The 72,089-nt window shown below is 42.0% G+C and overlaps 1 protein-coding gene across 1 annotated transcript; it reads left to right on the top strand.

The window, feature by feature from the left end:
• The first annotated feature begins 32,426 nt into the window (after window positions 1-32,426).
• On the top strand, window positions 32,427-59,243 carry GFPT2 (glutamine-fructose-6-phosphate transaminase 2). The gene is made up of 19 exons (XM_081851432.1): window positions 32,427-32,576; window positions 41,497-41,604; window positions 42,106-42,204; window positions 43,464-43,589; window positions 44,053-44,111; window positions 44,461-44,595; window positions 45,364-45,425; window positions 45,660-45,739; window positions 46,069-46,186; window positions 46,597-46,760; window positions 48,602-48,697; window positions 48,810-48,907; window positions 50,439-50,559; window positions 52,900-53,057; window positions 53,465-53,579; window positions 54,229-54,356; window positions 55,121-55,288; window positions 56,881-57,042; window positions 58,213-59,243. The coding sequence occupies exons 1-19, from the start codon at window positions 32,570-32,572 to the stop codon at window positions 58,255-58,257; spliced, it is 2,049 nt and encodes a 682-aa protein (XP_081707558.1). The 5' UTR covers window positions 32,427-32,569; the 3' UTR covers window positions 58,258-59,243.
• Window positions 59,244-72,089: the final 12,846 nt, after the last annotated feature.

Genomic DNA, 72,089 nt, shown 5'->3' with positions numbered 1-72,089 from the left:
TATGTTCTTAACGTTGTTAGCTGTACCAGACACCAGAGTAGCAGGCCAAACAGATGAGTATGATTTCTCCTCCCCTCAAACTGGATTGGTTAAAAAACCATTTCATTCACAGATGGAATTTATCTGCGGAGACTGAGATGGCGACTTTGCCTGCGTAAATTGTGTGCTCTTTTGGGACTTAAGTCTGCAGTCCACTGGAGTTCATTCGAATCTGCGGTGTTTAAGCCTAGTGGGCCATAGATCAAACTCTAAATGGAGGAGTTTCTGTCATGACGTGAAGTAAGTTTCAGTGTCCTTGGCACAGACCCTCCTGCCTTGTATGTTTCTTGGCTTAGTTTAAGCAGACAAGTGTGTATGAAACATGAGTAAGAGCTACTGACAGCTCTCGCTAGAGAATTATCCTTCCTTGCCTTCACCCCACCCAATGTCTCCTTTCAGCACATCCATGTAACACAGTTCCTTTTTTGTGGAGTCTTTCGCAACTTTGTAATAAGAGAAGAACCTTCACAGTCTGATTCTTTTTTGTCATCCTTCTCATATAAAAGTATTATTTACACATAAAGCAGAAAGGAAAGGGGGGGGGAATCATTTATTAGAGTTATATGCCCCGCTTCTTCCCTCATGGAACTTAATACATAGGATTCTCAAGTGAAAATGGCTTCTTAACTTTTGCTCCAGTGAGCTATAGTGGTAGTCATCTGAAAGTGGCCAGCGGTCCTGGGAAGATTTATTTAAATCAAAGCACAGAAATGAGGAAGTTATACAAACCCAGCAGTAACTGAAATATAAGATTAAAAAGGATGTACAAATCAATTTATAAATGAAAACAATATTGCACTGGTAGATAAAAATAACTGAATAGCTACCAATTAACCATGTATGTTACTAAGCTCCAGACTGAATCTTCTGAAAACTTCCACCAGTTCAAACTAGTTAAATAGGTTCAGGTAAAAGTAGAGGGGAATGGAAATTAAAATTGGAATCATGAATCCTAAGCCTCACAAGGGAATAAACAAAATGTAGACATAATACTGTTTTAGGGAAAAGAAAACCCTGTAAAAACTGTGTCTGTTCAAAACTGTGTATGAGTCAAACATCCAGACCACAAAAGGCTCTGTGCAAATGGAGAAGAGTGAAAACTGAAGGAGGGACATGTTCAAAGCAAGAAATCCCTTCTCTCAAGAAGAAGGCAATAATGCTCCAAAGGCCTTAAAACCAACAAAACTCAAAATCCTATTATGAGTGCGGTTGTTGGTTTGGTTTTGACTTTGGTTTTATTATGTTCTCATTTTGTATTTTTATGCTGGATGGTCTTCGGAGGAAGGTCAGTATGCAATTTTAATAATAATAATAATAATTTTTACGTTCTTTTTTTATTCTTCTGCTCATCTGCTCTAGCCAGTGCTTGGCTTTTATCATCTATTTTGTCCATCAATTCCAGGGGCAGGGAACTGCCAGGATTTGTGCCAGATCCAGCCTTCGGCCTGTGGTCTGAGTTACCACCTTCTCTTTCCAGCTCCAACCCCTCACCAACCTTGAAAACCTCTCCATTCTGTTGCTTGTGCTGCTGACTGGAGCTCCCCCTGCCCCTTCCTGCCTTGATTATCGGGTGCCTATTCCAACACTTATGCTTGGTTTTAGCACTGTGCTCCACCTCGAACAATCTCTGTTTCACTGATGTCTCCACAGTTTCTATGTATACATTGGAACCTCAGATTCTCTGGATTCCTGAGTTCCACACACTGCACCTGACCTCCCTTTGGTGCCAGCAGCTATACACAGATTCTAGTCCGGAGACAATAACTTTGTGCAAAAGTTAGAATGGAACAAAATTTAGCACTCGGTAGTCCTGGATTTGAAAGCAGGTCCTGCAACACTTCCCATAAAATCTTTTTTGCATAAAACAAGTGTTCTCTGCCATGCACTATGAGCCACAATTGTTCGTGCTTGTGGTTGATTCTTCCTTTGAAGCAATGCCTCAAGAATGCAGACTGAAGAGGGGAAGAAGGGTGTATGCGTTAACGTCTTTCCCATGTGGTTTTGTTTCTGTGCTTCACACCTACTGAGCTTTGTTTGGTTCCTCGCTCATAGACCCTTTAAAATGGAACATGCAGCCAACATGGCAGAGATGCATTTAAGCAGTATAAGCTACAAACCATGACTACTAAGGCGGGATGGAATGTGTGTGATGTAAGGCCTCCTGGTTTCCAAAACAAGTGCTTTGCTGCCAGCCATTCATAACACGCCAGCTAAGCTGCTAAGAGTGCTTACCTAAAGTGGCGGTGGAGTTACGAGCACACTTGATGACACAGCCTTTAGTCAACCATTTGAACCAGCCATGCCTATTTACTCATGTAGCATAATGTCTTGGTCTAGTCTTTTATATCACCACATCCAAAATCAAACATACAACGCAATATTTTCAGTTGCACAGCCACCTGTTTACGTCCTATTATCGGCTCCTTGCTGCAGATGTATTAGATGCACAACAGCTTTTTAAAAGAAACTTTGAATCCCAGATGACTTAAGCCAACTACTACTACTACTACTACCAGGAAGAACACTGGAGCCAGAAGTTGACATAAGACAAGACCTGCTTTGCCTGAACCAATATGGTGAGAGCCAGTGTGGTGTAGTGGTTAAGAGCGGTAGACTCGTAATCTGGGGAACCGGGTTTGCGTCTCCGCTCCTCCACATGCAGTTGCTGGGTGACCTTGGGCCAGTCACACTTCTTTGAAGTCTCTCAGCCCCACTCACCTCACAGAGTGTTTGTTGTGGGGGAGGAAGGGAAAGGAGAATGTTAGCCGCTTTGAGACTCCTTCGGGTAGTGATAAAGTGGGATATCAAATCCAAACTCTTCTTCTTCTTCATGGCAAAATTAAATATTTAAATGAAATGGCAAACAGGTCTATTATGGCAAACTATTATTTTTAGTTAACTGTTTTGGTATCTGTATGGACCTTCCAGTAACTTCCATGCACCCCAACGCACTCTGATAGCCCTGGCTTTACACTCTGTAATGTGTTGGGTTTTGTGGCCATCTTTGATAGTTTTTGATTATTTCCTTTGAGCTATTTAAATGGGGCAGCGTACCCCCTAGGCTTACATCTTGATCTTCTTCATAGATCCAGTGAAGTAAAATGGGTTTAGTAATGTCTTTGTTCAAACATAGTCTGCGACCGTTTGTAATGGCCTGTGATTATGGTCAGACATTTCTTTCTGAGCAATTTCAAAGTGTGTGAGACAGAGTGAAAGAGAGAGAAGGGGAGGGCTTCAGGAAGTTCAGCATCTGGAAGCAATTGGCCTCTCATTATGCAGTCATTCTATACTGATCTGGAATCTGAAGACAAAGGGGGGTGGGAATTGGAGTGAGCTACCAGAAATTTGTTTATTATTATTCCTCTTTCGAAGCTTCTCTGAAAAAAGAACCTTACAGCCACAAATCACATCCTTCAGCATAAAATGTCAATTGACCACAGTAGTGCAAGCACTGGCTTTGTGGTCCTTTGAAAATAGATTTGAGAAAATGTAAATGAAGTTGTTCTAGGGCACGTAGACCAACCTCCTGCTCAATACAGGATCTGCAAGGCAGGGTGAGGATACAGCATCTCTATCTGGACACCTCCAGAAAAGGAGAGCCCACCACTTTTCAAGACAGGATGCTCCACTGTTGGACAGCTCTTACCAATCAGAAAGCTCTTTTAATATGTAGCTGAAATCTGCTTTACTGCAATCCTCCCTATTGGTTCTAATTCTGCCTTTGGAGCTAAGTCTACTATTGCATCTTATGCATGATAGTCCTTCTGAGCAGGGCAAGAGGAGGGAAAGATGGTGCTTCACCTTTTCCTGACACTAATATTCCTTCTTACAAGGGCCCGCTCAAGGTCAAAAAGATATGAGCACAAGCCATTAATGATATTGTTTGTTTGTTGACCTCATTTGGTGTAAGCACCCAGAGAAAGGCTTCCAAAGATGATCTTAAAGTAGGAAAAGGCATTCCTTTAAATAAAGTCCTCCAGACAAAACAGACAAAAAATGAACGGGGGCGATTGCAGTGTGTTTCAACTGCACTCTTTTGTTCACAATTTTTAGTCACCCGAAGTATAATTTGGGGCATTATGTGGATCTTGCAAAAACCTGGACTGCTTGCACTCCTGATGCAGTATGTAAGGTGGAGGGGCTGCCCTTTATACGATATGCTGGATTCCTGTATATCAGCACACTGAGCTCTGCAAACCCTGCTTCAGATGTTACAATATCTTGGCTCCCGGACTGTTCCTTGTTTGTTTTTCTTTCTAAGCATCATACATTTATGTGTGCCCAAGATAATGATCATGAACAACAAGAATTTGCATAGTCTCAAATGCTAAGATGGCGTGGAATCAAAATAAGAGCCCCCAGTGAACTAGAGTCCTTTCCCACTTGCTTCTGTTTTCAGTTAACCCCTTCACTCTGAGAGCGAGTGTGGTTAAGAGCGGAAGACTCATATTCTGGGGAACCGGGTTCATGTCTCTGCTCCTCCACATGCAGCTGCTGGGTGACCTTGGGCCAGTCACACTTCATTGAAGTCTCTCAGCCCCACTCACCTCACAGAGTGTTTGTTGTGGGGGAGGAAGGGAAAGGAGAATGTTAGCCACTTGGAGACTCCTTCGGGTAGTGATAAAGCGGGATAGCAAATCCAAACTACTACTACTACCACTACTACTCCTCTTCTTCTTCTTCTTCTTCTTCTTCTTCTTCTTCTTCTTCACAGTGTACACAAATAAAAACACTGAAGTGAGTTATGGATTTGTTGTTTCAGGATGATGGATTCCGTAAACAAGCCCTGCCTGGGGAATGGGTTTTAAAATATGAATGAAGAAACACCTTAGAGGTGGAAACTTGTTTTAAAGTGTCACTTATCCCAGGGCCTTTTCACCCATCAAATGAGAAATGTCTTCACTATATGTTTTCCTGGAAGAAGACGATTATCCATTAACAGCAGGCAAGGAGGGTTTGTGGCACTTACCTGGCCTCCTGTAACAGTTGTCACCGTGACTCACCACACGTGAGAGGTGGAAGGAGATAAATCCTGCTGCCTCTCCCTTTCAGAAGTTTTTGTGATTATCTGGAACAGTGGTTCCAAATTGGTGGTCCACGGACCAAAAGGGTTATGTGCAACCCACCCAGGGGGTACATGGGACATACCCATCAATGTCTAGGAGATCCCATCTTAGGGGGCTGTGCTCTTGAATGAAAGCATGGTACACAAAAGCATGTTATATTGATGCATGTCTTGTGTGAGACAGCAACACCCAAAAACATGTGTTTGGGGGCACTGTGCTTTTGCATGAATCACATGCCTCATGCAGGAGTGCAGCCTGGAAGACTCCTGTCCCAGTTCTGTTTTGAGACATGTTGCCACCATTCCCATCACAAAAACTACCTCGGAGATATCAACATTTTCAAAAGTAGATCTTGGCTTTTGAAAAACAGGGGGTCCGCAGTACTTAGCTAACTGGGAACCACTGATCTAGAGAGTTGTTACTCTAGCTTCAGACAGGAAAGGCCTTGGTAGATGGCTTCTGTCGGGAGGTGGAATAAGAAGATCAAGAAGATCAAACACATCCATTCTTAAGGAAATCAGGCCTGAGTGCTCACTGGAAGGACAGATCGAGAAGCTGAGGCTCCAGGACTTTGGCCACTTCATGAGAAGAGAAGACTCCCTGGAAAAGACCCTGATGCTGGGAAAGATTGAGGGCACAAGAAGAATGGGACGACAGAGGATGAGATGGTTGGACGGTGTTCTCGAAGCTACAAACATGAGTTTGACCAAACTGCGGGAGGCAGTGGAAGACAGGAGTGCCTGGCGTGCTCTGGTCTATGGGGTCACGAAGAGTCGGACACGAATAAATGACTAAACAACAACACCCTACTGGGTCTCCTTGGTCTCTCAGTGGTTTTCTGGGCTGCCTTGCTGGACAGGGTCTGGGAGTGAGGCGCTTTAGCTCCAAGCATTCCTGAAGCACAGGTCCCAGAAAGTTTTACTAGGAGCCTGCGGACCTTCCCCTTGGCTTTTTGGCATGGGTTGTTCCACAGTTTCATCTTGTATCCTATGCCATTTGCAGCTACACAAAACTTTTGGGTGAGGTTGTCCAGAGATTTGGGTGGAGATATCATCAGAAATGCTGATGATTTCATGATAGCCATGTCTTTCCATCTGATGCCAAGGAGCAGGCAATAGAAGTTCTGAACCAGTGTCTGAAGCCAGTGATGGACTGGATGTAAGTGAACAAGCTGAAGCTTGATCCAGACATGACAGAGATACTGTTGGCTGGGGGGTTCCTTTGATTTGGGACTGGGAGTGAAACCCCATCTGACTTATAGCATAGGGATGCTTCCAGACCCATAACTGTAAAAGTAGCAGTAATGACACAATCTCTAAGTTAAGAAGAAATGACCAGTTGGACTCCTATAGCAACATACATTAAAAGCAAGCTGGGTATTGCTAATATAGGATGACACTGCATGCTTCTATATAATGTTAATATTCTGAAATGTAAAATAGAGATTATGTATTTGAAATTTAAACATTTTTTCTTGACATATGTATTGTCTATTACTATCGTGTCTCATATCTGATCTTGATATATAATTAATGTTTGACTGTACACTGAAGATTGTGATCATTGTGATAATGGAAGCTTATAAATAAAAATTAAATTTTAAAAAATGTAAATGCAAATAACAGTAACCAAAATTAAAATCAGACAAGAAAATATAATGCACTCACTCCAGCTGTTTTTACTCTGCTCCATCTACTTTCATCCTTTACCACACCTCTTGCTTTTAGAGTCCTTTTCCATCCCCCATTCAGTCTTCTTCCCAATCTTTGATATTCCAAGCTGAACATACTACATTTTAAAATGTAAACTGGGGAGGGAAGGTGTTTCAGAAATTTACATTTTTAATAAAGCCATCAACTAGTGATATGCTAGATCTACAACAACTAGATTTGATATATCCAAGGGTTAATGTGGTGTGACTAAAAGCAATTTAAATGGAAGCAATTTGTTTCCATGAGCTGACATAGTTTTCAGCTGAAAATGGGTGTATCTCAGTGTAAGATTTTCACCCTTGATACACGAACATGTTTGCTAGCTTTAGGCACAGGGATAAATTGGAATAATCCAGGTCTCACGAAAGATGAGAGCAATGTGTGACTTCTAGCTCATACAAACAGGGATGGGGGTTATGCTAATTTTTAAAAATAGTAATAATTAAGAATGATACAGCTCTAAAAAAAGAGATGATTAACTAAAGGTTACCACTGTCCTTCACACATCACATTATTTCATGCTGTCTTATCAGCCTGAAAAGTGAAAAGGGGAAAGTGTCTTGGGGAAAACTACTTCCCTTTCTATGGAATCTTGTTTTTATGATGTATGTTGGATATGTGATTGAAAAACCAGATAAATAAATCTACAAAAAAGGTGCCCATCCAATCTTTGCTTAGAAACTCCTAATGAAGCACAACCCACCACCTTCTGAGACAGTAGTAATAATTAATAATAATAATTTTATTATTTATACCCCGCCCATCTGGCTGGGTTTCCCCAGCCATTCTGGGTGGCTTACAGCTTATGTTGAAATATAATAAAACATCAAACATCAAAAACTTCATGATACAAGGCGGCCTTTAGATGTATCCAAGTTCTCTCTTGTGTCAAACACCTTGTACCAAAGTTCTGTATGTGCTTGGGTCATGGACCTGAGATCTTCTGCAGCATATTTTAAGTCCTCTCCTTACCCTAACATCCAACTGGCGGCAAATAAATTGGAACAGATTGGAGGGATTGTTACCAGGTAGCTAGCTGCTTTTGCAGCAGCAGATTATTTTAGGCCCATTGTTCAGCAATGTATTTTAGTTTAACTGTTGGAATTTGGTTGTTTGTTTGTTTTTAATTGTTAAACCATATGGTTGAAACCAAACAAAAAGGGTAACTTACTTAAAGTGACACACTATTGGAGGTTCTTAATCAGATTTTAGCATTTGTCTAGATCCCTTTGTTGAAATGCTGGAGAATATTGAGCAACGTCAAACCACATGGAAACTTGCCACATCATCCTAGGATGAGCAAGTGTGGCTTTTGTGTGTGCGTGTGGCTGTGACTCTGTTCCGGTCTATCAAATCTGCTGAGTCTTAATTTGCAACTTCTGCAGCTCCAGTGCAAAGATGTTTGAGCAGCCATAGTCAAGTATTTTTCCATTCCAGCAGAACACAAGGTAGGGGATAGAGAGGAAATCCTGTCTGTAACCTTGGAGAGCTACTGCCAGTCAGCATTGAGAGCCAGTGTGGTGTAGTGGTTAAGAGCAGTAGTCTTGTAATCTGGGGAACCGGGTCCTCCACATGCAGCTGCTGGGTGACCTTGGGCCAGTCACACTTCATTGAAGTCTCTCAGCCCCACTCACCTCACAGAGTGTTTGTTGGGGGGGAGGAAGGGAAAGGAGAATGTTAGCCGCTTTGAGACTCCTTAAAGGGAATGAAAGGCGGGATATCAAATCCAAACTCCTCTTCTTCTCTTCAAAGATCTAGAGAGAGCCATGGCCTAAGGCAGCTTTCTATGTTCCTTTGGCCACTAATTTAAATAAATGAAGCTAGTCATTCATGTAAAAGTATACTGAATAAGCCAGGCATGGCCAAACTTGGCCCTCCAGATGTTTTGGGACTAGTTTCCATCATCCCTGACTACTGGTCCTGTTAGCTAGGGATGATGGGAGTTGTAGTTCCAAAACATCTGGAGGGCCAAGTTTGCCTGGAATAAGTAAACTTCTGCTCAAGGTCCCTGTTATGTCACACGTCTGCTTTGGAGATGCTAGCTAAGCCAATATTCACTCTCCTTCCAGTATTTTTTTCACCCCTGAAAGCAGCTGTGCATACATTAGTACTAATCTAAAAGCATTCTCATTTCCCAACCAATCTGAATCATTTAATTTCTTAACCCAAAGAGTTCCTCACTCAGCCTTTCCCTCGGCTGCGTACTGAAGAACATCTTATCAGTGAACATTAAGACCTTCTACAACTCTTGCCTGTACTTAAAACCACACTGGAGCAGAGTCCTTGAGGCTGTCAGGAGTTCAGCCTACACTCGAGTAGGACCCAACTGGCATGTACCCTCCCTCCTGGTCAATCGTTTGGGAGCTTCATAAGCTTTCTTCTGCCCAAACATCACAGTGACCAATGCCAACCGACACCGGGACACTTAGGGATCCGCAGAGTATGCGCAACTTGCGTGACAGACCTCAGCAACTCAGCATTTTGGTTAATCTACTTTATTTACATATAAACACACATGGAGCACTGCAACATGGCTCCCTCTCTCTCTAGCATCAGACAGCAAAGAGAAAAAGAACAAAGGACAATAGTCCCACTTCATGGAACACAGTAACACAAACATCCTATCTTCGTCACTTCCCACTCTGTGGAGTCAAAACATATCATGTCATGTGAAAGACAACAATCCTATGACTGCAACCATGGAGCAGGAATTCTAACAGAGGCTGGGGAAGGGGTATACATTGGCACAAGAAACCAGGATGACCTCAGCAAGTCATGTTAAGGGTGAAATCGCAAAGCTGTCTTTCTTGAACGAAGGCCAAAGGCTCAGAAACCCCGTTCGGCCAAAAAAGAATAAGAAAGGGTTCTCTTCTTGCTTCTTTGCCTAGAAGAAACAGATAGGGAACAAGCAGAACAAAAATAAAACCCCTCATTATCCTCAGGTTGTAAGGGTGTGTGTTTTGTGTTGTGCTTTTGCGGTAGGAAGGGAATATTATGAGGATGTGTGGCAATGTGGCTGGAAACCCAGCTTCCCTAAGTCCTGAGCATACTAACTACCAACATCTCTGTGGGACTTGCTTTCAAATTAAACATGCCTTTGGATTGGCCCGCAAGGCTTGGAGCCTGCAACCTGACAGGAAACTCATCTGAGTGCTTGCGTCAGACTTTGGGACTTGTAACAACAGCGTTGCTGAAAGGAATGGAATTAGGTTTGTAGGGAGAAGGGGGAAAATAGGAGCGGGGGAGGGTCAGCAGTAATTATGGGTCTGCAAACGTTCAATTTGCCCTTGACGTGGGAAGAACTGCTCTTTTTGCTGCCATGTACAAGAACTCTGAAAAATGTTAACCAAGACAAAGCTGAACAACTAAAGATGAAGTGAGAGCCATATTCTGTGGGAGTAAAAATTGCTGCAAGGACTTTAAAATGAATTAGCCATTCCGATAACTTTTTCTTTGTTAGTGGTTCACTAGGCAGTTAGAATGCAGGCAGGACGTTTCTGGTTGGCTGATGCCAAATTACACTATTTTTATTCATTTCACAAAATGTATGTACTTCAAAGCACTTTACTAAAAGAATAAAACAATACAATTATGAGGGGGGGGGGAAACGAGTTAAAAGCAACTATTTGTTTTTACGCTAGTGGTGGAAAGAAACAGGGACTCCTCTTCAAATAGATTTTGCCAAGGGCAAGTTTACATGCTCGTTTTGACACAGAAGTATCACAATTTTTCCTTCTGGCTACTCATGGCTGCACACAGTTCCTATTAAATACAGCGCCACATGGCGAAATCAAATCAAGGTCCAACCACATCAAAGGCAAACTTTTGACCTTTCCATTTCACACAACTGAATGATTACCCTTGCGCTTTATGGTCCAGTGGCTCAGTCCCAAAGTAGACCTTTAAGCGTACTGGGCTCTCCGTCCTGTGGCACCAAGCAAGTGGATGTTATGTGAAATGCATTCAGCATGTAGCTGCCATTCCCTCTAATAGCAAACTTGGTTGGTGAAGTACCTAGCTGCTTAGAAATGATGATGATGATGATGATGATGATGATGATGATGATGATGATAGCGTCTGTCTGTCTTGAGAGACAATGGAGTGTGCCTCCAGGGGTGAAGCCAAACCATTGTGTTAGCAGCACTGAAGCGACCTCCCCAGGGTGCAAGCCTGGGCAGTGTGTATGGAGGTCCTGGGCTATCCAGACAAGACCCCTCTCTCTGCCTCGCTGATGTTTTGCAAAGGAAAGCAGAGCAATACGTCTGGCACCAGCTTGGCTGCAGGAGTTGCCGGAAGGAGGCATACAAGGCGCTATCCAACCATCTTAGAGACTCTACTCTGGATTTGTGTAGGGTTTATTCCTTAGCTTTTTCTTCTCCTGAAAATATCCTACAAGGCAGTAGAGGTTCCACAGCCTATGGTCAGCATGCGGCCCCTGACAGATTACTCTGAGGGAATGTGGCACTTGAAACTCACACCCCCAAAAAGGTTCTTTCTGAATCTTGACCTCCAGCAAGAACCGGAACCACAGTCCCCCAAATCCCCATTCCAGCAAGACAACCAAGAAGACAAGCAAGAAGACTACTATGGTCAATACTACCAAAAGCTGCTGTGAGGGCCAGCAGTATTGACCAGGGCACCCTCCCCTGCCCGCTTCCCAGATCAATACCATCAGTTAAGTTAGAGCAACCAAGGCCATTTCTGTCTAAAAATTGTGGCAGAACTCAGCCACTGCTGCAGTTGCCATAGAGCAGGCATGGGGAACCCATGGCCTTCCAGATGATGCTAGACTAGAATCCAGTTCTCCTAATCCCTGAATATTGGCTGTGCCGTCTGAGGTTGATGGAGTCCATATGGAGGACCACAGCTTAGGCTCCACTGCTAAGTTATTGGGTGCAACTCAGAAACTCCTGAGGGTGGGAGGACAGATTGTGGCCTTGCCGCAACAGCATCAACTCCTTCCCATTCTGTATACAAATTGGTTTGGTCCACTATTGAAAGCTGCCTCTGGTTTATTGCTAAGCTCCGGTTTATTGCTAAAGCCTCCATCCCTTCCCAATTCCAGACCTCAGCATTTCTGACTCATTTGCAGAAGGAAAGCTTCACTTCAAGAGACACTGGTTTATGTTTGTGGGATTTTGCTTTAAAGGAGAGCTCTGGCATGGTTGCTTTTCCTATTGTGAAATCTGACTCATCTTTCTGAATCCATGGATTTTTTTTTATTGCCCCTGATTGCACATAACATGAGATTGTACATTCCCTAGAAATAGTAAACAACTGAGGTAACCACACAGCTACTAGCAATTAAGAGACACTGCAAAGTGGTCAATCAATGCTTAAAAAAAATACTGAAGGATTTCCTAACCCAAATGCATTATGGTTAGCTACATTATTCAACGGTAAGCTCCCGTTGTTCGGTCCCAGCTCCTGCCAACCTAGCAGTTCAAAAGCACGTCAAAGTGCAAGTAGATAAATAGGTACCGCGCCAGTGGGAAGGTAAATGGTGTTTCTGTGCGCTGCTCTAGTTCGTCAGAAGTGGCTTAGTCATGCTGGCCACATGACCCGGAAGCTGTCTACAGACAAACGCCAGCTTCCTAGGCCTATAGAGCGAAATGAGCGCTGCAACCCCAGAGTCGTCCGCAACTGGACCTAATGGTCAGGGGTACCTTTACCTTTACATTATTCAGAACATACCAATGTCTCTCACAATATAGATTGTGTCTTCTTGGCTTCTTTGGGAATAAAATATTATTTTAATCATCATCCTTAAATCAATTACCTGTGAGTAAGCCCCTTTGAACTCAATGAGACTTACTTCTTAGCAGACATGTCAAGGATTGTCCTGCTAATGGCTGAATTGCACAGCATTAACCATGTTACCAGGGGCTTCATCTGTTACTAATGCATCATAGAAATGAACTGCCATGCCACAGCAGTAACGCAGGAAATAGGTTTATTTATTCAGCTATTTGTCAATTCATAATCTGCCCTTTCATGAAGTATAACAAGGCAGTTTACAACATATAAAATATTATAAGATCTGTCTATAAAGCATAATTCAAAACATCAATAGAAAGTATGAATTGGTTTAAAGAAAAATGCATATTGTGAAGGCCTGTCTGAACAGCACAGTTTTCAGAAGTCGTCTGAAGGCAAGGATGATTCCTGCCAAACTTCTACAGGTAGGAAGTTCCACAGGGCAGGGCCTGCCACACTAAAGACTCAGTCCCTAGTGAAGGGCAACTGGACTTCAGGGGAGTGAGGAACCACCAGAAGTGCCCCATCAGATGATCTCAGTGACTGAGCAAAAGCATAAAGGATCAGGTGGTCCTTAAGGGCCCAAGTAGTTTAAGAGCTTGCCAGTTAATACAAGAACCTTGAACCTGGTGTAGTAGCAAATCAGCAAACAGTGCAACTCTCTCAGCAGGGGAGTAACCTGTTGTGAGTAATCTGTTCCTGTGACCGGTTTGAATGCTGCAATCTGCTGTAGATGCAGCTTCTGGACCAGATACAAGGGCAGCCCCACATAAAGCGTGCTGAAGTAATCAAGTTTTGAGGTTACCAAAGCATGGACCACTGTGGTCAGGCTGGATCAGGATCTAGACATCTGTCAGGATCTAGACATCTGTCCACAGATGTCACTTGAGCAGAGATGGCAGAGAGAGATCAAGGAGTGCCCCCAACAGCAGTGTGTCAGCAGCTTAAATTTAAGACAAGGAATAGAACATATTTTATTTATGTGAAATTCCCACCCACTATTTAGGGAGACTTGCGGCACTTTAAAATCGCAGTACAGTGAACTACAATAAAAAAATAAACAACAGTAAAAATGCACTTAAAACTAGAGCAGATAAAAATGACCATCAGATATAAAATGTAGCAGTCAAAAGCTTGCTGGAATAAAAACAAGCACTGAGCCAAATCCATAAAGGCACATGCCAAGATCCTTATCACGATAATCTGTGGTTGTATTGAAACTTGTCAGGTTCCAGCATATCTCCCTCTACTTCCTCCTGCTGTAAAATTCTCACTTGAATGGCAAAATGTATTGCATTCCATAGCAGGTGGTAGCACTGCACTTTTCCAACATTTTCACACAGGTTTTTGTGCTGAAATGAACAAAATTATAACTGAAGAATGACAGGAAAAATACAAATTAGAAAATACCTGTATTGTGGAACTTAGTTCGGAATTCCATCACACTAAAGATACTACTATATATCTGATCAGGATGACAAAGATCTCTGGAAAGCACTTCACCAATGCTCAAGCCTGGCATCAGGACTTGGCATGGTGAGAAGGGTTGCTGTACGTCCACAATTTCCCAGACATATCTGGAATACTGCTGTCTCTAGCAGTGTCCAGGTGGAAATCGGTAAAATCCATAAACAGCATTGCCAAATAAAACCTCAACAACTTTTCTGTTCGGATTTTTACTGTTTGAAATATGGCAACCCTAATGGTGAGGCAAGTGATGGGGACCATAGGCATGCTTTGTTTGATAAAATATGGTTTAATAAACGATGGTTTAACTTTAGCTTAGCACAATGTGCAAACCAGGCCAAGGGTGGGTGGGACAGCAGGGAATGGAGTAGTGGAAAAAAAGATGGAGAAGGGCAAAGCCTACTATTTCCAAAACCAGTGCTTGACGGGGATAGAAAGCTTTTTATTCCAGTCCAGTAGCAAAGATGCATGGTGAACCCCCCCTTTTTTTGCCACGTCTGCCTTCATCTTCACTTGAAAATTGTACCCAGCATTTGTTATTGTTGTATTAATCAAAGAGCAAAGTGGAGGGGTGCTATCAATAGGCAGGGAATCACTAGAATAATCATTTCTGGGAGGTGGTTGTTTTGTAAAAAATAAATGCTGATGTACATCATGTTGGAGCATGGCATTTCCACAGTGGGGCTAAAAGCAGCTGAACAGCTGCACAAAGCATAAAGACCAGAGAGAAGAGAGGGGTGGACAAGATGTGTCTACTTACATCTTTAATTCAGAGCAGCACCAAGGAGCTTAATGATCACAAGAGTTCCTTCTCCCGCCTTCTGATGTTTATGCTTGGATGGCAATTTTCACTTCAGCTTGAAAGAAGACGTCTTTCTGCCCCAAATGAGCTGTCAGTAGAAAACACAGCAGCAGTAATGAGTAATTTGAGTTGCAGCTCTTGTTATTGGAAGTTAAGGAGTCAATAACATCAGGGCTTTTTTTCATCCAGAACTCAATTCTGGCACCTCTCAGGTGGGCGCCATTGCCATTCTAAGAGAATGGGGGGTGTTGTTGGCGAGTTCCAGTACCTATTTTTCTAGAAAAATAGCACGGGGTATATAACATATTAAAATACAATCTAATGCAACCAAAATGATCAGTGACTAGTAAAAACAGCAGTAGTAAAAACACATCCTGAGAACTAAAATAGCATACGTAGAAGACAGGAGTGCCTGGCGTGCACTGGTCCATGGGGTCAGAAAGAGTCGGACACGACTAAACAACAACAACAACAATGATAAACAGCAGTGAATTCAAACAAGATGAGATGAAACATTAAGATGGAGAAATGCGTCTACTTTAAAAAGAGAGATAGAGAGAATTTCAGTGTGGAATTTTAAATTAAAATCATATTCATATTGTAGGAATATAAATGGTGGCTTATAAGTTCAAGACATGTAAGTGCACACGATGTGAGTTCTTCAAAATTTGTGGAGCTGCATGAGTTTCAGTATTCATGGAAATATTTCTAGGCTTGCATATCTAGCATACAGTCACAGTTCTGCTCCTTGAGTATGTTTTCATTTATTAAAACATTCCATTTTTTCTGCCAAGAAATGCTTGTCCTACATGCAGAAAGAGAAAACATAAAAGCATTGTTCCATTTGCAGCATGAGGAAGTGTAGATCCATCACTGCAAGGCTCATAGTGAGATTGCCACGCATTGTGAGGATGCAGATGGGAGGAGCCTCTATTCATTCATGGGCTAGTTCCCTCCTTTTAGCATATTATATCAATAAATTTTTGTTGGCGCTCATTCTAAGGAGCAAACTTCTTAATTAGCACTAACACAAAGCATCAACTAAATTTAGTCAGTTAAATTAGTAATGCCAGGTTTATTTAACTTGTTTAAATGGCACACCTTCTAGGGAAAGTTCACTGCCATAGTTTTGCCAGTTCAATATAGAAGAAAAATGATCTCATACACATTCCGGTTCATTTGCTTCACTATTACGACGCTGGTTGGGTTTTTTATATATACTCTAGTCTGTGCGTTATAAATTGTGTAAACATAATCACAATTCTGTCCATATTTTGCTGCCCTTTCTGCAGCTGGGCTCCGCTTGCAGCCTAACCTTCAGAGAATGCAGCTGGATGTACAGTTCAAAAATCTGGAATTCATCAGTGGGAATTTGCAGATCTCTCCCCCCTCCTTAGGCTTAGTTACAAGAAGTCAAAGCAAACAGGACTGAAATCTCCAAGTGTGGAGGAGTTGCAGAGTTTTCATTTACTGAAAATGAACACGCAGAAAAATAAAGGTCGTTTTTACTCTCTGATAAGCCTTTCCCCCATAAATTATTTCCAAATGCTAGAGGTTTAGGCTGTATACACCATCCTGTTTACTCTGCATCCAGTTCGCTCCCACTACTGGTTTAGGAAGTGGTAGACTTAAGATGTTTGTCACAACAATCCATATCTACCCTGTTGTTTCTTGTGAAATACTTCATTTTGATGCATTTCCTCCCAAACCAGTTTCTATCTGAATTGAGAAAAGGGATGTCCTAGCTGCATATTAAGCCGGTGATGTGTGCAGAGCAAGAGAAAAGCTCCTGCTACAGTTTTTTTTATTGGTACAGTATTGATCACTGTTAAAGTCCATTTTGAGCTAGGTGTGGACTAGACATTAGCATTAAAGCGGAGAATTTCTGCAAGAGGAAAAGTCATTCAGATGTCATGACATTTGTGTTTTCCAGTGGGATTGCAATAGGAACACAACTTTCTGGACAAGCTTTTTTAGGTGTGTAACTTGACATTTAGTTTTCATAACAAATGCCCAATAAATGCTGAGCTGATTAATCATTCTGAATTAGATTATGTCACTTGGCTACCATAGTTGGATAGCATTCATTTTTGAATGCTAACTGCGAAAATAGAGAAAAAAATTAATTTGTGATTTATTTATTTGCTTTAAAAGACCTGCAAGAGTAACAGTAGAATATATGTGGGAGATTCCACTCCCAGATTTCCTTCTATCAAAATCTCCCTCACATGAGAAGCTTGTACCTTAAGGATCATGCATTTAACCTAACCCTGACACAAATGTGTCCCATACACAGAGAGATTTTGACAATGGGTTGGTTGGCCACGTGGATTCTGGGTAAACCAGACCAAAGGCGTGTGAGTACTACAGCTGGCCTGCAATTTGCATGCATACATTATATATATATATATATATATATATATATATATATTTGCTTTCGTAGATTTTCACGGGTACAGGAATGCAGGTTTTGGTGTCCTCGGGTGTCTTCCCGTGTAAAAGTTGGGGTGTCTAGGCGACGTTTCGACGAGGTCTCACTCGTCATCTTCAGGCTGGTGCTTTCGGCTTCTTGTTACTGGAACAGAGCAGGATCTCAGTGTTTGAGTTCCTATAAATACTGTAGAGGGGGTGTGGTGTATAGCCTCCAATGTTCTGGGCAGAGAGGAAGTTCCCAGGCTAGTGTGCCTTTTCTTCTTTTGTTCCTTAATTACTTGAGAGATATCTTGAGTGATTTCTTGAGTGATATCCTGAGTACCACTTAGGTGGGTCATTAGGTGTGGATTAGTTGTTAAAGTCTTTGTGTCTTGACCTCTTGAACTTTGTGAAGAGTTTTCCTGAGAAGATGGCTGTACTGTACTTAGTTGTGCTCTGGCTTGGCTTCGTGTATAGGGGCGAGCTGTGGTTTTGTGGCTTGTGTCAGCCAGATCTGTGTAGGGATTGCAGGGGGGTGCAGCATCCGGAGGTGCCACCATGGATTGGCTACTGGATGGTGTCTGTAATTCATCTGTGGAGAGGGTCTGGGTTTGGGTCTGGTGTGGTTGCTCTTTAACACGGAACATCACCACAAGAGAATAATCATGGAAGCCATCGAGATAGAGAAACACCCTCACAACATGAACAAGCGTGACGACACATCCCGCTTGCCAGACATCTGGAAATTAGCCCTCCCCACAAAAACTGACACCAGATCCAGAGGCACACAGAACGCCAACACCAATCAACCACACCAGACCCAAACCCAGACCCTCTCCACAGATGAATTACAGACACCATCCAGTAGCCAATCCATGGTGGCACCTCCGGATGCTGCACCCCCCTGCAATCCCTACACAGATCTGGCTGACACAAGCCACAAAACCACAGCTCGCCCCTATACACGAAGCCAAGCCAGAGCACAACTAAGTACAGTACAGCCATCTTCTCAGGAAAACTCTTCACAAAGTTCAAGAGGTCAAGACACAAAGACTTTAACAACTAATCCACACCTAATGACCCACCTAAGTGGTACTCAGGATATCACTCAAGAAATCACTCAAGATATCTCTCAAGTAATTAAGGAACAAAAGAAGAAAAGGCACACTAGCCTGGGAACTTCCTCTCTGCCCAGAACATTGGAGGCTATACACCACACCCCCTCTACAGTATTTATAGGAACTCAAACACTGAGATCCTGCTCTGTTCCAGTAACAAGAAGCCGAAAGCACCAGCCTGAAGATGACGAGTGAGACCTCGTCGAAACGTCGCCTAGACACCCCAACTTTTACACGGGAAGACACCCGAGGACACCAAAACCTGCATATATATATATATATATATATATATATATATATATATATGGAAAGGAAGTTGAGTTTTGAGAAAAATAAATAAATCTGGCTGTCCAGTGCTACTTTACAAAGTCTGGTTGCATGGCCAGTTTAGCCATTAAAAGGTAAAGGTAAAGGTCTCCTGACAGTTAAGTCCAGTCGCGAACGACTCTGGGGTTGCGGTGCTCATCTCGCTTTACTGGCCGAGGGAGCCAACACAGTTTTTCCAGGTCATGTGGCCAGCATGACTAAGCCACTTCTGGTGAAGCAGAGCAGTGCACAGAAACGCCGTTTACCTTCCTGCCAGAGTGGTATCTATTTATCTACTTGCACTTTGACGTGCTTTCAAACTGCTAGGTGGGCAGGAGCTGGGACCGAGCAACGGGAGCTCACCTCATCGCAGGGATTCAAATCGCGACCTTTTGATCGGCAAGCCCAAGGCTCAGTGGTTTAGACCACAGGGCCACTCACATCCCCTTGTTTAGCCATTAGACGGGACAAATGATAGATTTTTTTTCTAAGGATAGGAAGAGCCGACTGTTTTTCTGAGACTGAAGGCAGTTATGATAGAGCTCTTGTCAAAAGTCCACATGCTCGTTTTGAAAACATCCCACTATTGTAGGTTATGCAGGTGTCAAAATCACTGCAACAACCTGCAATGTTTCTCTGACCAAATGCCACAGTGGGAGAGAGAAAAATGAATGCCAAACGTTGGAAGTTTAGCTTTCTGTCTAGTTGTAAACATAATTATTGCTTATCACCTTCAGGTTTCTCAAAAACTCGAGAGCTCCATTCCCATGATGAGGGAATTGGACACAACAGAGAACAGGGGAAGAATGTGTGATTAATGCAATTAGCCATACTTAGGCTTCGACATGGGAAATGAGAGTTTGTGCCAAAGGCTTCAAGGTAAGTTTTCTGGATGGATTTGAAGAGAGAGGCAACATTGTGCAAGTGATCTGGGTGGCAGTTCCAAGCAGACAGGAAAGCAAGGAGAAAGGACAGAGTCTTTGGAAAGAGCAGAAGACCTTTGGCGTGCTGAAGCTTTTGATTCATTTTGGCAAAGAGTTCTTAAAATACGCTAGACCTCAACGTCAAGGGTGCTAGAATAATTGATACAGCATTCAAATGCTTGCTGGCTGTTATGGTTGAGTGCTGCCTCTGAGGGGAAAATGCATTTGCCATAAACTAGTATTAAAAAAACAGCAACCATATCAAACCAGCAGCAAGGTCCTATTTCTCGTGAAGTTGGTCTGAAATAGCTGTTTACATTTGTTCTTTAACAGCACATTATTTGTTCATTGTATATAAATTGTGACACGTCCAAATTTACCAGTCTAAAGAATCTAATTAAGGTGCAGTGTGGGAGAAGCAATTTCTGGTGTGCGTGTTCTCTTGGTATCCCTAGGCTGGATTTGGATTCTGCTGAAGCAAAATCTGGATTGAAAAATGGCTCCCTGGAGTGTCCCTAGAGTTGCACAAAACCAAATCCGTTACCAAGGGACACGGTGTGTGGGTGTGTGGAATTAATGCAGAATGTGCCATGATCAGGATGGCCACGCAAGGAAAACCATATAAGGTCCTTAATAGTTAATATTTTCATCTGATGCTGAGATAAACTAGTGCTTTTGTGAGTCAGCATGCTCCATCTGGTTTATGGCTACTTTATTCACATCCTGCTTGGAAGTTGCTTTGGGAGGAATTACACTTTTTTTAAAAAAATATTCAAAAAGCTATTCATACCATATTAGTTTCAGACCTCATCTTCACAGTAGCAGATGCAGTAAAAAGAGTCTTTCAGAGAGAGGAAGAGACATGTGCATACATTGTCTTTAAATAGTGAATAGGCAGGATTAAACAATCAGTTGTCATGTCTGCCTACCAAAGTTAGCTTTAAATTAAGGTCATGTTTATATGAACAGGCACAACTTTCAATATTAGATATGTCCTTCTCTTCCTATGTGAATGAAGGTAAAATGAACAATTTCTTCAATACCAGAACCATTTGCCAAGATCAAAAACCACAAAGGAGCAATTTCAATAAGATTATGGGCAGGGAGACTAGATTTGTGAGGTGCTGTAGATTTTCAGAAATCCAAAGGACATTCTCTAACTGCTAAATGTTGACTGAGGAATGAAGTCCTTCTGATTCCCTTATTCCTGCACCTCTGCATGAAGGCCCATCTCTAATCAGATTAAAAGAAGTCAAACCAAGAGCTGGCAACACACATTTCTTTAGAGCAGCCAGTTTGCAGTCTACTGCCTAATCACAATCTCTCTTGTTCCGGTCACCTAGACCCCTTAGTTTTGTTTCTCTGCTCCCTTGGAATAGCACTGGGGTGGAATGTTCACAGGAGGAAAAGTGGCTTCTGATGTATTGTTTAATGATTCAATCGAATGCAGCCTATTTGGCTTATTAACCCAAGACAGGCACAAGCCAGGCAAATGTCTAAGCCACCCCTTCCCTCCTCTCTTCTCAGCATGCCACAGCTGAAGACCTCCAGGGTTCATTAACAATAGTTTCCTGCAGTGGCGTAGCCTGGGTTGTCAGCACCCGGGGCAAGGCAAGTAATTTGCGCCCCCTAACCCTGGATTTGCGCCCCCTAACCCTATCCCTAACCCTAACCCCCAGATGTTGCGCCCGGTGCGGCCGGCCCCCCCGCACCCCCCACGCTACGCCACTGGTTTCCTGTTCTGTCAGGAAACCTTGGTACAGAACAAACCAGAATCTGATACCAACTTTAAACCATCATTTCTGATCCCGGTTTGTTCTGAGATAACATTACAGTGGTACCTCGGGTTAAGAACTTAATTCATTCTGGAGGTCCATTCTTAACCTGAAGCTGTTCTTAACCTGAAGCACCACTTTAGCTAATGGGGCCTACTGCTGCCACCGTGCCACTGCTGCACAATTTCTGTTCTCATCCTGAAGCAAAGTTCTTAACCCAAGGTAATATTTCTGGGTTAGCGGAGTCTGTAACCTGAAGCGTCTGTAACCTGAAGCGTCTATAACCTGAGGTACTACTGTACATGTAAACTAGACCACAGTCTCTGGTTCAGGGCTGGCCCGTCCATGAGGCAGACTGAGGCAGCTGCCTCAGGCGGTGGAATCCAAAGGGTGCCATCATGGGCTCCACTGCCACAACTGCCACACTAGTGAGGAAAAGCAGCAGGGGCTTCCAAGATCTGGTGAGACCTTGCGAGAGCCCTGTGAAATATCATGAGAGCCCGTGAGATCTCATGAAACTCACAAGTTTTTGCAGATTTGCAAGATTTCACCAGAACCTGGAAGACCACCACATTGCAACCCTGGTATGCATAGCTTCATTGGCACAGGGAGGCACTTTCACATTTCCCCTCAGGTGGTGAAATGGGAGGGTCTGTTCCTGCTCTGTTTGCTATTTTATTATAAACGATATGGGTGTTGTGTAATTTTAATTGAGTTGTTGATTTTTCAATTGTACTTAATTAAGCCACTGTGAGAGCAACAGGAATGGTGGGAAAGTGGTGTGTAAATGCATTAATATTAACAACAATAATATTGTGTTTTGATCGCTGAGATTTTCAGCAGTATAAAGCCTGGATTCAAGATTCTAGGTCTGGGTTTCCAAAACTGATAAACCTCTGAACTCTGTAGTATCTGGTGACAGTGGCAGTTCTTCAACAGCTGCTGAGGTATTAAATTCAGTGATAATCTCTAGTTTTCCTTTAAAGCCTCGCATAGCGATTCAGTGAAGTTTAAACTTATTAAGAATATACAGAGCTGCAGCTGAAATATAGACCTGTCTGTATAAAGCATTCAGTGAAAAGGTCCTGGTCATAAAATGGGTTCAGATCAACATTGGTGACTCCTATGTAAGGATTATACAGATAGTTTTGGGATTGTAAATGTTTATCAAACCAGTCAGTAGATTCAGTGGAGGCTGGTCCATTAAGGGAAAGGAGGCACTGCCCCAGCAACCTCAGGAAATCCTCAGTCTGAGGCCAATTACCTGCCTTCTTAACTTACAGGCAGATCAAAGGGTGACACTTGACTGTCAGCTTCCTCCTTCTTAGCATTCCTAGCTCCCTTGGCCTTCTAGAACTCAGCAAGGATTGGGAGGGGGACAAAACTAGAATTTGTTGGTTCTGCCTGTCATTGGCTCTGCCCAATGTTAGGAGCCCTGCCTTCTGCCCTACCAGTCCCAGTGGGCACCGGGCACCACTGAGTGGGCCACTGAATCGACTGTTTGATCATTAAAAGATTGTCATTGATGCACAGTAAAGTGTGATGTGTATTTAAGTACAGAAAGTCTGTTTCCAAAAATCGGCACAATCGGGTCAAAGCTAATCGCTTTTGCAGCCCATGAGTTAAATGTACTCCACTGAAATTGAGGCCGGTTTAAATGTGCTCAGCTTTGGCTGAATTATTCCCATTGTTTTGGAGCTGCTTCTTACAGTACATTTTGTACTCCAGTTCTGATACTCCAACACAAAACTCATGTGTCCTTTGTCTCGGTCTTCGAAGTGTACACACACCTGCACCAATAATAGCTTCTCGGATCTGAATACCTGCGAGCGGTGGCTGGAGGACTGGGTTCCTGCTTCTGCAATTTGGGAAACAGAAGTATGGTTTATATATACGGGCATCATATAAATTATGTGAGGTAGGTATGTGTGTATGCTTATGCTAGGTCAGGCTTCCTCAGCCTCGGCCCTCCAGATGTTTTTGGCCTACAACTCCCATGATCCCTAGCTAGCAGGACCAGTGGTCAGGGATGCTGGGAACTGTAGTCTCAAAACATCTGGAGGGCCGAGGTTGAGAAAGCCTTTGCTAGGCACTGCTACTGTATTCCTGCTTGGTCCGCTTGCCAACCCTGCCTACTAACCAACCACTTTGCCAGTCCTTCCTCCCCGACACCTGACCAATCCCCCTCCTTTTACCTCACCCACCCTCTCGCCTATCCCTTGACCCCTCACCCCACTCCTCACAGTTCACTCCTGTCCACCCCACACAACCCACCGAGTCTCCACTCACAGCTCACCCCAACTCCCAACCCCTTTTGAAGGAAAGGCACTTCACAGAGCAGTTTGCTAAACTGCTGTATGAAGTGCCTCCCCCACTGTTAAGCCCCGCTGCAACCACATTTAACAGTGGGGAGTGTACTTCACAGAGTGGCTAGCTAACTGCTAAGTCAAGAACCTCTACCCCCCCCCCTCATTAAACAGTTCCCTTGGGCTGCCTGCCACCAGTACTGCTTCCTGTCTCACCTGCCTGCTGTTTGTCACCCTGCAGTGGACATGGTCGTCTATTGGTTGCCACATGACAATAGCTTTATATTTTAATCTTCAAACGGTGCAAGATTCCAGGGGTTCCAGGCATGCTTCACTCAGGATTCCTGTTTCCTTTTGGGAACGAGGCCCAGTGAAGACTGTGGTGTCTTTATGATCTATGCTTTATTTACACATATATACAACCTGAGCCTGCGCTAGTGGGGTTCACAGCATCAACACCCCATAAGCATCTTGCTTCTCCCATAGCAGTAACCTTGGATTCAGACAGATACCAACCACTCCTCTCAGATGCTGCTCTTGAATCTCCTACTCACTGTTTGCTTTCTTCGTCATATTACTCATACTCCCTACTCTAAGCTTCTAGCTCACAGTGCTTCTAACTCTCTAAGCTCTGGCTTTATCTGTTGAGGGAGGGGTCCTACTCATTTGCCATGTCACACCAGGTCCCTTTGATCCTCTGTTCTCTTAATGGTCCATCACCCCAGGCGATTACCTCATCAGGAAACTAGCCTGGCTTTATTGGCTTTTAACACTTATTGATCTGAGGATTAGAGAGGTCTATCACACAGTTTAGCACCCCAAACCTTAATTAGATTTTAACAATTTTGCTGGCTCTGGGGATTATAGCGATCTGGCTATTTCCCATAATTAGAAGCCTTTGATTAAATTCTAACACTTACTGGTTCCAGGAGTATAAAAGTGTCTAGCACCCACAAACTCATAACAGTACATGGCAATACATACACCTCCACACATACAGGAATAGGGACACAAGGAAAATTCCCCATAAGAAGTAGCCTATGATGCGGAGATGATCACAAAATTTCTTTAACAACAATTTTTGAAAAATGCATGTATAAAAAAAAGTTTCATTGATTTCAGAAAGAAGAATGGAAAGCTAATAGGGACAGGTTTAAAAATGCCTAAAACAAAGAAAGCACAGGATAAACACACACGTTTGACATTTTGGAAGGGCAAAATTTGGAGCAGATATTTCCTCATTTCCCCCACTATCTCCACCCTCTTCTCTCATCTGCCTTTCCCATTCCCTTGTGTATATTGACCAATATCAGTGGCAGGAATCCCACAAAAACACAAAGCAATATCTATGCAACATCTGTAACTTCTGAAGCAGACTGATGTTTGGCTGCATTGTTAGTAAAGGAAGGGAAACATTTAATTATCTATCTTGACTATGTAAGAAAGAAAAGCTTCATGCAGACTGAATATTTAGGAATATGAGGTCAACAGTAATTCCATCAGTATTTTATTCAGTTGTTGTTAGCTAGCTAATTAGCAACATGGTTTGAGCTGGAAAAGGCTTGTTCTTGATCCACCCCATGTCTCATAAAATAAACAACTATATAATCCATGATAGAAGGGTGTCAAGCATAGTCTTGAATAGCGTTAGTGATAAAAAGTCACTGTTGGCAGTTTGTGCCATTACCTAACTTTTTCTAGGAATTTTCCTGATATTTAGCGTAAATTGAGGCTTCAAGAGTTGACGCCCATTCCTGTTTGTTTTGTCCCTTTTGCTCATATCCTGGCTAGTATATACAAAAGTGCTATCATGTGCAAAAAAGAAGAAGTGGGAATTCACATGTGTACTTTTGGAGGGTGGGGATGAGGCCTGCTTTCATCAACAATATGCTCCTACTCTTTTCTGCATTGAATATAAGTTTTGCCCATGGTCTTTAACCTAAACACTTCAACACATAGCCACAGTCTACTGCTTCCACATCAGATCCCTGGGTGGCAACAAGCAACCTAAGATGCTCAGCTCTCTTTCCCCCTGGAGGTCCAAGAGAAATGCTTTACCATATGAAAACACAGTGAAGGATGTACACTTGGCTATTACATTTACATAACCCCTTGTGTATTCTGTAGGGAAATACAGGTAAATGATCAAAAGTGTCAAGTGAGAAGAAGGATGAACAGTTGGCCACTGGTGTCCTCAAGCTCTCTTCCAAATAGCTTCCTTTCATCTGGTGCCTTCTTACTACATTACTGGTACAACTATAAATTGGCATGATAAAATAATGGTTTACTAATGAGAAGTAGTTGTTGCATTTCTTTCCCAAGTAAAGGAATTTGAGCTTTCTATCAACATTCATTGGTAAACAAACCTTCATTCCCATCCTCATTCTATTTAGAAGGCTTTCAGAGATAAGGGATCAAAGTTTCTTTAAAGAGTAGATAACATTGGGTTCTGTCAGTGACGAGCCACAGGTCTCTTACTTCATTATACAAGTAGTGCTAATTATCTAAAGCACAACAACTATTTGCTTGCCCTGTCACAGAAATATACATTGTTTAAAACATGGAACAGATGGCTCTTGGATTTATGGATCTACGAATCCATGGATGACTCATTCCAGATGCTAAATAATTTCATGAAATGAAAGTATGTATTAGGCAAAGAGAGTATGTATTCGGTAAAGCATAGAATTGGTTTATTATGCTTGTTTTCAAAAAGCTATTTACATGTACAACGTGAGTGTAATGGACAGTAGTAATGGAAGAATTACAAAACTGAACAATTATAATAAGGGTGTTTATACATGAGCATATGATTCTCTGTAACATTTGGTGCAATCTTCAGCAGAGGGACTGGCTAAAAAGATCAGATTATCAGGTCTGTGGTTAATGGAGGAGACATTCACAGGATATTTTCTGACAGCAGGATAGAGCATTTGAAGTGCTAGTTGAATGGTGTTTGAAGTGGTGGCGATTTAGCTGCAAGCAATCTCAAAGGGAACTGATTATATGGGCTCATTTCAATCTAGGTTCAGGCCTGGTTTTGGGACAGATTTGGCCTTGATAATCCTAATGGATGAAAGATGAGGAATGTAACTTTGTTAAACTTGCTGAATCTCTCCCAGCAACTTTTGATCCAGTTGAGCACACTATTCTCCTAGATAATTTCTCTGGCATGAAATGTGTACTACCAACTTTGGTTGGTATGGCAGCTCTGGTAATTCATGGGCAGGGATAGTCTGTCCACACTGGTTACTATGATCCAATGTATGTAGGGCTGCCCTGGTGCTCGGTTTGGAAGTCGCGCCTAGTGCAGAATGATGTGGATAGTGCATTGAGTGATACATCTAGCCATGCATATATTACAACAGTGGTTAAGGATTTGCGCCTGTTGCCTAGCTGCTACCGAACCAAGTTCAATATTTTATGATTGATATATAAAGCCCTAAACAGGGCTTTATTCAGGACCAGCAGACCTAGAAGACTGCTTCCCCTACTATAGGCCAATGAAACTTTTATGATCAACCGAGAACATGTGGACCACAGAGCAGCCAGCAGATTGCCACCTGGAAGCCTCTCAGAAATGGATCTTTTCAGTTGTAGCACTGACCCTCTAAATATTCTTTCAGAAGAGATTTAGGAAGTGCCATTTGTTGGATGCTTCAAATGTTTCCTAAAAGCTGAGATGTTTACCCTGGGCTATTTGGATGGCTGAGAGTGTTATCCTGTTCAGTTGCTGACTGTTTAAAATTATGAATTTCTTACAATATGTTTATCACATTCTGATTGTTACTTCTATTTTATAATACTTTATTTGCTGTAGTTTAAGTATGTATATTTTGTAAACTACTTAGGAATTTTTGTCAAAAATGCTAGGCGGTTACATAAATCTCTAAATAGATAAATGAAAATCAGAGTTGAAGCCTATCTGTCTCCTGGCTTTGCTTCTTCTCCCTGTGCTTTTGGAAGCCCCTGGTGGCTGAACTCTCCGGTTTTGTCCCTTTCTCCATGCTGTGTGATATACTAGGTTAAAATCCTACCTCCGTGTAATTAGCACTAATTTGATACATTTTGCATAAAGCTTGTGCGGCACCCGGAGCTTTTGTATTTGATGAAGTTTCTGTAAGGAGTTGTTTTCCTTTCTTTTACATATTTATGAAATTACAAAATTATGCTGAATTTATTGATCTAAATAAAAGCAAAACACCAAGTGAGCGAACATCTGAGCGAAAGCTTTGGTGCTCCTGTTTTCCTCATGCAGTGGCTAGTTGGGATAGTTTTGCACAAGTATTACTGAAAGAGTCATTCCATGCATGCTTACTCATTTCTGAGGAAACAGCTCCACTGTGTCAAGTGGCACTTACTCCCAATAAGTGGCTGGGAAAACCCAGCCAGATGGGTGGGGTATAAAATTTATTTATTTATTTATTTATTTATTTATTTATTTATTTATTTATTTATTTATTTATTTATTTTAGTGTCCAGAGGACTGAAGTCTCAATAAGGCAATCTGCATACTGGTGAAGTCAGTGGCAAGGTTACTATTGACTGTAAACATTTTGTTTTCTCCAGCTTTTCTGGCATAGTACAAACAATTTTCAAAAGATTTCTCTATACAAGTCAAAAGCACAAATAATTTTAGTGGCAGCAGGTACTGTAAGCACAAGTTAAGATATGGACTTGAGGCAAGTCAAATACGATGGCAAGCAAAGAAGAGGGATTCCAGAACTCATTGGCCAGCACTGAATCTTTTAATCTATTCCACTGAGGGCCTGCCCACACAGGAGTTTACTGTGTGTTTGAGCAATCCAGATTATGTTGCCTTCAAACAAGACCAGTCTCAATGCTTTGCTCTGTAAATTTGGATTTACCTGATGAGGGGATAATCTGATAAAATGGGTGAAAATAGGTTCCACTCAGGGTCTCAGGCAATTTATTTCAGTGCTTTAGGGTGGGTAAATAAAATGTCACTTTCTGCAATGGACCTTCCCACATATACTTCTACCTCAATACATGGGCATCAGGAGTTTAGTCCTTTATATTTTTTTGATCCCTCAGATCTGCACAAAACTAGAAAATCACACAAGCAAATTTACAATTGCCCAGCTCTATGTTTTTGCACACTTTTGGTGTGTGTGAGAGAGTTAAAAGAAAAACCCAAGGTTTCTCTGTGCACATACCCTGTTGGTACTTAAATGGCATAATGGAATCAAGAGATTAGAAGGCAAGGACAAACACAAAAGAGAACAAAAAAGAATTAATGGGAAAGACAAAAGTTGCTCCTCAAATACAGTGGTATTTAATTCGTTCCGGAGGTCCGTTCTTAACCTGAAGCACCACTTTAGCTAATGGGGCCTCCCGCTGCTGCCGCGCCACCGGAGCCTGATTTCTGTTCTTATCCTGAACAGGATGGAGCAGCCAAGTAAATTTTGTTGTCCCTGAGAGGGGGCAATGACAATAAAGATATTATTATTATTATTAGTAGTAGTATTATTATTATTATAGTTCTTAACCTGAAGCACTATTTCTGGGTTAGCGGAGTCTGTAACCTGAAGCGTATATAACCTGAAGCATATGTAACCCGAGGTACCACTGTACATATTCAAATATGTGCGGGTGTGCACTATTCTGGTCTAATTCAAATGGGGGAAATGTGGATTAACAGCTAAGTAATGCTCAAACGTGGACAAGCTCTGAGATAGTGAAAAGGAATTAGATAGACAGTGAAGTGAAAAAGATATGAACTACAAGGAACACAAAAATATGAAAATAAAGCAGATATATTTAGGAAGCAATAGCTTTTATTACATCAAAAAAAGTTAAACAAGAATCTGGCTTTCAAGTAAAAAAATTAAAAAAGAACTCACATTTCCAGCATCAGTTGGTTAACACATTATGCCTCATTTGATCTATTTTTATTCTATCAGACCAATATAGCTACCAAAGACTTTAATTAAGCCTTTAACTACATGCAATTAATGTTTTGTAGGGAAAGCTCTTAAAATAATTTGCATGGTTTTGTATTTTAAGCCATTATGATTCCTTCAAAGTAGGAGGCAGGCAGCTGGAGGGGTGAGATGAGGAAGGCCCATGTGTCTTAAGAAATCAAGGATGTGCAATCCCATATTTGGGTAATTAATTAATAAGTGCCATACTGATGTCTATTCAGGCCAGGAGTGGGAATGTCAGGTTATACACTGTGACATGGGAGATTACACTGTAATCTTTCAGTGCCAGGTGCATGGGAGTTGGTTAAGATGAAGCACAGTCAGTTTCTTTATTATTACCTCATAGATTAAGGCTGAAGCCTGTTATGAAAAACACTGGCACTGATGATTGCCTGATTAGCTCCAACACAATAAATGATAAGAGCAACTGAGAGAGAACTAGATAAGAATATAACCTGAGTCCAATTAGCTTCATCTAGTCCAGCACTTAATCCAGGGGTCAGCAACCTTTATCAGCTGTGGGCCGGTCCACCGTCCCTCAGACCATGTGGGGGGCTGGACTACATTTTGGGGTGGGAAATGAACGAATTCCTATGCCCCACAAATAACCCAGAGATGCATTTTAAATAAAAGCACACATTCTGCTCATGTAAAAACACCAGGCAGGCCCCCAGGCCTTAGGTTGCCTAGCCCTGACTGCCTAGCCTAGCCCTGATTGCCTAGCAATCTGGCCCCCAGGCCTTAGGTTGCCTAGCCCTGACTTAATATTAACAGTGGTCCAGGCAGGGAGCCACATACCTCAGGGAATGATCTAATAGCCACTCCTTGTTGTTTACCCCAAGAATCCAGAAATCGTAAGTACACTGCCTCTCTTCATGGATGCTCTATTTGGCTTGGCTTGGCTCACAGCAATCAGTGAACCTGCTATTTATTTGTGTCTAACCTTATTTAAAAGCAATCAAGGGTAGCAGCCACCACTGTTATGTTGCAGTACTGAATTCCTTGTTGGTTATATAATTATTTGCACATTATATAATTATCTGTAAGTTATATAATTACCCATGAGCAAATAAATCTATACTCAGACCAATGGCTAGTGTGATGAAGTCGGTGGTACTCACAGTCTTCGAGCTTCGTGGTTTTATGGCCTGAATCCCACCTGATGGGAATGTATACTATGCAGTTTAAAATGTGTCAAGCTGCATTTTGGGCTCCCCTACTCATTTGGCTGAGTGGGGCCCTGGGCTTTTGCCCCATAGTCCTGCCCTGACTTGTACCTGTTGGATGAAGCCCACAGAATGACCTTGGACAAATCAGGGTAAAGATAAGATAATTTGAATGGAACTGGTCTGAATACACATTTAGTGCCCTGAACAACAAATTAATCCGAATGCAATGGATATACTTCTGCCTCAATTTTGAATGCCTGTAGTTTTTTCTTCAGACCAAATGGGTATGGGGGGGATCAGGGGGAATGGGCTGAGCATTCACACCCCACCAACCTAAGAATACTGCCTGCAATCTAAACAGACTCTGTGTACAAACATGCAAATGGTCTGTTGTGACAGCAGACCAAACATGGGTAAGTCAGAAGAGAGGCCTGACACTGTGATTCTGGCTTTTTCTTCTTCTTTGGCATTGGCAATCACTTTTTTTTAAGATCTGCCTTGAGAGAGTCTTTAAACCTCTTTTGTTGACCATTTTTGCTTTCCATTTTTAAGTTCTGGCTATGTCCACCCTCACCACCAGATTTAACACATGGAAAGTTTCATCTGCCTTCTATATTACTCTCTACAAATGACGGACCATAGCTTAATCTTTGCATGCAGGGAGCCTCAATCTCAGTTCTTGGCTTCTCCAGACAGAACTGGGAAATCCAGTTCTGTCACTGAATCTGTCACTGAAATCCAGATCCATGGATAGTCAGGACAGACTAAAGGGGAGGCAGAATGTTGATCAGGATGCAAAATGTAGATCTCTGGGTGATTTGCTGCAGAACAGCACAGGCTTTTGACACCCAAGTGTTGAACAGCAGCAGCAACCAAACAACTTTTTCATGCCTAAATTAGGCAGCTGAAATGAAGAAATCACATCAGGTGTGGCCTGTTGTGTGAAAGGACTGTGTCCCCTGTTCATTCTGGCACTGGAAACAAAACCCCTAGGCAGAAAATGTGCTCAAAAGATCAACTCTGCTCCTTAATCCTTTGTCTTTTGCACTCGGCCTTGCTTCGTAAATCTTGGGGTTCTACTCAGAGAACAAAATGGGCCCAAGAAGACTGACTGTGTTAAAGAGCACGGATGAGGCCTCAGCTCAGCTTCCTATGCATAGCTGTCAACGATTGCCTTTTTTTAAAGGGAAATTCCCTTATTCCGAATAGGATTCCTCGCAAGAAAAGGGGAAAGTTGACAGCTATGTTCCTATGCTTCTTTCTCAGCCTCACGTATTTTACGGGGTTGTTGTTGTGAGACGAAGACACCGCGGAAGAGACCTGCGTTGTCTATGTATGAAACCCACTAGCAGCGAGTAAGACGCACGCCCGCCTCCCTCCATCGCTCCCGGGCGCCTTCGGCTCACTGCGGAGTCGCCGCGCCGGTTGACGGTGCCCTGAGGCTGCCACCAGCTCCGCTGCAAGCCAGGCGGGTCCGCGCCTGCGCCTCTCGCCCCGTCTGCGCTCGGCCCCACAGGAGAGGGCGACGGCCAGAAGCGGGGACCCCCCGCCTCCCTCCCCACCCCCCCCCCCACGGCGCTGAACTCCCTTCTTGCGCGTTCAGCCAATGAACCCGCCGAGGGGGCTGGTCCAAGGCACGTTATAAAAGGGGCCGGCGGAGGAGCGAGGCGTTGCTGCACTCGGCGTGCTTTGCTGGTACCCGGCGGGAGACGGCGAGAGGAAAGGAGGGTTTCTGGCGCGAGCGAGCGCGGGCGGACGAGCGAGCATCGGCCATGTGCGGTGAGTGAGGGAGCGAGCCCCGGAGGCTGCTTTGTTGCGCTTCTAGATGCGGAGCGCGAGGGAGCCCAGGCATCGTGGAAAAGGGCTGCGGGCAGATCCACTCGGAGAGGTGGGGGGGGGGACACTTTGCAAAGGGAGACTTGGCATGCCTTACTGCTGTTCTAAAACCATACAGAGGGGCTTTCCATTTTTGCGGGGAGGGGGACCTGTGTAGATTTTGTGGAAGCAGAACCGTATTATTTTCTAGGGAGTCAGAAAGGGGAATGAACTGAAAAGCTGACCCCGCCTCCCCCCAGAAAGAGATGCTTAGCGCTTCCTTTCCCAGTCAAGTCCCCCCACCCCCGCCATCCGGATGCTTTTATTGCTGTGCCCTCTGCTTCCTCCGGGTAGCCATTGAGCTGCAAGGCGACCGTAGTAGCAGTGTGCTCTGCCCTGGCTTCCCTCCTCCGGAGGTTTTGTTTGTTTGCTTATGGAGGAGTTTAACGCTCCCATGCTCTTTATGAGAGCAAAGCCGAGCTGTTAAACTTAGCTCTCTCAGCAAAGGGGGACAAGAGGAACTTTCTCTCTCTCTCTCTCTCCCTCCCCCTCCCTCTCCCCCAATCTTGGCCCTTTAAATGCTCCAGGTACAGTAACTGAAATTCCAGATAGACTTGCAAAATGTATTTTTAATTGACATTAATGTCCTTTCGTGCAAATGTTTCTGAGCAATAGTTTCCCTTGCATTGGTAACAGTTAGCGTCTCCTTCCTACTTGGAAGAAAATCTGAACAAGTCATAAAAAGAGGTTTTCTGGTCGAAGATGCTGAGCTCTCCTACATGGTTAAAATGTATTTTGAGGGCTTTCTTTCAGTGGGACACTGGCAGACAGCAACATTTGAAATGTTCAGTTCATGCCCCCCTGTAACAAGCAAGTAAAGACGTGGGGAGATCTTGGCGCCACAAAGCAAAGACCAAAGGATTGCCATTTAAAGGCTCATGAAATCACATGGCCAGGAACTTTCCCTTCCTGGATTGTCCTGTGTTCATGGTAAATGGGTCATCTGACTCGGTACAGCTTGGGCACAAGTCACTTTTGTGCATCACTGTTTAACCAGTGCTAGGAAACATGGAATTGCACCTTTCAGACAATAGCCTTCCTTAGTCAAATGTTTTTAAAAAGAATGTTCATTCTATGTGCATGGGTGGTGGCACACGGCCAGTGGCGTAGCGTGGCGGGTGCAGGGGGGGCTGGCCGCACCGGGCGCAACATCGGGGGGCGCGCTCGCCGCCTCCGGAGTTGCCGAAGAGCCTCGGGCTCAGGCTGTAGCAGAGCCCCATGTCTCGCGGAGCCGACGAGCTGTGCGCGCGTCCGGGCTGAAGGCGTCCGGCAGGCAGCGGCTCTCAGCGCTCGCCGCAGTCCCCGTGCGTTGAGGGTGCGCCAGGCAGCCCCTCCTCACAGCAGCTGCTGGGCCATGTTGCATTTTCCTCGCCTCTCTGCCCTCCTCCTCCTCCGGGCAAGCGGTGTCGTTTGGGCGGCAGCGCCAGCGGCAACTCGCCTCAGATCACCTGACACGGACCCATCGCCGTGGCTACCTTACCATAAATACCCCAGCCCAGGCAGCAGCAAGAAGAAGCTGGCAGTGACAGCAGGTTAGGGGTTAGGGGCGCAAATTACTTGCCTCGCCCCGGGTGCTGACAACCCACGCTACGCTGCTGCACACGGCCCCTGTTTACAAGAACAGAGCCCTCTGCATATATGGTCTCTTGTATTCATTTAGCCTGGGAGGGAGGAGGAGGAGCCTGCTACCATTATGCTCCCCCCCATCATGCGCATTCATCAGATACACTTTTGAACATCTGAAAATGGCTAAACTGTTGGCGTGATAGCAGCATAATCCTGATAAAAGGGCCTAGCCATATGCAGAATGGCTATATATGAGCAGATCTCTAAAACTGTGCCTGCAATTCCTATAATATAATTGCTGTTTCAGAACATCTGAGCAAATGAGAATTGCTTTGGGGTAATTACCCTTAAAAGAAACAAAATCTAAGGATGCTGAAGATATGTTAAGTAAAAAGGAATGGGATACATCAATAGGTATGGAATAAATACCCAAGCCTATGTCTGAGAATTGAATTGGACATTATTAATTCCAAAGCTGAAAGGAGATGGCCTGTTTGAGATTTGTACATTCAGAACAGGAAATCACCCACCGTTGCAGTCAAAGCAATGTGTTATCTTTGAAAGGTGGTCAAGAAGTGCCTTATTTTATCAGTATAAGAAGATTCTGTTGCACCTGAATTTCATTTAGCGACCCTTCTGCGCTAAAGAAGATCTTATCAGGAATGACCCATATTACCCGTGGTTAACAATTCAAGATTTTGTAACTAGAAATTGAAATAATACTAAATACTAAAAGCAACACATCTGTGGTTGTAGAGCAGGAAACGGGGATATTACACTGTTCAACTAAGTTTTAACTAAGGAGTGGTATAGCTGACTCAGTGTGAAGTAACAACAAGTATGTGATTTCAGTGCACTCAGCCTTTCTAACACCCTTCACTGCTGCCATAGCAACCAGGCAATTTTGGTGATGCAAAATGAATATGTAAATAAGAACACTGTTCCAAAAATGTCACTGGAAGTGGGGAGTGAAAGATTCCTGCTTGTAGCTGAAACTCCTTTAAAATACTCTTGGCGAAGAAGTTTTAAAAACATAATTATTTTTCAAAAGAAAAATTCAAAACATATAATACATTAAAATGTCATATATTTTAAAAACTTTTAGCAGAGGTTGACAACCTTGTTCAGTCCTGAGAACACAGCTGTAGCTTGCTTGCTTTTGGCGATGTTGCTTCTTCCATTGTATATTATTATTATTTATTATTATTATATATTGAATTCATATACTGCCCTATACCCACAGGTCTCAGGGCGGTTCATGGGATAAAATCACAATATAAAAAACACAAATTATATAATCAAAATAAAAACAAGAACAACCCAATAACCCCCTCTCCCCAAAAAATAATAATCAGAGAGGTAAAATAGAATTTTAAACAGAGAAAATAGGCATCCATCAGGTATCATCTAGGAGTAGATTAAAATATCAGTTTAACTGTCTTTCAAATCAAAACATTTTAGCCATTGCAGCCATTCAGAGAAGCTCTTTTAGTACCAAGCCAGATTGGACATGGCGGATTTTTGTGACAATCTCTTGTGGAAGACTTAAACATGAGCTCCATGAAATAAAGGGGAAATGAGAAAAAAATCTGACTGTGGATCCCTTTTTTAAAGACTTACCTGCAGATTCTCTAAACCAGTGTTTTTACAGGTGGTTCTTTCAAGGCTGACCTTTGCCAAGCTTTTGCCATGCTGGCTGGGGCTGATAGGGATAGTAGTCCAAAACATGTGGAGGGCACCAAGTTGGTGAAACCTGATCTTGGAAGATGTTTCTGTGAAGTTTTCAAATGGGGGTTGAAGGCAGCAGCCTGCCCCTTTGGCTTGCCCTCCAGCATCTGAAATCCAAGCAGATATGAGAAACCTACGAATGTCCAGGTGTAGGACTCCAACTTTTGCCAGAAGGACCAGTAATTAGGGAACATGGGAGTGGGCTTCAGTATCATCTGGAGGGCTATGGGTTTCGCATCTCTGTTCTGAAGGTACAGTGGTGCCCCACAAGACGAACGCCTCGCAAGACGGAAAACCCGCTAGACGAAAGGGTTTTCCGTTTTGGAGGCGCTTCGCAAAACAAATTTCCCTATGGGCTTGCTTCGCAAGACGAAATGTCTTGCGAGTTCCTGCGGGTTTTTTCCCCTTTTCCCTCCCTTTTCCTAAGCCGCTAAGCCACTTATCAGCTGATCCGCTGATAAGCCGCTTATCAGCTGATCCGCTAAAAGCCGCTAAACCGCTAATAGCGCTAATCCGCTAAGCTGTCAATGGGCTTGCTTTGCAAGACGAAAAAACGGCTATATGAAGAGCCTCACGGAACGGATTAATTTCGTCTTGCGAGGCACCACTGTAATGCCTCTGAACATGAGGGTTCTCTGTAGCAGTAATACTAATGACTGTCGAGAGAATGTGAGTAACGACTTTTTAAAAGCTATTTAACTGGATTAAAGCTTAGGGTTCAGTAACATGCCTGGAAATGGTGCACAGCTGCAACTGAAGTATTGGGGACTAATCAGTTTGTCAAATTAACTCCATGATAATACAAAACTGGAAGGGACGCAGGTGGTGCTGTGGGTTAAACCACAGAGCCTAGGACTTGCCAGTCAGAAGGTCAGCGGTTCAAATCCCTGCGACGGGGTGAGCTCCCGTTGCTCGGACCCTGCTCCTGCCAACCGTCAAAGTGCAAGTAGATAAATAGGTACCGCTCCGGCGGGAAGGTAAACGGCGTTTCTGTGCGCTACTCTGGTTCGCCAGAAGCGGCTTAGTCATGTTGGCCGCATGACCTGGAAGCTGTAGGCCGGCTCCCTCGGCCTATAGAGCGAGATGAGCACCGCAACCCCAGGGTCGGCCACAACTGGACCTAATGGTCTGGGGTCCCTTTACCTTTACTAATACAAAACTGCAGTTCTGAGATTATAGAATGGCAGGAAGACATCAGTACACTTGAAGATGGACTATTTTCTAGGAAGCTCAGAGATACAACTAGCTAGAGTGGGAGCGTAATCAAATAGAATTACTGCTGCAGAATACCATTCCCAGTGTAGAAGATAAATGGTAGGTCTATAATGCTCTAAGGCAGTACATAGTTAAAAGCTGAAGGAGTGGAGTGTTGACTCATTCGTCTCCAACTATGAGACACCCCTATCTTGATCCTGGTAAACTTACAAGTACTGACGTTTCTGGAGGAATTTCCCCACTGGAAAACTCTCAATGACCCTTTCTTTACCCACCAGTTGCATTCCTCAAAGAGGAAGCAAGAATTTCAAAGCCTTGATGAGAGATAAAAGGGAGCCGTTTTAAACAAAGATGAGCTTGTGCAACTTCTAGCTGACTCTGCTTGAAGAAGTGTGCATGCACATAAAAGCTCATACCAGTAACTAACTTAGTTGGTCTCTAAGGTGCTACTGGAAGGAATTTTTATTTTATTTTATTTTTTATTTTGCTTGAACTTCAGTTTTTTAAGTGCCAGCACAAAGCATGAAGTCTCTTTCCCTCACCTGCCTTTGTAACTTGAGTCTTTTCCTGTACAGAATTCCTTCTGTGCGACCCTTTAAAAGCAACCTGATTCTTTTCAGTTTTTCTTCAATCAAACCAAATGATTAAGTCAGCTGTAAGTAGGAGTACTTAATGTCATCTGTTATCTCCTGCCTGATAAAGACAACAGCATGCTGAAGGCTGTAACTTGAAGCTGTGCTTTTGGGAGCTTTGGCTGGGAAGTAGGGTCTAAGAAGAAAATAAGTGAGGATAATGAGGTCAAAAGGGAAATGGTCTAGTTAACAATAACAGGTTTATTGTACAACTCAGTAAAACTCAAAACATCATTCTGTGGTTGTTTTCTATAGCTCTGTCCACATAAGCTTGTGCCACATTTTGTTTGTCTCCAAGTTGCTGCAAGACACATCACTGTTTTTGCTATCACCGATGTATACTTGAAAAAATAATCATTCAGTTTCAAGCTCCCCCCCGCCCCGCTAATGCTGCCACTCATAAAAGGTAATAGCAGTAGCAATAAATGAAACTTAAAACTGTATTTGCAGTTTGTGCTAGAAGCTCAGGCCAAAAACAAACTTACGTTTTGTTTTATTTTAAAAATAATTATGATGGAACAACAACAGATTCTTCAGTTTCAGGAAATGAAGAGGTCTGGTTCAGATTTTGTAACGTTTGTGACACATTGTAGCAATACTTATTTTTAAAAAGGCAAATACAGTGGTACCTCGGGTTAAGTACTTAATTCGTTCTGGAGGTCCGTACTTAACCTGAAACTGTTCTTAACCTGAAGCACCGCTTTAGCCAATGGGGCCTCCTGCTGCTGCCGCGCCGCTGCTGCACGATTTCTGTTCTTATCCTGAAGCAAAGTTCTTAACCCGAGGTATTATTTCTGGGTTAGCAGAGTCTGTAACCTGAAGCATATGTAATCCGAGGTACCACAGTACTTATTTTTGCTTCTCTAAAAACTCTATATCACCTACTGAAGTTCAGGTTCCTGCCTGATCACTACCAAATTCATACTGACTTGCTCTAAAATATAGGCTATTTCTAAACGGCTCCTAATGCCCTCACAGTGTCCAGCTGAGCAGCACAAAAACCCAATTAGAAGAGAGAGGACAATCTGTTTGTGGAAGGAAGTATGTGAGAAGGGGAATGAGTTTAACAAATAGTAGAGGGTTTGGCCACAGTCTAGCATGGAGTTAAGAATATGCAAGCCCATTGACATTTAATGGTATTAACTCTGTGCTGGGAATTTTTGGCCTCCTGTGTGTGTGAAAGTGAGCAGTTAATAAGTTAATGGAAGGCACAATAGAATGTGTGTGTTTGAAAGGAAAATCTTTCCCATGACCCAAAGAATCTGTAATATATTCCTTGGCAGCCCAGGCTCTGCTATCATTTTCAGTGAAGTCTCTAGTGGCTTCTGAGTCTCCTGGTATGCATGAATAGTAGCAGTGCTAGAGTTCTGTATAAACAAGGAACCTTTACCAAACACAGAACACTGGCTGCATTGTGGACAGATCCCTCAAAAGAGGCCTTCCCTGAAGTGATAATACACATAAAGACATGATGCCTTAATGCAGGAAATCTGACAGGTCTTGAAATATACATGCTGTAAAGCACTGGTTCAGAAAGCAGCAAAAGGGTCATTTCTTTTTTTTAAAATGAGGATATGCAGAAATGTTTAAAACACTTCTCTGGAAAAGTAGCAGAGAATTTGAGTTGAGCACATGGAAAAAATGTTAATAGCCATAAATTTAACAGACTTTCTTGCTGCCTCGGGGCAACTTTTTAATGTTACTATTTGCAGGCAAGAGTTATAACTGATATGTTTTAACAGAAAACCAGACAAAAACACAAGTCTTCAATACATTGGGCTGGGGGTTGTTATGTAACAGGCTTTGTGAAATCCCAGTTATATTCTAAAACGTTTTCCTTTTTAGGTCTGTTGTAAAAATATCAGCTTTGCACATCTTCTTTTGAGGGGTGGGAAATTGCTGACTAACTTTTGCTCCAAAAGTACAAATCCTTCTTGGTGTCAGATAATACATATTTGACATGACGTGTGTAGTTTCAGATGTGGATACTAAATGATACAGTTTCTCATTTATACTTATTTGTTTATTTATAATTTCATTTTATGTACAGTACCAAAGGGGGGGGGGAATAAACCATAACAAAACTGATTACAAACAGAAGTTTTCAGGTACATAATCAATTATATGCTTGCCCAGATCTCTTGTAGCCAATCTGTAAGATATCTCCAAAGGAGTACCAACATTGGAAAGATTGCATACCAGGGATGAAGAATAAAAATGGAAAAGAAAAGTGGGAAAAGATCAGTGTAACTAATACATCTCACATTCTGAAGGGATGTTTGAATAAATTAGGGCTGGGACTTCAGACCAGTTGAAATTATTTTGTCAACTGACTTGTCAGATATTGTCAAATAATTGTCAACTGTTTGTAAAGCATTAATTTTATTTGGCCAAGAAAAAAGGTACAAAGCTGTGGCTTAAGGGAATGCTGTAGGGAAGGGAAATTGGCTTTTAGTTACAGCACCTACCAATCTGAAGTAGCAAAGAGCAGCAAAAAAGGATCCAGCTTTGACCCCCACCTGTTCCCAAAATGCTGCTGGCTATTGGCTATTACCTGTTTACCAACAAAGGTCCGTACAGTTAAAGCCATGGTTTTCCCAGTAGTGATGTATGGAAGTGAGAGCTGGACCATAAAGAAGGCTGATCGCCGAAGAATTGATGCTTTTGAATTATGGTGCTGGAGGAGACTCTTGAGAGTCCCATGGACTGCAAGAAGATCAAACGTATCCATTCTTAAGGAAATCAGCCCTGAGTGCTCACTGGAAGGACAGATCGTGAAGCTGAGGCTCCAATACTTTGGCCACCTCATGAGAAGAGAAGACTCCCTGGAAAAGACCCTGATGTTGGGAAAGATTGAGGGCACAAGGAGAAGGGGACGACAGAGGACGAGATGGTTGGACAGTCTTCTCGAAGCTACAAACATGAGTCTGACCAAACTGTGGGAGGCAGTGGAAGACAGGAGTGCCTGGCGTGCTCTGGTCCATGGGGTCACGAAGAATCGGACATGACTAAACGACTAAACAACATTGGCAGTAGGGTGCTGTTGGTGGTTTTTTCTACCTACCCTCTGTTTGAGTAGGTGGGCACCTCATCCAAACCCTCTCCGGCATGGCTTATTTGAGGATTGGGATTGTCTGTTAAGCATCAACCTGTTTAATATGATGCTAATTACAAAACAAATTAGTTTAACTGTTAAGCATGAAACTGTTCCCTGGCCATGGTAACAAATGACAATACAGTATAATATGCAGTAAGTGTTTTTGGCTTCATGAAATATTTGACCATGATCAAATAGTGGTTGGTCAATTTATTGTTCAGTTGACAGTAATTTGATCAGTCAGTTGACTAGTGTGCCAATCATAAAGCAACCCGTTAATTGGCGTCCTAACCTGGGAATGTCACTCAGATTAAATTAAATCCTTGATACTGACTAAAATTGTGCAACACTTGATGAATTATTGGATTGGGTTGCCCCATTCTAAAGGTTGTTGCTTAACTACATAACAAACTTCATCTGAGTAACAAAACAAAGCCCCAAACCTCTATAGTGACAGAATTAAGCCTTGTAGGATTTGTTGTAAAATGTAGTACTTCACGTTTATAAGACTTTATATTTGCTTCTGACTATGTTGTGTAAACTATTAAAGTACCTGCTTATCATTCTTCTTTTCAATACCCAATAGGAATCTTTGCATATCTGAACTACAGGGTGCCTCGGACCAGGAAGGAGATATTTGAAACTCTCATAAAAGGGCTACAGAGACTAGAATACAGGGGATATGACTCTGCAGGTATGTGAACAATCCTGTTGTGCAGAATTTCCACAGCAGTGGCCAAGTTGGTCTCATACTGTAAGAAGAACAAAAGAATCTTGTGGCACCTTAAATGCTAATAAATTTATTATGGCATAAGCTTTTGTGGACTCTGGTTCAGTTCATCAGATGCATAAAATGACATCTTAGCTGGCAGGTACATAAAGGAGAAGATTTTAAGGTGGGAGTTGAATGGCAATGAGATGCAGATATAGCCATCAATGATAATTAGATCTTGGCAGTACAATCCAAACATCCTTACATTGGGCTGCTTATTTTATTTTAGTAGGTAGAGGTATTCTGCCACCCAGTGCCCTCATGAAATTGTGCTGCTTTTAAATCATTTGGGGCTTGTCTAAAAGTACGATGAGCAATAAAAATGCTTTACCTCAACACCAGTTGCCTAAACATTCATCTGGCTTTGTAAGCAATTGTATGTGTTAACTAAGACTGTACAATAAGTTGTGTTCTGTATTTCAGGTGTTGCAATTGATGGGAATGATAATGAAGATAAGGAAAGGTACATTAAATTGGTCAAGAAAAGAGGAAAAGTGAAGGCTCTTGATGAGGAGCTGCAAAGTGAGTAGAAAGGGTGGGATTCAACTAACAAATCCACTAACAACCAGCACAAGGGTGAGGTTCCCCACCTCTAAGCTAGCATATCAATTGCTCTTCTTTGTGGACTGTGGTGGTTTGTGTATCAGGCATGTCTAAAGTCCATTTCGGGGAACTAATCCGGCCCCCATGGCAGTACAGTGGTATCTAGGGTTACGAACTTAATTTGTTCTCGAGGTCTGTTTTTTAACTGCTCTTAACCTGAGGTACCACTTTAGCTAATAGTGCTAATAGAAATTTCTATTAGCACTTTTCTAATAGCACTCATTGCTCTAATAGCAATTTCTATTAGCACTCATCTTGAGGTAAAGTTTTTAACCTGAGGTGTCTGTAACCCGAGGTACCACTGCATATGTCCTGGGGTAAAATCCTAAGAAAAGCTCAGCAACTTCAATCAATCCTAAAAAAAGCTCAACAACTTTGGTCGGCTCTCATGCATCAAATCTGGCACTCTTTGAAAAAAGCTGGGGCACCCATGATGTATATGATGTCATCAGAACTCTCTCCTATTGGGAGAGAGTGGAGGAATGGTTGTTAAAATGACTGGATTTAGCTGAGATGGTGAAATCGACATTTTTAATCCGGGGAATATCATTGCCAGCATTTACTAAAGATTGGAAACTTCTTACAGGCTTTGTGCATGAAAAAGAAAAAGAACTTAATGATATCAGGGTTTGAGGATTGAAGATAATAATGTTGGTTTATAGAAGGTGGATTTTCTTGGAGTGAATGTGTTGAATAATTCTCCCAAATAGCTGACATATTAAGAATTGGAAGTTCTCTTTTTTATTGTTTTATTTTTCTTTCCCTCTTTTTCCTCCCTTCATCTCTCTCCCTCCCCAATTCTTCTCTCTAGTTCTGTTGGGTATTTTTATTTAGATTAGCTTTTTAGGCTTGATGAAAAGGTAGCCAATATTAATCTTTGTATTTTTTGTGTGCAAATTTCAAGAAAATTAATTCATTTTAAAAAAGAACTCTCTCTCTCCTGTTGGTACTGATTAAATAAATGCAGCCAATATAATATGGACAGCCCAGTTTCAAGTGGTTTATTGAAAGTATAGAAGCAAATACTTTCCACACAGTTTAGAATTTACAAATTGTCTCTCTTTCTATAATTAAATATAAAGTTAAGACTCTGTTAGTTACATAATTTTATGACTATAATTTGAGTTAAAAGTTGTTGGGATTGATTTGTGTGTTTATGGGTTTGATTTTGTATACAGAACAAGATGGTCTAGACTTAAAGGCTGACTTCGAGACACATTTTGGTATTGCTCACACTCGCTGGGCAACCCATGGAGCACCAAATGCAGTGAACAGTCACCCACAACGATCAGATAAAAGTAACGGTAGGTATCCTCTAAAAAAATCTGGAGTTGCACCAGAGTAGAAATTCCCAGAAACAACTTTTGAAACCAGTAGACTGAAATGAATTGTTTGTACATATTAGATAAGGTTGGTGATTACATCAGATATTTTTTCTTCTTACACAAAGGAATGTTGTGGTTTTGCAAAGGTGCAACTCCAAAGAGTCATGAAATTAGGGAATCTGAAGCAGCTGAGGCTAGAATGTCAGGATTCCATTCACAAATCAGATTGGAATTCCTACAAAACCACTTAACACACTGTGTTTTCATTACCAAAAATCTAGTGGCAGCAGCCCGACACAGTCACTGAAAGAGGAAAATAACGTAAAGCACTTTGCCGATTTAAAATGCTATTGAGAAAAGGTTCCAACTTTAAATCTTTGATTGAATTAAGCTGTTATGGATTAGCTCATCTCTTTTTTGTGTGTTTTCCTATTTCTTTCAGAATTTGTCGTTATCCATAATGGGATCATTACAAATTACAAAGACCTAAGGAAGTTTTTGGTAAGCTGAAAACAACTGGATGTCTCAAAATGTGTGTGTGCCATTTCAGCTCTGTGGCCTGGTTAGCTTTTGCTCTATGGCCTGGTTCTCACGATGCACTAAGCCAAACCTTGGCTTAATGAAACCATTTGTACCTAGTTTAGTGGGGCTTATGATCAGGCAAGTGTTTATAGGATTGCAGTCTAAATGAAGTTTCTCTGTGTGATTTTTGATAGGTAGTAGGAATGATGATAATTAGGATTGAAACCGTAGATGACACTTGATATGTTGTATGCAGTCTTAAAATCCTGATGGTAGCACACAGATCTAAACATTTTCTTTAAAAAACAACAACAACACTCTATTCCAGGAGACCAAAGGTTACGAGTTTGAATCTGAAACAGATACTGAAGCCATTCCAAAGCTGATCAAATATGTGTATGACAACCGGGAGTCTGAAGACATAAGTTTTTCTGTCTTGGTTGAGAGAGTCATTCATCAGCTGGTGAGTGGGAAATTTTCTCTATTTCCTATAATAAATAATGTTTAAGACAATATGAAACTACTTTTCACATATGAAGTTAAAATGTGGAAATAACTACTCAGTTTTGTTCCATTGGGAAAACTTTAAAGAATTCTTTCAATTCCATGTTTTATTTTGCTTTTGTTTTTAATAAAAATACCATCTTGTTACATACCTGCCCTGTGCCTGCTGGTTAAGAGTGAGGTGCAAACCCAGAAGAAATAGAGGAAACTGTAGTATTTCTGAGCACAATGATTTTCTTTTCCTTCAGAAATATCAAACTGCAATACCCAGAGCACAATCTTGCCATTTACCATCTCTTGTCTTCCTCCTCTATAGTTCTCAGATGAAAAGTTATTGCACCAGTTAAAAGATTTCTAAACTTCCTTGTTAGTTTAATAGCCCTGGGACCATAGATCCCATGCTGATTGTGTACAGTGAAGGTACATTTTCTTCCATAATTGTCTGGGACAGTTCATTCCTTCCTCTCTGTTTACTCAATATTTACTCTAACCTGACTAAATTTAATGGGGCTACGTGTGTTTAGCATTGCTGACTTCTGCATTTTTGACCTCATTTTGTGATAATCTTTTGTTTTTGACAATTCCTTGATGCAGAATGACCAAAGATTCATTTTTTCTCAAAGGGTCATTAGAGATAATAAGACAAGATCTTACTCTGTGTGTAACTATCATCCATGTCATCCTTTCCCCTCCCACACCTACTAATGTTTAATTTCCCCCCTCCCAGGAAGGAGCTTTTGCACTGGTTTTCAAAAGTATCCACTACCCAGGGGAAGCTATTGCTACCAGGTTAGTAAAAGTATTTAGTGTCCATTACTGTGTAATAGAAGCTGAGGATATATGTAAACCTCTGTGGTTTATTATACTTGATAGTTTTTAGAGGGTTTTTGCATTTGGTGGGGTCCATATTAATAGACAAGCACACAGGAAAGGTTTCTAGTAGATATTTTTTGTTTGAAACATTCAGTTTATCCTTAATAAAAGTAATATAACTAATTTACCTGTTGTTTCATTATTTGACAGGAGGGGGAGTCCACTACTTATTGGAGTTCGAAGTGAATCTAAGCTTTCCACTGAACAAATCCCTGTCCTATACAGAACCTGTAAGTTATTAAAGCATTATAACCATACAGATCTTGCTTTTGTTACAGAATTGTTGAGGAAGTGAGTTCATTAAACACACACAGAAATGCTCATGTTACTAGAAACCCCACAGGTAGACATTTAGGGCAGTGAAATATTTGGTTTAGCATCCCCAAATCTATTCTGAAGCATTGAGTGGAAACCCAGGCCATATTTAGGGGGCAGATTGTGGGGAAGAGGGAGGAAGAACCTTGCTAAACCTGTTTTAAAATCATGTAATCATGTATTTCAACTTGATCTAGATAATGAATCAATCTTCACAGTTGTGTGTGTGTTTTTTAATTGGCAGGCAACATTGAAAATGTAAAGAATCGATGCAAAACACGAATGAAAAGACTAGATAGTTCTACCTGCCTTCATGCTGTTGGAGATAAAGCGGTTGAGTTTTTCTTTGCTTCAGATGCAAGGTAACTGAAAAATATGTGTGATCTATGTTAGCAGGATCAGTTTAGTTATTTACCCTACCTTTGTAATTCAATGGGAAAATGTAAATCAGTGGGACAGGCTGCTGCTGGCTGCAGTTTCTAATCCAGGCATGGCTAACCTGTAACCCTTCAGACATTGCTTCTTGAATACACTTCCCACCATCTCTGGCATTGGCCATGCTGGCCGGAGCTGACATTGTGAATGTGAGAGCCTTTCTAGAATTTGGCTACCAAATACTCATTTGGTGTTGCAACTTTCCCATCTTTGTGTTGTGACCAAGACGTGGGGAGTGCATAATCCAAGCTCCTTTTTACTTGCACATGCAAGTAGAACAAATTTAAATTATATTGGAGATTCTGTAACTTAGCTGATTTTGCATTCTTGTTTGTAGTGCTATAATTGAACACACCAACAGAGTAATCTTTCTAGAAGACGATGACATTGCAGCAGTGGCTGAAGGGAAGCTTTCTATTCATCGGCTAGAACGTTGCGCTAGCGATGACCCATCTCGGATCATACAGACTTTGCAGATGGAACTGCAGCAAATCATGAAAGGTAAGGGCGGCTGAACAATCTTGCTGGTCCAAGGGCATATGAAGAAAACATTTATCCATTAGAAACCAGGTGCCTTTCTGGTCAAACCTTAGCCACAGGAACAGTGCTGGAGATGGGCAGGGAGGAAAAAAGAAAGACATTTTAAAAATAATGACAATAATGATACTTCAATATCATTTCTAGAAGCTGGTGTTTCCCCAGAACAGTAAACTGGTCCTGCTGATATTTGAGGCATCAAGTGTACTTCTACAGTGGTGCCTCGCAAGACGAAATTAATTCGTTCCGCAAGTTTTTTCTTCTTGCGAGTTTTTCGTCTTGCGAAGCACGGTTTCCCATAGGAATGCATTGAAAATAAATTAATGCGTTCCTATGGAAACCGCTTGCCAGGCTGGCGGTGCGGAGAAGGGCTTTTCTCCCCACCGCAAGCCTTCAGGACAGGTACGGGAACAGAGGGGAAGGCGCGCAGCGCTTCTCCTCTGTTCCCGGGGCTTGCGGTGGGAGGAGGGTTTTTCCTCCCCACCGCCAACATTCAGAACAGCATTCTGAATGTTGGTGGTGGGAAGGAAAACCCTCCTCCCACCGCAAGTCTTCAGGACAGCCATCCGAAGGCTGGCGCGGGGAGAAGGTCTCTCCGCCCCACCGCCAGCCTTCGGAGCAGCCTTCCGAAACCTGGCGGCGGGAGGTCTCTCCGCCCCACCGCCAGCCTTCGGAGCAGCCTTCCGAAGGCTGCCGGTGGGGCGGAGAGACCTCCTCCCGCCGCCAGCCTTCGGAGCAGCCTTCCGAAGGCTGCCGGTGGGGCGGAGAGACCTCCTCCCGCCGCCAGCCTTCGGAGCAGCCTTCCGAAGTTCTGCCAGTGGGGCGGAGAGACCTCCTCCTGCCGCCAGCCTTCGGAGGAGGTCCGAGGACAGTGGGGAAGACGCGCTGCGCTTCCTCGCTGTCCCGGAGATTTCCCTATGGGCTTTCGTCTTGCGAAGGAAGCCCATAGGGAAATTCGTTTTGCGAAGCGCCTCCAAAACGGAAAACCCTTTCGTCTAGCGGGTTTTCCGTCTTGCGAGGCGTTCGTCTTGCGGGGCACCACTGTATAAAGAAAATTTCTCAGTTTAACGGTTAATAAAAACAAAGAAAATTAGTATGATGTTGTTTGAAACATGTAAAGCATCTGAGCAATGAACAGTAAATAAACATAGGCAGAAAAGTCAGTAGCTGGCAGATGCGAGTGTGAACAAGGTGGCTTTTTAATAGGCAGCAAGTTATCAGTTTCACTTGCACCTAGCAGATGTGCCTAAGGAAACACATTCTGCAACCTGGGTGATTAGAATGACATGACAGAGATGTGCTACGTCACCAAAGAAGTTAAAGCTTCTGTTAATATTTCCATTTGTGCTTGCGACATCTCCTTCACAAGGGCTAGAAATCTGGAGATGCAGAGCTCTGCCCCCACCCCCAGTCTGCTGGCAGGAGCACAGTTTAGGTGGAGAGGAAGTAGAAAAGCCAGTGGAGTCTTAGCACAGTGCATGGAGGCATTTCCACACGTGTCTTGTTCATGGAGGCAGTTGATCCATAGCCCTCTGCCTCACCCTAATGTCCTTCAGCCACCAAACCAGAAGAACTTCATCTTTAATTAAGCTTAGTTATTGTTTAGGAGAATTTAATATTTATAACGAAGTGAATTCCCATAACCCCTTCTGCATTCTTTGCCCAATCTTTCGCTAGCGACAGTTTTGACTTTTGTTGAAATTGCTGCTCTGTGCTTGGCTACTCTTGCTGCAAATTCAAGTCTCATTTGAACAGTAATAAGAAAGGCAGTCTGAAACTTAACTAGTCATGTTTTATAAAAACAGGGAACTTCAGTGCTTTCATGCAAAAGGAAATATTTGAACAACCGGAGTCTGTTTTCAATACCATGAGAGGAAGAGTGAACTTTGAGAGCAACACAGGTAACATGGGGGAATTTTTTATTCCACTCAACATTGCCACTACTTTTTTTTTTTTAAGCAACCTACTCTGAACTAAAGATATCTCCTTGTTTCTGTTTCATGGAAACTACAGTTCTTTTAGGTGGCTTGAAGGACCATTTGAAAGAAATCAGAAGATGCAGACGATTAATAATCATTGGTTGCGGAACCAGTTTTCATGCTGCAGTGGCTGTAAGTTCAATATACTCTTGAACATGTAAGAAAGATAATGGAAACGTATGGCTACAGGGATTTTACTTTTCTATTCTTATTTTGCTTTTATTTATAAAAGGTTTATTGATCAGTTTTCACAAAGTGGTGCTCAATAAAAATACATTGGACCTGCATAAATATACCATAACAAACCCAGTTGTGATAAGCAGCGCTTACTTGACCTCGGGTTCCCTGTGTTGCTGCTGCATTCCAGGGCAGAAGCTGTGAAAGACCTTTAGGGGTGGCCTTGCTGTACCCTGTGTTTCCTGCTTGGTTAGAGATAGAATACAGCCTCCAGTCAACAAGACTTGCTGGTAGAGGATGGCTGGGTAAAGAGCCTGTGGGCAGACAACACAGACCACTTCCCCTCCCTGCGAAGTGACTTGATAAGGCATATCAGAAACAGCTGGGATGAGGGACAGCCTTGAGCCTCAGAACTCCTTATTACTCAGGAAGAAAACATAGCGGATAGAGTGGTGGGTGGAGTCCTAGCTAAGACAAGCAGTGAGAAAATGCTTGGTGGTGGGCAGTGTGAGAGAGGTGTAGGGCTGCAGGCTAAGCTTAAGTGATGTCCTGGCTGAGAAGCTGACTGAAAAGAGGCTGAAGGGACCTGGGGAGCTTCAAACAGTGCCTGAAGTGCACTGACATGGACCTCATAGATTAGCAGGGATGGGCTTTGATAATATGGCACCCTGAGCGAGGACAAAATTTGGCCTCTCTCCCATCCCCCCAAATTATTTCTTATTTTCACAATAATTCCTTTTGGTACAGTTGCTTTTTTAATGGATCTTCTTGGTAGGTACCTGGATAAATATAATTGTTGTTGTTGTTGTTGTTGTTATTTTGCTCTCCCTCGGCTCATGGGAAACTACCCACACAACCTTAAATCCAGCACTGGAGTAGACCCTCCTTTGTCAGCCCACAGGGAGGTGGGGTGGTTCTGGAAGAGCAATAAGTTATTCCCCCCTCCCATTATGCTGCTCTACCCCACTGCCTGCTTGCTACTTTAAAAAATAATAGACAGGTTAACAAGGCAGAAAAAGAGAGAGTGTTCAGTAGATGCCTTGGTAAGAAAGAATGCCTTTAATTGCTGACAGAAGCATGCCACCAAAGATGCTCACCATATCTTTAAATAAATATAAATACATACATAAATAAAATAAAATAATAACCATCCATTATCTAACATACCCTACAAAAATAAGAAGAGTTTTGCTGGATCGGATCAAAAGCTCATCTAATCCAGCATCCTTTTCTTACAGTGGCCAGCATTTACCACAAGTGGGATGTAAATGCAACAGCACTCTCCTCACTTGTGATCTCGGCAAATATAGTTTATTTCTGCACAAGAAATGCATTGTGCATATGCTGTATAACCTTACAGAATAGCTATTCATTTTAGAAATACTAGAAATAATCCATTGATCTAAAGCTACTTTAAGGATAATTTTAAGTGTGCTTTATTTTGTTAAGACTGAAGTTTGCTCTACTATCTTTATGTTGGTTACAGACCCGTCAAGTTTTGGAGGAACTAACTGAGTTACCTGTGATGGTGGAACTTGCCAGTGATTTTCTGGATCGGAATACCCCTGTCTTTAGAGACGATGTGTGCTTTTTCATCAGTCAGTCTGGTGAGCTTTAATCTATGCTGTATGTTAATCTTGGCAAAGTTTTTTATTTGGTTTTCAGATCTATCATGAGCTGGTGACAGCTTCAGAGCCAGTCTGGAGTAGGTTTTTTACACTCTCAAGTGAGATCAGGCATACTTGATTTCATCCTGAGTCTATGGCCCAGCCCCTTTCTCCATACCTAGGTGATAGATTCCTGGCTACATTTTTGAATGCTTTTTACTAGCTGAGCTTTGTATGTCAATTGCTACAAGCATATCACAGTAGAAATATGAAATAACATTCTATGACTATTCTAATTCGCTTTATGTGTTAAAAGGGAAATAGCATTCCTATGTCAAGGCTGTAAGATTTCTCTGTTGATCATGTACTGCAAAGGAAAAAGCAGGCTTTTCAGAGTTTGTAAAGGATGTAATAAGCAGAGTGTATCTGGTGAGGCAATTAGATAACAGTGTAGATAAGTTAGGCCAGAACCCTCCTTTATTAACTAAAGAACCACTTGGCAGCAGAGTGACACTATACCTCAAGTTATCTCTTAACAGTGAGAGGCAAAAGAACTGGTGCCAAATAGAGAGAGGAATCTTAAATGCTTCTTTTGTGGTATAGCAGGAGAGCATAGAGCAGAGGTGGGGAATGTGTAGCCCTCCCATTGTTGCTGGGCTTCATTACCCCTAATAATAATAATAATAATAATAATAATAATAATTTATTTGTACCCTGCCCATCTGATTGGGTTGCCCCATTGGCCATACCGACTGGGGCTGGCAAGAATAGTAGTCCCACAACATCTGGAGGGTGACAGGTTTTCAACCAGAGAGGAATGCTGCTTCTGAGGAAGAAAAACACTATCAAAATGTATTAGGCTTTCTCAGTCCAGTGAGTTTTCATTTGGCACTAACTTCAGGTTTGCCTCTTTTTGTCCCTGTGCTATTTTTGCTGTGGTGTTTTTCTTTTTGTTGCTGCTAACAATGGACAATGGGGCTTACACAATGATAATATTCCAGGAAATAGAAGATACAGTATAAGCAAACATTAGTCACTCCCAATTACTCCATTCTTTTTATTTAAGTTTACATTTTAAGTATCTCATCAACCTAATTAGAACAAAGTTGTCCTAAAGGATGCACATTTTCTGTCAGGCAACACTCAGGTTGAGGTCAAAGGGAGAGCATGTAAATTGCTACGAGTGTTTTCAGGATAGAGGAACAAAGGCTGATGTGTAGACTTCAAGGCTCTTCTGTCAAGATGGGCACAACATAAGTATGAAATAGCTAAATTAGACCTAATAATGAAGCTTCGTTTTAATATAGTAAATCTGGGCATGAATAAGGATAATGGTTTTCGGTTCGCTACAGGTGCCAGTTAGCAATTGCTTGGATCACCAATTACTGTTGCTGTGAATAATAACGGTGATAATTTAAGATTGAATTGAATTTTCACAGTCTGTGTGTCTTCATTTCCTTGCTGTTTGACTCCTCTTTTTACAATTTCCTGCCATTATCTTCCTGCCAATTTAAGATAATTATGCATCTGATAAAGTGGACTCTGGTCCACAAGGGCTTATGCGAAATGAAAATGTGTTCATTTCCTTTAAGGTACTACAAGTCTCTTTGTTGCAATCTAAGCATGTAATCTGCAAAATTTTGTAGATGAAACCTAAAGGTACCATGAACCAGTCTGAAAGGGTCAAGGAGGACTAAAGTACATTCTCATTCTGTCGTCTGATCTGGTGCATTTGATTTGGACAATTAATCCAAATGGCTATTGATACATTTTTTAACAACCCTCTTTTCCTCCAAGTAGCTCAGCTTGGTATACACTGTTCTACCCCCAGCCCAAATTTATCCTCAAAAGATGACATAGGGTGTGTTAGGCAGACTGACAGTGACTGTTCCAAAGTCACTCAGGGTGGGGATTTGAATTTCAGTCTTCCTAGTATGACATTCCAGCTTACTACACTGCACTATTTTTCCTATGGCTCCAGAGCTTAGATGCCTGGTGTCGGAGGGATTTTCCTCTGGCTTTCAACAATGCACCAGCAGCTGGGTGGATGGGCGGGAGAAGTTCTTAAAAAGCAAGCTGGAGGAGAGCCTGAAGATCATAGTGCTCAGCTTGTATTTAAAACATTGCTTCATATTCTGAACCAAGAAACTACAAATTGTGTCAATATCACCAATTCAGAAGGGGTGAAACAGTGTGGAAATGCCAGTCCACCAGGATCTTCTATGAATGGGTTATACATTTCTAGCCATACAACCTTTTCAAGTCAATCTCTTCTGACTTTATATGATAGGTTAATAATTCTGCTGCAATTCTGAATGTCAATATGTTCTTTTATTGAAGGGGAAACTGCTGATACATTGATGGCTTTGCGGTACTGTAAGGATCGCCGAGCTTTGACAGTTGGAATTACAAATACTGTTGGAAGCTCAATATCCAGGGACACAGACTGTGGTGTGCATATCAATGCTGGGCCTGAGATTGGGGTGGCAAGCACAAAGGTAACTGATATGTACTGTCATTGGTGAGGTTTTTTCTTTGACCAAATCATAGGCCTAGACATTTTTGCATAGACTGCCAGAATAATAGCCTTGCATGGTGCTAGAGCACCAGGCTTTATGACACTGTAGGATGCTGCCATGTCAGACCACTGATGGGTTCATCTATCTCAGTATTGTCAGCACTGATTGGAAGTGGTTCTCTAGGGTTTCAGTCAGAGTATTTTGCAGCTCTACTTAGAGATGTCAGGAATTGAACCTGGGAACTTCTCAGTGTAAAACATGTTATCTGCCACCAACCTATAGCCCTTCCCACTCCATCGTAATGTAAGAAATTATTTTGCTGAGGCAGGTAGTTTAGGGAGCAAACATGAAGCAAGCCAAATTAATGTCTTTTTAAAAATCTTCAGGCATATACCAGCCAGTTCATCTCTCTTGTAATGTTTGGTCTGATGATGTCAGAAGACAGAATTTCCTTGCAAAACAGAAGACAAGAAATCATAAGCGGTCTGAAGTCATTACCTGGTATGCATGTTTTTACTGTTCAAAAATATATATATATAGAGAGAGAGAGAGAGAGAGATATAGATATAGATATAGATATATGGGAATGCTAAAATTCAAGAATATGTGGGCCATTTCAAACGGGATATGTAGAACGTATTTCAGATTATTATGTGAGTAAGGAATATCCATAGCTTTTATTTTTTTTAATTAAGTTAACCATTTTTAATCCAACTTTATATTTTGATGTGTTCATATTTTACTGTCCTAGCTCCAGTTTGTACTGTATTGAGTTCAGAACCTTCAGGGAATAAATAACAATTGAGAAAACAGTTTAGAGATAAAATGGAATAGCCTCTTGTTTAATGTCTCAAATCAAACCCCAAATTGATTTTAAAATCATCCTCTGTATTTGCAGATGTGTTTAAAAGCTATTGAGTGTTCAGCATAGGGACTGACTGAAAATAATTTTCCATATCTTTATTCAAAATGGCCCTGTGTATCTTTTTTTTTCTTTTAAAGGAGCAAAACACTGTGCTTTGCTAGTAAATAAAATTAAAGTTGATCAATCTGAATTCATGCAATCCTGGCCACATCTTCTGTTTTACTACTTTTGAAATGGTGGGCTTTGTAATACCGTAAATAATTATTGGTTTTAACCTGTTGGCAGAGATGATCAAGGAAGTACTGACCTTGGATGAGAAGATACATGATCTGGCACTTGAACTATATAAACAGCGATCACTTTTGGTTATGGGTCGTGGCTACAACTATGCCACTTGCTTGGAAGGTGCATTGGTATGAATTCTTAATCTCAGTTTTATTTGTGATATTTTTCCTGTTCTTTGTTTGGCATAATTGGATGTTGTTTGTTTTTATTGTTTTACCTGGAATACTTGCCTGTATTTTACCCCAACCCGAGATCAGCAGATGGGCAATTTAGGAATATGTTAAATAAGTACATAATTAAATATGGTTACATCTGTAAGTAAAACATTTTTGCATACATTAGGTTTTTGCATATATAAAGCCTTCCAAGGACAGAAAGAGTCCTTCCTCCCATGGAAGGCAAAGTCTGGATCCAACCGATTAAAATTTCTTCTTTTCGGGGGGGGGGGGGATTGCATATCTGATGGGTTTTGTTTCAAAAAACTCTTAAGAGCTGTGTTACTGAACAAAGAGGTGTAGATGTTTCACTTTTTTCTCATTTTGAGCTCAGTACAGCAGCTTCCGTTAATTAAATCAAGACTTGTGTGCAGGAAACCTCAAACAACATACTTTGAACTGAATGAAGATGGCGTTTATGATCTTAGATTTAAGGCATCTCTGATCTTCCTGTTTTGCATATGGCCATGGGAACCATACGTGTACATAGGTCAGGATCCAAAGAACCACATAACTTGTGAAATGTTGCCTGTGGGACTTAGGGCACAATGAAAGTGTCTTTTGGATTCCAACATCTGTCAGTTTTGCCTACTTGCACTTAATTATTTTTGAACGTAATAAATGCTTTTTTATTATCCCAGTGCTTTGGTTGTGATCTTGTTCCATTTGCTTTGCAGAAAATCAAGGAGATTACATATATGCACTCTGAAGGCATTCTGGCTGGGGAATTGAAGCATGGGCCCTTGGCTCTTATAGATAAGCAGATGCCAGTTATCATGATCATTATGAAAGATCCCTGTTTCACAAAGTGCCAGAATGCTCTACAGCAGGTCACTGCTCGCCAGGTAAATTGCCTAGTAAGCATGTCACTTTTAGGACTAGATCGCTTGTGCATTTCCTGCAAAATTATCATTATGAAGGGTAGTCATAGGCAAGAGAAAGTAGAACTGTGAGGTCAGAAAGGGCAACCAAAATAGCCATAGGGATGGAGCCTTCCCATTCACAATAAACTTAATCTGTCATGGATGCTTTAGCTGAGATTCCTGCATTGCAGGGGACTGGACAATATGACCCTTGGGGTCCCTTCAAACTCCATGATTCTATATGTATGGTTTGGAGGACATGGAAAGAGATTTCCTTTCCCCCCTTATCTCAGTAACTCTAGAACTTGGAATCATTTAATGAAATAGATTGGGTGTAGAGATTAAGGACAGACAAAAGCAACCAGTCTTCACACTATTCACAAATTATGGAATTGCTGTCAAATGATACAGTGATAACCACTACATAAAAAAGGTAAAGGATCCCTGACAGTTAAGTCCAGTCGCAGGCGACTCTGGGGTTGCGGCGCTCATCTCGCTTTACAGGCCAAGGGAGGCAGCGTTTGTCCGCAGACAGCTTTCCGGGTCATGTGGCCAGCATGACTAAGCCGCGTCTGGCGAAACCAGAGCAGCGCATGGAAACACCGTTTACCTTCCCACCGAAGCGGTACCTATTTACATACTTGCACTTTGACGTGCTTTCAAACTGCTGGGTTGGCAGGAACTGGGACCGAACAATGGGAGCTCACCCCATCGCGGGGATTCAAGCTGCTGACCTTCTGATTGGAAAGCCCAAGAGGCACAGTGGTTTAGACCACAGCGCTACCCACATCCCATAACCACTACATTAGGTATCTTTAATTAGCCATTAGAACTAGAGTGAACAAAGTTTTGGATATAAGATGAGGTGGAAACTGTCTCTCAGCAGCTGTTGCTCCTCTGGACATTTTCAGCCTAGGGAAGCATGTGCTCAGAAGACACTGCTGCAAGCATATTATGCTGGAACTAGGAAAATACATTTCATGTTCTTAGGTTGTACATAACATTTGGTTTGATTTGATTAACATTTGGTTTGGTTTGCACACATTTCAATTTTCCCAAGGCCTTTTATTTATTTATTTAGTATTTTTCTGTAAAGAAAGGGAGAAAGTAGGGATTTTTTTTAATGGCCCATCCCATGGGTTTGGAAATGTTACATCATCAGTAAATCTATGGAATGTTTTTTCCAGTAGAGGTTTGGCACTTGTCTTCCATACTAACTTGTCTGCATAAGCTTCAAGGCATAACAATTAAAATACACGGAGTGGGTAATAGTTAGCAGGTGTTCTGCGATGTTAGTTCTTACATGGTTTTTATTGTGTATATATAATTATTGTGAAAGACTTCAGTATTTTTTATGAAATTTGTTTATTTAATTTATAAAAATATTTATATACCGTTGTATTATAAAATATATACCACCGTGGTTTACAGAGATATGCAAAATGGCTTTCAACTTAAAACTTAGCTCAGTTGACATTAATTGCTGCATGTTGGCAAAATGTCTGAAATGCGCAGCAAAATATAGATGAAATGAAAATGTAACCTTGAATCAACTTTGATTTCTTGCTTTGCAGGGCCGCCCTGTTATATTGTGTTCTAGAGAAGACACAGAGAGCTCAAAATTTGCTTACAAAACTATTGAGCTTCCACAGACCGTTGATTGCCTGCAAGGAGTTTTGAGTGTTATCCCTCTACAGCTGCTTTCATTCCACCTGGCTGTTCTCAGAGGATATGATGTAAGTTACTTCTATATTTAGGCACTCCAATTAAAGCACTTAAACAAACACACTTGGACACTTCCCCTGTTTCTTCAGACTTGAAACAAGAATGATTACATAGAATTTAAACAAAGACCTAGTTGTGCTCTCTTAAGATGGAAATTCAGTGCAAATCAAATTTAATTTACTTTTACCCTGCAACATAAGCTCCAAATACTAAAAGCGTAGAAAACAAGTTTACACAATTACAAAAATAGTTTTGGAGCGCATGCCATTTTTCTTGACATGCACATTCCCATTATCCAAGCTATAAGGAGTGGTTTGCAGCAGATGCCTGTGCGCCATGCCACCCTCCCCTTTGCCTTGCCCCACCCCTCTCAATGAGTGGCAGTGAGCAACTCAGCAGCTGGGAAGCAAGCATTCTGGCTCTGCCCCCGGGTGAGCTGCTGCTGCTGCTACACAACACTGATGTCAGTCACTGATAGGATACAAAGGTGCTCCACCTTCAAAGTTTAGGTGGATGCTAAATGAAGAAAGGGTCCTGTCAGTTTTGTTGTTCTGACCATGGGATGCCATACCCAAGGATTGTCTGGTGCCAAAACTCCATTGCCAGTGAATACTTTCATTTTATGCATAATGCATAATCTGTTTTAATTGCTGTTGCTGGCTTGTTTTTTAACCTTCTATTGTTTCTCTAACATTTGTTTTAATTTTCGTGCCTTGGGAGTTTTACAACTGGGGCATATTTGCTTTTAAATCACAGGTTAACAGTGTACACAATCAATTACACTACACAGTTTCAATGTAATCTCTCTCAGTTTTCATACATTTTCTCACATTTTGATGATAATTTTGCTAGATTATCTATAGGGACGATCCATAGCCGGAAAGGTCAGAAGGAAAGTAGGGAAAGAAGCAGAGACCCAGGGTTATGGTTCAAATACGGTAGTAGAGAGAATACAGAAGGGAGAAGTGGTCAAGGGAAAGTGGTCAGGCAAAGCCAGCTGGGAAGGGATGCAGCTATCTGTGGTTGTATTTCCATATACATTCTCAGAATTTGGGGAGGAATACAGCTAGTATGGTGATTATTATTTTTAGTCTGTTTTACTGAGTGATGCACATGAATTTCTTAAATGAAAAAGCCTCCTATAAATTGAATTGAGGATAATTTTCTTTTCTTTTCCCCAGGTGGATTTTCCAAGGAATTTGGCAAAATCTGTGACTGTGGAATAAGCATTGCACAGTAGAATATTTGTTACCCATAATCCAAAATTGAATTTCTGTCAGTGAGACTTTAGCAGACTGTTTTGATGATGCTGATTCTACAAAGCAAAGTAAACATAATTCTGTTTACTTCAGTGGGGTTTGGGGCTGTGGAAACCACAAACCAGTACAATGGATCTGTTGCTAACTGGAAAGTATTTGGGAATGTTTTGTTATTTTTTAATGTGATCTTTAATGTGCCTTTAAATATTTGTTACTTGCCTTGCACCTAAGTGCTCTTGCCACATTGCTGAAATAATAAAATTGCCAAAGAAAGGAAGAAAAAGCATTGTTTACAAATGGTTAATGAACAGTTTTTCTATTTCTACGACTGTGCAATATATGTATATAACTTTTGAGTTACTGTGAATAAGTCAACACTATACATGCAGCCTGAATCCATATATGTTTACTCAGAAGTAAGTCCCTCTGAAATCAGTAGGATTTATTCCTTGGTTTATATGCATAGGAGTGCTGCCTTAGTTCTAAATACAAAGTATTTATATATACACAAATGTATAGCATTTAAGTTATTTTTAGTATGTTGGTTGCCTGTAGTAGTGGGCTGATTTTACTAATTGTGTACTAATTGTGTTCTTTTACTGTTTGTGCTTTGTATTTTTAACTGGAATTCTCTTTCCTATTATATTAACCTTTCCTATTTACTGTTATGGGATTGTATCTGTATTTCCACAGATCCTTTCATCTATCTACACTTTACAACTTCTGCACTATTGTGAATTAAAGTTTCTTAAACATCATTCAGATTTAGTTGTGTTTTGCTGAAAATTTCCTTTTGACAAAATACCATTTACTTGAGCCAAATTATTTTCATGTTCTTGAATAGTATTGTTTAACCATAGTAAGCTATTGGCTGTTGTGTGAGCTCAGTATGTTTATATTTAACTATTGTACAACCAAACGCTATGCAATTAAAGAGACTATTGACTGCAAAATGTTCTTGACTGGGTTTTCTGATTCTTTTCTACAACCTTTATTTATAAAAGCCAGTCTCCAACATTCCATCACTCTCTCAAAATTTTGTAATACTCTTAAGAGAACTCAATCCCATAACCCAGAATGTGGAGCTCTGTAGAGAGGACAGGGCCTGATATTCAGTGGTAGGGTGTAGGTTATGGTGTGAGGGGGAAAGAAGTGATTTATTTGAGGATATTGTGCTGGTCCTCCAATAAAATTGACTGGTAGTTTTAGAACAGACGAAAGTATTTCTTCAGACAATGAAAAATTAATTGATGGAATTCACTGGCACTAGAGGAGATAATAGCTACTAGTTTTCATAGCTTTAAAAGTATATTAGACACATCTCACAGAGGACAAGTCTATCAATGGATATTAGTGATGATGAATGTATGAAACTTGCAGTTCCTGGAGGTCAACAACAGGAGAGGATTACTTTTTCATGTCCTGATTGCAAGCCTTCCAGAGGCAGTGGTCCACTGTGGCTGCTCTTATGTTCTTAATTAGCCTGTGCTCTGCTGTGATTTGATGCCTCTTCTCCAACCTTTTGGCCTGGCATTGTGGACACTGTCGGATCCACTGGTATAATTAGTTAATTTTATATCCTGGACTTAATGGTGGATAAGGTATAAGTAATAAATTCTTATTCTTATGGAGAGCAGGTTAGGGATGTGGGCTCTTTAGATGGTAATGTGTATTACTTCAGAATATAGTACGCTAGTCTTGCTTTGTTGGGGGGCCCTTTTTCTCATTCTGCTGTGTTCTGCTGCATATTTCGGCCCTGGTGGTGCCTCTGGATGAAGCTCACAGTATAGTCTTGGACAAATCAGGGTGAAGAAAAAAATTTAACTACAGTATGGGGATGTTTCAAAATTTCTGATTACTATGAACTGACACAAAGTATCAGTGCCACTGACAATGCAGACAGGTAATCATATTGTGCACTTAACTGGTGTATCTTCAAGCTTCATGGAACTTTCCAAAGTAAGAAAATGACTCTCTATATTTCTAGCAACTGAGTTGTTGAAGTTCTATCACTTCTTCACTTCCTAGAGAAATAAATTTTGCCACAAAGATAATTTCTCAATATGTTCCCATACTGCAGTTTTCAAAGTAGCAATTTTTATGCTACAGCTCACTGAAGAGAATAAGCAGTCTGTACAATAATGTCCCTTTTTGAATAAAATTCCTTTAACTTTGAGAGGCTGCACATGAGATGTAGATTCTCTGCTACTTAGTGACTTCAATTTATTTAACTAGTTCAAGCTCACTGGTAGCCTCAAAAGCCTTGGGATTTGGGATAAAGTGAGCTTACATTCTTTGTTCCCCTGCAAAACCTGTTCCAGAATTTTTTTCCTTTAATTAAAACATCCTGTTCTTCTGATGTTTCTTCCTCTACCCCCACTACTATTTTTATCTCATAGTCGGTAGTGTTCAGTTTTTGCTGGTTCCTCAGGTAAACATCCTTAGAGGTGCCCGTGGATTCATTGCTGTGCCGGGAGACACATGTTGGCAAGAGCACTTTGCATTGGCTGTACCCATTTTTGTCTTATCTCCTGAAGGGCTGTCCCATAGAAGAGATTAAGGGTCAATCTGCAGACCTATTTTTTTATATTCACATATAGTTAACATGTTCTGAATCATTTTGAAGATGATTTTCCAGAGTTTTATTATCTGACAACAGTTTTACAAAACAGATTTTTTCATGTGAGTAAAGCAGCCAGAAGTGTGCTATGAAAGACGACCCAAATTCCTCTATCCCCTACCTGCTAAAGTTTGGTTAAAAACCTCTTCAATAAAACAGAATAGGTTAGTGACCCTTTATTGTACTGATAGTTCTGCTTTCTCATTTGGTAAACAAAATAAACTTTATGTTTGGACTAAAGGAGCTGTGGGACACAGGTGGTGCTGTGGTCTAAACCACAGAGCCTAGGGCTTGCCAATCAGAAGGTTGCTGGTTCGAATCTCCGCGACGGGGTGAGCTCCTGTTGCTTGGTCCCATCTCCTGCCCATCTAGCTGTTCGAAAGCACGTCAAAGTGCAAGTAAATAAATAGGTACCGCTCTGCCGGGAAGGAAAATGGCGCTTCCGTGTGCTACTCTGGTTCACCAGAAGCGGCTTAGTCATGCTGGCCACATGACCTGGAAGCTGTCTGCAGACAAATGCCGGCTCCCTCGGCCTGTAGAGCAAGATGAGCACGCAACCTCAGAGTCGGCCACGACTGGACCTAACAGGGGTACCTTTACCTTTAAAGGAGCTGTAAAATATGATTGGTCAAGCCCCACTCTTACCTGTATGACATCAGGATTATGATGGCTGGCTGTGGCTTGCCCAAAATAACCTCGTGGGCCAAATGGGGAAGTCTGGCATGCCAAGACTGGCCCATAGGCAAGAGGTTCCCCACACCTGATCTAGAGATAAAAAATTAACCTCAGGAGCTGAAGCTCTCTTGCCTTGCCTCAGGGGACAGTAAAAAGGTAAAGGTAAAGGACCCCTGACAGTTAAATCCAGTTGTGAACAACTGCAAATGGTTGAAGTATTTAACACAAAGCGTAAATGAATTTTAACATAGTATAAAATAAACACCACAAAGGGGGGGGGGAATAATGACCCTATGGGAAGTGTGAATATCCTGAAAGAAAATGCAGAAAGAAAGAAGCAGAACAGCTACTGAAGTACTGTTGTCAGTTGGCAACTTTGTTGAGTTTGAAAACAAAATTTATTGACCATGTGATGCAACATAATATTCATCCTCTTTGTAAAAAGAGGGATTTCTGTGACATTTGTTTTCCTCACAAATTGTATATGTTCAGTTGCAAAGGAACAAATTATTAGGCTGTTGCCACAGCTAAGTGCAAATTCCCATGGGCATTACAGCATCACACATGGGCTTGATGCTGACCTACAACTTGTGAATTCATAGTTAACCTCATATGCACACTTGCTTTTGGTCTTGCTTTGCAGACATTTATTTGAGGAAGTCTATCAATGAATTGTCTCTGTTAGATTGTTCATGTAACACTGGTCACAGGTCATTTGCCAGAAAATATTTCTTTCCACAGTCTCCAATGATCATTACAATAAGTTGGACACTTATTGAAGCATTAGATGTTTATTGGCAAGGATAGGGAAAAAACAATTCATACTTTTAGCAAAAACACTTGTTCGTAAGGTTGCAAAATTGTTACATTGGTCAGAGTTTTTAAAACATAGTAAAAAGTAAGCATTTAAATTAGCAGCGGTATACTTACTGATTATTTTGAATTAAGAGGATCAAGTCAGCTAATGAACAAATGGTTTAATGTTAATTGGAGTTCAAATAATATTAGCTAATACACAAAATGTCATATGAAGAAACTTACAAATCTTACATTCTATACAGTACATTCCATACAGTATGGAATTACCCTAAAGAGTTGCTATCTTTTGCCCCCAAAGGCTTAAGTTACAGAAGGATAAATTATGTGGGTTCCTCTTATGTGCTGCTGCCCTTTTTGAAACCTTGCAGTGTTTCACACCAGTGATGTAAGTTGTATAGTGTATAATTATGTTTTGGATCTTTATTGTTAAATGCATACCCACCCCCATATAGAAAAAAATGTACCTTAAAGAAGCAGCCTTCTCTTTCCTGCTGATTTCTATTGTGTCAAATGAACAGGATGAACATCTGCTTAGTGTTCTTTTGTTGCCAGATGAATCTCATGCTTGGTGAGGATAAAATTACCAGATGCCATTTTTCATAGAGGTGTCTCATTGTAATGGAAACAATATAGATTAATTTCACAGTTAGGTGTGCATTCCTCTATCAGTGGATGGCGATGTTCAAACTCCTTTCCCCATATTTGATATACCAGCACGAGATTCAAATGTCACTGTCACTGACCCTTGTATGCCACACTTTTCCAATATCCTATTGTGGTAAATAGCAGGTTACCCGACGGCTCCAGCCCTTTGCTGGGATTGCAAAGTCCAGGGCATTTATGCATATGAAAACATTTCAAAAGCAAACACGTCGCACTTAATCCGTTCTCCTAGCGTTTTGATATATGAAAATGACATTTCCACTGCTGAGCGGAGTGGGGCAACTAGCTGTGTGTCGAGTGCTTCATTCATGCTTAACGTCATTTCACCTCAGAGCGGAAAAACAAAATTATGTGGAAGCCTGACATCAGCCATGCGATCATTTGCTGGTTTATCTTCTTCATCTAATACAGTATTATACTAGGGAAACGGCCTTCCATATGTGTCACCCTATGTGAATATTGGAACCGCTCACTTTCGCACAGGCAGGTGACGTTACCTCAAAGCACACACCCCTCCCCCCCCTCCCGCCCAGTCACCGAGGAAGGCGCTTGTCACTCCTTACCTTATATAGTGGCCTTTAACACCCGCCTCCGAAAGACTGGTTGGCCGACCCTCGAAGAATGTCGGCGTGGATTGGCCGCGGCGGCTGCCTGTCATCACGCTCGGGGCCTGGTGCGGCCTGTGAGGGACCGAGGGAGGCCATTGCGGCTGGAGCGTCTCCGAGAGCTTGGTCAGGAATCGAAGCGGCAGAGTGGCTCCCCCGAGGAGGTGAGGCGGGCGCCGGAACGGGCATGCTTGGGGCCGGGCGAGCTGTGGGTGCGGCCGAGGGATACCAGCGGGGCTGGCGGCGGGAGGAGGCGCCAGGGGGTTGTGGGTGGGTGCGGGGAGCGTGGCGGCGGCGACCCCCGCAGACGGCTGCGTGATGACTTCAGCCCCCCTCCCCCACCCGGAGCTGCGGCTGGAAAGTTTCCCCGCCACCTTGGCAGCCCCCCTTCCTCCTCCTCCTGCCCCTGGCGAGGGGGCGGCGGAGGCTCCCGCTTTAGGCCCTGGCCGGGTTCAGCCCCCCCTGTTCCCACCCCGCGAGCGCCCTCCGTTCCCACGACTCGTTTTCGTCTCCTGAGCAGCCGCCCGGGGAAAAGCGGTCTGGTGCCGCCCGGGGAGGGGGGTCGTCGCTCAGGGCTCGCGAAACACGCAGGAGGTGCTTCCCGCCCCGCTCCCGGGGCATCTCCTCGCCTGACAGCATTGGGCTGACCCGGCTTGGCTGGTCCCTGCGCCTCTCTCGCCTCCCTCCTGCCGCTCACCCCCTTCTGCTGCCGCAGTGATTCTCGTCCTTTGCGGTTTGTGAGCAGGAGATGCCAGGGATGGACCAGCCTCTTCGTGCTCTGACGCAGGGGTCGGACTGGAGGGTCCCGGTGGTGGTGGTGGTTTGCTCTAAGCTGCCACCCTCTCTAAACACTGGCCTGGGAGCAAATCCCATTGAATCCAGCGGAGCTTACTTTTACTAAGCAGGCCCGCACAGGATTGCGTTGATGGAAAACCAAGCCCCCCAGGTCCTGCCCTCGCTAAGCTTTCAGATGGGCGTTTTGCAACAGTCCTGGTACACATTTTCAATGCCAGAACAGAGCTATCTAATCTGTGCTATGGAAGGTGGAGGTTAACAACCCAGCTCTGCACATTTACTTGGAAGTAGAAGCCATTGATTTCTGTAGGATGTACTTTCAAGGAAATGTGTTTTGGATTTCTGCCCAAGCTTTCTTTGAATATCCCCTGTCCCATCTCGAAGGCGCAGTAAACTGTTCTATTCTTAAATTATTGCCAAAGGAGAGAGGAGGATCAACAATTCAAGCAGCAGTTATTGTTTAATGTAATTGAATAGCACATCTAGGTTGCCACTAGTGCTCCTCTTGATGTCATACTTCTCTGGATAAGAATGACTGTGCTTTAAAATTAGTATGGTGTACTGTCCGCTTGTCAAATTGTTGAGTTTGAGTTGTGTTGGATTGTGTAATTATACCCCTCACATAGAGAAATTACCTTTTAAGAGAAGTCTGCTTGTTAGATCACTTTTCCATTTCATGTGCCAACACATAACTGAAATTATTAAGAATGCTAGCTAAAAGTTGCCTTCTAACTTACATGATACTCGTTGGTAGCTTATTTTGTTAAGAGCATTTTTTGGTCACATATAGGGAAGATGTTTTTCTTCTGCTTCTTTTTTTACTATTGCCCTTTATACATCCCTTCTTACATTTGAAAGTGCATTATTATTGACCTTGTATTCATGTTCTTGTGAGAAGGGTCTCTGTTTAGTCTTTTTTTAATAGAAAGGGAAGGTGATTCTGGGGTATTTTTTACTTGTCCAGAATCATGGATATTCAAATCCAATACATTTTCTGTTAGTTATATATTGGATATAGCTTTAATGTGAAATATTGTTTTGGTACTGTGATATGTTAAACATATACTGAGTTCCTCTGAAAGTAGGTAGGATGTAAGTTTTAAAAATAAATGTCCATAGTACAGTCTAAGCAGCTGATATACATGGTGGAACTGCACCTCTAACCTAAGAACATAAGATCAAACTAGAGGCCTGTCTTGTTCAGCATTTTATTCTCCCAGATGTCAACCAGGTGCCTATGAGAAGGTTACAAGAAGGATATGAGCACATTAGCACTCTCTTACTTGTGACCCCAAACAAAAGATATTCAGAGGCATACTTTCTCTGATACTGGAGGTAATGTCATGATCATATCTAGGAGCCATTGCTCACCTCCCTGAATTTGTCTAAATACTTTTTAAAGCCATCCAAATTGATGGCCACTACATCTTGTGATACCATTTCCCACAGTTTAACTATGTGCTATCCTCTTTGTACATCACACTAAGCAAAATCATTGCTTAGCACAAATGTGTGAGTGTGCAGACTTTCAAAGAGGAGATTGAAGCTGCTGTATTCCTCACTGGTCATTCAACTGCTGTGTTAAGCTAAGCCTTGGTCATCCTCCAGACTCATGGTTTAGCTCTCCCAATCAAATCTTGAGCTGTTAATCGCAGGACAAACATTGGTTACAGCTCATGGTTAGAGAGCTAAAGCATGAGCCTAGGTTCACATGACACACTAAGCCAAGCCATACTTTAACTCAACATAGCAGCAGATTGACTAGGGGGGGCAAAGTGGCTGTAATGTCTTGAGAGTCCACACACTTGTGCATTCATGCTAAGCCATAGATTGGCATAGTGTGGCATTTGTACCAGATCAGTTCATTGCTTTTCTGTTTTGACTTTCAAAACATTTAGCTTCATTTGATGAAATTTTTCTAAGAACTATGAGATGTGCAACTCTGTCTTATGCAAGTTCACTCAGAAGTCCCACTGAGTTCACTGAGAATTACACTGAAGTGTGCATAGGATTGAAGCCATTTTGTTTGTTAATGTTTAGTTTAGAGCCACTTCATAAGTTATGTTTATACACAAGAGCAGTGGTACCTCTGGTTACGAACTTAATTTGTTCCGGAGGTCCGTTCTTAACCTGAAACCATTCTTAACCTGAGGTACGACTTTAGCTAATGGAGCCTCCTGCTGCCACTGCACGATTTCTGTTCTCATCCTGAGGTAAAGTTCTTAACCCGAGGTACTACTTCCCGGTTAGCGGAGTCTGTAACCCGAAGTGTTTGTATCCCAAGAAGTTTGTAACCCGAGGTACTACTGTACTGAACATGGATAATAATATTTTGTGTTTTTGCTTTCCAGTATATTAATCACGGCAAAATTACAAATGATAATTTATAAATGAGTTGCATGTTATTCCTACAGACAGAAGTCGATTTCATCTAAGAGAAACATAATTAATAAGGTAGCCCTTACTTTAGAGTGCATATAAAACCACAGCTATGGAACTGCTAATATATCTGTGGCAAATAACCACACTCTTTTTCTGTACATGCAGTTATGAAGACAAAATGTACATCATGTTTCAGGGAGTAGTAGAATTAAACTGATGAATTCTAAACTGGAGCATTCCCTATTCATATATACAGTAAATCAGATTTATTCAGGCATTTAAATATTTTTTGGAAAGTGTTGCTATCCTAATTTCCTAGCCACACTGACAATGTGAATTAAATAAATCTGAATTGGGTAATATTGGGAGCCTCTATGTGCAGATTTTCATCATGTGCAAAACATTTTACAGTGACTAAAGTTAATTTTTGAACTATCTAAAATCTAATTTACTTCAGAAAATTTTCGTTGCATTATGAGTTTTTATTTCCCCTGCAATTTAAGCCCTTTTAGTGTTATTGCAGGGATGCATCAAAGTGCCCAATCCCCTAGTATTTCCTCAGTCATCAAATGAAAGACACTTTGTACCTACAGCTATATGTGTGAAAGCTGTGTTGATATACCGTATTTTTTGCACCATAACACTCACTTTTTTCCTCCTAAAAAGTAAGGGGAAATGTCTGTGCGTGTTATGGAGGGAATGCCTACGGGTGGCATTTCCTCCTCTAAAAACTACATGCATGTTATGGTCGGGTGCGTGTTATAGAGCGAAAAATACGGTAGATAGTTGTTCTGTTTGCATAGATGGTAGCAGGTGAAGCTACTTGATGCACCCCCATTCCTGTAATGCTCAATGCAGGAGCAATAATGCCTGAATAGGGCAATGGTAAGATATATATTTGTTGCACTTAATTATTCTAGATGGCAGAAAAGGCCTTCAAATATGTACAGGAAGTTACAACAGAGTAAATGGAGGGAGAGGGGAAAATGAGGAAGGAAAACAAAAGAAAAAATAAGAGTATTGTGCCACCTTTAAGACTAATATTTGTATGATACAAACTAGACTAGAACCTACTTCAGCATACAGAAAATGCATATATAAGACCAGAAAAGCAGCTAGCCAGAAATCCTGTTTTTATGAGCCTACTAAGAGACTAATAGAAAAAGAAAAAGGCTTCTATCAGGTGGACTGGCAGATGAGAAGGAGGACTCTCAACCCTTCCTTTGCCAGGTCTCTGTGCTGGGCAAGGTGAAAGGACTTGCATTCCTTGGTAGCCAGAAAAAAAACAAGGTGAGCTGGAGAAGGAGGAAGGATGGAGTGACCCTTCTCTCTTTTGCTTACCTCCCTGTATGAAATTGCCTGCCCATGCCTGCATGAAAATTCTGCTTGCCTGTGGTAGCCAGACAAGACAGAATGATAAGTTTCACTTTTAAAATATCTGTTTTTTTCCACTCTTATAATCTCCCCATATGCTGTCAGATTCTTTCTCAGTACTTCTACAGCTGCCTATGTCGGTTTTAGACACTAGGGCCAAATTCAACTAACCTGATGCCCTACTGGCACACTAACCGCAAATTTGTTCTGTAGGGTCAGGAACACCCCCCCCCTTTGAACTGTGGGTGGGTGGAGGGGGGTTGTTGTTCTGGCAAGCAGAAATGCTTGTGCTGATGGAAGGATCGGAAGAGGAAGGCATTGAATTCCTCCCGCAGAAATTACTTTGACATGCATGAGACATTTTGGGCCCACCTCTTAACAGATGGAGGAAAAGAAAAGATAAGGTGGCAAGCATGGTCTTGGGCAGTATTCTGTCTCAGTCAGCTGGTGGATGAATGATTCTCCATGTCAAAATGTTACCATCACATAGAAAACTAGATTTGTTGAGAAGTGTTCAACTCCAGTATTCTCCTTGATGTGCTAGTTTTCTTTGTGCAGGATGAAGAGCTTTTAGTCATTTACGTCTGCTTCTGCAGCTTGGAATGATCAGGGGTGAGTGTCCATGCCACCTCTGACTGATGTGACAAACTCTTCCTCCTGAGCCTGGAGCTGGGGGTGGGGTGGGGAACTATCCCTACAGTTGCAGCATGCTTTGGAGACATAATGTGAATATTATCTCTCCTGTATTCAGCTCCAAGTTTGAGGGGACTGTTGAGCCTCATTTGTATTGTTCTGTGTTTTGGGGCTCTCCAAACACCTTGGAAGCACAACATGGTGAGTTCCAGCCCCCTCCTGAACTTGGATCTGGGGGCTGGGGTTTGTTCCTTGTTGTGGGCTGTATTTTGTAGGTGTTCGGGGTACCTCAGAAGTTCAGTGCTACATCAGAGCAAGACTTGCTAACCACTGCAAATGGAACAGTCCACAAAAGTTAATATTAGACACACTGATTATGATAACTATGCTACCATTTTGTAAATATTCCCTGTTTAATAAAGTACCATGCATCTGTTGGCCTTTTGGCCAAATCTTCATCAGAGAAGGGCTGAACAACTTTAACAGTTGCAGAGACTGAATGACCGGACTTCCGGGTTGGCGCCATCGCCGAATGGCGGACTCCCTCCGAGCTGCGGAGGGAGCCAGCTCGGCAGGGGCTGGGTCCTACCGCGCCGGCGACGCGGGGACCCTCAAAAACCATGGGCGCTGAAACCCATGGGCATGGTGACTCGGCGGGCACCGTTTGCGCCCCCCCGACCCGCGAAGGAGCCTTTTTAAAGGCTGCGGAGCGGGTGCCGGGGGGGGGGGTGTGGTGCTATGAGTCCTCCGCTTCCCCTGCCGAGCGAAGCCGCATGCCATTCGGCGGAGAGCACTGACTTCTTCCATTGAAAATTTGGATCAAAAAGAACAACCCGTGAGTAATTGGAAACTGGACTTAAAAAGGGGGGGGGGAATTTAAATTCGGAGCGAGCGGGGGAGGTGCAAAAAGGAAGTCAGTCTCCCCCCGGTTGTAGAGGAATTAAAGCAAAGGATTTGACAACTAAGATCGAGTGCTACCTTATTTTGATAAAGTTACTAATTTCACGATGGAAAACTATAAGATTGGGCTGGAGGAGAAAAGTAAAATGTGAGCTAAAAGGCAACCCCCCCCGTGAACCGGGAGCGATCCGTGAGAGCGCCGGGAGAGGAGCAACAGAGGCTTTGACAGCTGTCAAAGGAGCTGTCAAAGTTGAAGAATAAAAAGACAACTTTGTTACGAGGACTTTGCCGGTTATATTCGTTACAAATTGGATATTAACTGTTTAAAATAAGGAATAACAAGTTACTTTGACTGTTGGGTGTGATCTGGAAGGAAACTGAGTTACTATAATCCCTCTAGAGGGGATGTGGGACACTACAAGTATTGCTGGTATGGAATTTGAATAGGACTTTTTATCTCCTGGGAAACTGCAGAAATGGAATACTATTTTGTCTACAGAGGTCTCTACACTAAAGGAGACAATGGATTTATCTATTGAAGAATGGAAGGGACTTGACGTAAAGTTTTGTTCCTGAATAACAAAGCCTCTGTAGAGGATTTAGAAGCTTTTGGAATTAGAACATTTTTGCAGGGGACCAGGAAATGAAACTAGAGGAAAGTGAGGAGAGAGAATAACAAGAACAACATGAACAGTAAGAATTGGATAAAGTTGGAAGTGGGAACAATTGGGACATCCAGATTTGAAAGGTCTAAAGAAACAAAATTGGAGTTTTTGCTCTTGAATACAGAGATTTGGATGGAAAAAATGGGCCTTTTTGGGATAGAGTTTTTCCAAGATTGGACGTTCAAAATTAAAGATGACCAAAAAGGCGGCAAAGACTTTTAAAAAGACGGCAAAGTGGACTTGTGAAGGATTTCGGCCTAGATGTGGGATCTCCAGGATGACAGCAGGGATGGACACTGGGGAACGCAACCGGGAAAGGGGGGGGGATATTGGAATCCAAAGGGTGTTAAACTATACTTTATTCTTTTTTCTATCTTTTTTTATTTTAACCTGTTCTGCATATTAAAGAGGGGAACTCGTGGAAGGGAGCGGGGTCGATTTTAGGGGATGGAAAAACATTTTTAACATTGGGTTAATCATAATAAGTTTAAAATTTGGGGTAAGAACTTGTTGAATCTATTTGAAGGAATTGGAATACAAAAGGGGTAGGGCGGGGAAGTCCTGAAAGGATATCAATGAAAATAAGGTTATAAAATGGATGTTTTATTTTTCTTTTTTCTTTGTTATATTTGAAAATGTTTAATAAATATTATTTAAAAAAAAAAAAAACAGAGACTGAATGACCACCACAGCAAAGGGGAAGTACTTTGTAATGTGCATAAATGTGATTCCTCTTTCTCTTTCCCTCACCAGTTTGTTTAACTTGGTGGTCTTCTACAGTGGAATCTATGCTTAAAACAGTTATGTTCCACCCAGCTTGCAGATACCTAGCCCTTGAAGATAATAAAGAAGTCTGGATAAATCACTAGACTCAGAAGTAAGCCCAAATGGGATTTATTAATGGGCAAAATAGGATTTCAGCTTTAAGTATACAGTTAATATGAAGACTGGTGCAGCTTTGTAAAAGCTTGAGATTATCCCCAGGTTACTACCAAAGCATAGCGTTTGGTAACTGCCAGTGAGCGCTGTAACTTCCAGTCAAGTAGGCAGCAAATAATGTGTGGGTAAGATGCTGGCACTGGGTTGAAAGTGTTATGAGTGTTTATTGCTGCTGGTTGTACTGGTGTGTGTGTGTGTGTAGGGTACACCACTAAGATCTGACTATTTAAATTATAATGCCCAGTTTTTGCACTGGCTCTGTATTTGGTGAGTTTTTTGTCTGTCTTTTCTATTCTATATTGCACGTATTCTGCAATGAAATTCTAACGAGAACCTTTGGTAGCAGTTGTCATTTTATATTCCACTGTGCTTTATTTGTTGTACTTTTTATTGACACTCTTTTTTGCATTAGCAGTTTGTGTGACTCTTTTGGTGATCCAGAGCAGATAAGGAATGTTAGATATGTGCCTGGCTGACTGTATTGCGGAGAGAAGGGATCAATGTAATGTATGCATTACATAGAGCTAGGTGAGCCTGACTGTCCCAGCTGTGCCTACCTGGTACTTAATATGACAGTAACAAGGATTGCAAATTCTTTCATTAGTAATCCAGTGTCCTTGGGTACCAGGGTCAAGGGAGTGCACCTAGTGTTGGGTCATGGATACAGAACAGTGATCCTCACTCCACTGCCCAACAGCTTCCTTAGCAGAGCTAGCTGGAACCATCTTA

This window comes from Podarcis erhardii, assembly GCF_964252035.2.
Source record: "Podarcis erhardii genome assembly, chromosome: 2".
Lineage (NCBI taxonomy): Eukaryota > Metazoa > Chordata > Lepidosauria > Squamata > Lacertidae > Podarcis > Podarcis erhardii.
This window is presented reverse-complemented; position numbering and strand designations above follow the sequence as displayed.

Coding starts and splice junctions, on each gene's coding strand:
- GFPT2 (XM_081851432.1), top strand. Junction 45,740..46,068: donor CCCTGTCCTATACAGAACCT/GTAAGTTATTAA, acceptor TTTAATTGGCAG/GCAACATTGAAAATGTAAAG. Junction 48,908..50,438: donor GTTTTCATGCTGCAGTGGCT/GTAAGTTCAATA, acceptor TGTTGGTTACAG/ACCCGTCAAGTTTTGGAGGA.